This window comes from Silene latifolia, chromosome 8, assembly GCF_048544455.1.
Source record: "Silene latifolia isolate original U9 population chromosome 8, ASM4854445v1, whole genome shotgun sequence".
Lineage (NCBI taxonomy): Eukaryota > Viridiplantae > Streptophyta > Magnoliopsida > Caryophyllales > Caryophyllaceae > Silene > Silene latifolia.
Window position 1 is genome coordinate 20206059 of NC_133533.1, and position 72089 is coordinate 20278147.

Consider the following 72089-nt stretch of genomic DNA (forward strand, 5'->3'; position numbering starts at 1 on the left):
GAGGACCTCTTGTTTTCCCGCCTCACTTGTGTTTGATTCAGACCGACTTAGTATGCTGCCGCCGAAGCTGTAATGAACCGACCATCCTAGTACCCCTTCTTTATCTGTTAATCCGTCTTTTTAGTTTATTGTCTCTATCTATTCTTAGCTATAGACCAATTCAACTCAACCCATACACTCGTTACCTTAGACTAGAATTAGACAGCTAGAAATTAAGTCTGCCTCCTTGTGGTTCGACCCTGTTACCACTAGCCTAGGTTAGTTTTAATAGGAATTATAAATTTATTTTTGATACTCACAACGACGGGTATCAAGGAGGATGACGGACAACGGGCTGACTTCTAAAGGTTCAGGACGAATGGTACTGGAATGGGTAGGAGGAGACTAGAAGGAAGCAACAGGGGCACTCCTCTTGGAGGCAGAAGCTACGTCAGGACTCGCAGCAGTCCTCTTTCTTTTAGCGCTCTGAAGGATGGCCTCAGAGGGTCGACTTTTGAGCCTGCAAACAGCCATATTTCAGAGACCAGAAACACCAGATAGGCAGCAAGATTACGTGCAAGCAGAGATAGCGCGAATAACAGCACGAAATGGCTTACTAGAAGACATGATGTGGGCTGATTGTTGTGGATTGGAAGAAGAGGCAGGTGAGAAGCTGGGTAGCAGATCAGGAAACTTTCTCTCAGACTAGGAGATGCAGAATAGCTTGTTGCGAGCAGATAATGGGTCACCTAGACGAGTCAGGTGGCAGGGACCTACGCGAAAATAAAAGTAAGCCAGTAAGCATTAAGAGGAACAAATCAGGTGTCAGGAGAGCCACTTACTCGAGGTAATAACCCAGTCTTCGAAGATGTAGTCAGCAGGCGGCTGGATGGAAGCCTTCCTCGCGTAGAAGAAGTCCTCAAACAACTTCTCATCCCTAGACTTCGACACGTGCCTGAAGGGGGTCTCGCCAGAGCCCCGGAAAGAAAATTGGCCTCTTCCTAGAGACCTGATTTCATACATGTGGGCCAGATCGCCCACGGAGATAGAGCTGCCGGTGGTCTGACTGGCAGTCAGAGAGTAGAGGAGAACCCTACTCTTATAATATATAAACCTAGACTATAAACCGTATTACAGTTTTATCAAAAGTGGTATCAGAGCAAAACGATCCTCAGGCCTAACCAATGAATAATAATGAACTTAGGATTTGTCTAATAAAATGAACCCCGGGTAGAAACAATTAGGAGCCCCTCTTAGTGCGGTTAAGAAGTATCCCTTAATTCGTACCCTAGCTCTTCTAGTTTTGAACCGGTTACCTTGAGAGATATTGAAGTGTGGGTAATTTAAAATGAATATTTTTTATTGTCTTAGGAGTTTTGTTTGCCTTGTTTACCTTGTTTGAATGTTATTTTCATTGATGATTGCGGTTACGGGACGTAACCTTGCTTTTACGGACAAGAGATGTAATATGATTTCTTTTAATCATTGTTATAAGCATGTTGATATGGAGAAAGTATATTGGCATGTATGTGGAAGGTGTGAGTATGATTAATATGTGAAGTATTATGGAATTTGATGGAATTGTGAAGAATGTGATTTTGGTTGATTTCTCGAAATTTTATCCTTGATTGTTTTGGCTGCCATTTACTACCTATTTAAAATCCTTGTACAATATTTTTAGGTGTGATATACTTGTGAGTTAGCGTTCAAATGCCGCTGGTTTCATGCCTATATAATATACGGTTTAGGAGAAATTAATATTTTATTGGACAGTGGTCAGAATATTCCTGTATAGTTTGTTTTCGTTCTATGTTTTTGTAAAAATTGCCATTTAAAAACTACTTATTGATTAGTTATGATTCCAACTCTTCTGTTTAAAAGATTTGTATATGTTTCTAAATTGATAAGCCACGTTGTAAGAAAATATTTTGACATTTTATAGTGATTTTTACAAGTTGACCTAAGTTTCTGACAAGTTGCTGTAAAGTTTCTGTTTTGACCAAATAATTTTTAAAATGCATTATAAATTGACCTTATGAGTTTTTGACTTGATTCTTTCTCTCATGAATTTTTAACTCTTTGTACTTTCTAAAAAGTATAAGTGCTCAAGAATTAATTATGTTATTATTTATTTATGATTTTTGGAAGTTGTAACATGTTTTCTTAGCCTTGAAGGAAATGTAAGTTTTGTTACTTATCTTTTGCACATTGATATTTTAATGTTGTAAATTTTGTGAAGTAGAATAACATGTCTAGTGATATACGGAATGTGTTGCCCTAAGCCTATTTATATATTGCATCGAAGTTTAAGATTAGATGTCGTTAGTAAGAAATAAACGCGCAAGTAGTAAGTTTAAATAATATTAGTTCGAATATACTATACAATGTGGGTTTGTTATCAAAGTAATTCACAGATTGTTGTTATCTATTTACCCATTAATCGATGTTATGTTCAAGGTGTATTGCATGTTCTCGTGGTGTTATAATAAGTGGTTTAAGTATTTCCATTGTCGATATCTTGAACTTCGAGGACGAAGTTAATTTTTAGGGGGATAGAATGTGATACTACAAATATTTTGTGTTATTGTTGTGACATCTTTTGATAAATTGGTGTAATTGATAATTGTAAATGGATAATTGTGTTATCATAAGTTGGATGGTGTTCAGTTGTGTGGATGTTTATAAATGTTGTTATAGTAGTTTTTGGCGAACTTCGGGACGAAGTTCATTTTAAGGGGGGAAGACTGTAATACCCGGTATTTTGATAATAATTTATATGAATAATTTATGTAATTCAAATAGTTTACTAATGGCATTTCTAATAATAGTTGCAGATAAGACGTTAATTAAATAATAAAATGAGTAAGCAAGTCGGGAATTGGGCTTAGCTAATAATAGGGCCTTGGGCCGTGTGCTATAATTGTATGGATATATTTTAATGGCTTAGTACGAGTAGTAGTCGGGAATTATTTCGGGATTTAATAATAATATTAATAAGGAGAATAATAAAATAAGTAAAGGTAATAGTAATTATAATATTAATAATCCTAGTAATAAATTAGTAAAGGGAGTATATGGTAATCCTACTTATGTAAAGACTAATATAATATATAGTAATAATAGTTGTATTAGTTGTAATAATAATAATAATAATAATAATAATAATAATAATAATAATAATAATAATAATAATAGTGATAATAATAATAGTGATAATAATAATAGTGATAATAATAATAGTGATAATAATAATAGTAATAATAATAATAGTAATAATAATAATAATAATAATAATAATAACAATAATAATAATAATAATAATAACAATAATAACAATAACAATAATAATAATAATAAAGAGAGAAACTTTCCTAAAATAATACTACCTTACTACTATATATATCATGCTAGCCTATTCATAAATCACTTATTTACTTTTACAAATATCACACATAAATTAGAGAGGGAGAGGTAGAATAAGAAGGAAGAAAAAAGGGAAAGAGGATATTGGCAATCAATTTGAGGATTTTGCATCTAATTTTCTTGGATTCAATCTTTTATTTCTTAAGTTCATCTTTATTCTTTCAAAGTTTTAATCTTTAGTCCTTATAAGCATGTTTTAAGTTTTATTTCGTCACCTAATCATGTCTAAATTAAATATAATCATCTATAGGTAAATTTGTGACAATTTTGTTAAAGAATAAATTCTACAAAGAATTGCACTCGTAAGTTGTCTTAAACGAATTATCAGACCATCTTAAAATTGTTGTCTTCGAAAATGTAAAGAATAGACTTAGGTTTTTTTCAAGCCTAGTTGATACCTGTATAATTTCGTAGCAATTGACTGTGTAGATTTTCCAGAATAAATTCGTTATGAACATGTCGACTGAAAAACCGTGAATGCACTAGTAGTCTAAATTTTAATTCGTAAACCTACTTTATAAATCGAAATTGAGTTGGGACTTTTTAATACAATAACTTTGAAGAGTCTAAATGATGTTAGGAAAAGGAATTTCTCAAAAATCATATGTTAAACTTGTTTTATGAATCAATACTTTTTTATGCGACGGAATTCGTCAGTATTTATAAAGCTTTCAAGAACACCTTGATATGTCTGGAATTTGAGGAAGGTCTATTTCACAAGAACTGTAGATATTTGTCTTAGGGTTCCAACTCCACTTGTCTTGCATCGTTTGGAATTTTGCTGAATTAATTATTAATTTTATAGCGAGACTGGACTGTGCTGTAAAACGGTAGAATTAGAGATTTAGCTTTGAAATTGTCAAAAGGATTAGGATGTGATGTGCATAGGATAAGTGCATGATTAGTTGGTTGATTATTGCTTATATAGTAATTGTACATAATTATTTTATGTAGGTTATGAATTTGTATAGGATCAATTTTGATTGCTTGTGTGACTCGCGTGACTCGAAGACTTGCGAAAAGGTAGGATAACTACTCAACTCGTTTTCTTTTGTGGGATTTAATGGATGCGTAAATTATTATTGTTGGATTATTGTGGTTGTTTATTATTGCATTGGATTATTCGTATTGGCATACTATTTTATCCGTTATCCTCAGTCTCGAATTGAGACGACATTTTTGTTTATGTTGCGGGACATGAGATTGTTATGAGATTATCCTCAGTCTCGGACTGGGACGACAATGAGTGATGAGATATCCTCAGTCTCGGACTGGGACGACATTTGTGTTTATCCCCAGGCCAGGAGTTTGCGGGACGACGGTGTGGTGGAGCCTCGGTCAGGGACCGGGACGACTAGGATGAATATGATGGAGAATTGGTGGTGGTATTTATTCCATGTGTTTACTGTTAAGTTTGTATTTTAATGTTGTGTGATTATCCTACTGAACCTCGTGGTTGGCAGTGTATTCGTGAACACCTGTGATGAACCATAATGGGGAGCATATTTGACAGGTACTAAAGATTAGCTGACTTGGGAGCATTGGGACGTGAGCTCGACTTGGACCATAGTTGCTGTCTAGATCACTTAGTTAACTTATACAACTTTATTTATGTAATTTTCGCTGCGTAGTACATTGTAATGTTAAAGTTTAAATTTAATCGGTTGGCAATGTAATAAAACCATTATTTCAGTTATATTTATTAAAGTACTTTGGTTTGTTTTAATTTGTATCATTTACCTTGGGCAACCGAGATGGTAACAATCCTATTTATTGAGAATGTCTTGCTAAAGGCTCCTAAATAAATGGGGGTGTTACAAACCTTCCAAATATTGGCAGAAATTTGTGCCATGGTAAAGTTGTTGGTGTAAAGGAAGTCTTTCATGAGTTTTGGGAAAGGGAAGCGAAGACCGTACCTAAACGGATAAAGGTAAAAGCAGGCCCATCCCTGCCGGATGGCATCCGCCTTTTGACCCGGCTCCGGGATACAGATATCAACCTCGTCGCCAAAGCCAAGCAATCCCTTAATCAGGGGGGATGTTGGCGGTAGTCAAAGAAGAGTTACAATCATGAGGGTGGACGAAGAGACTACGAGAAGGGAAGACAGGATCCGGGTTTTGGTCGGCTAAGGCAGAGGTCAAGGTGGCATGACGGGTTTTGCCCATGATTGAAAGAAAGAAGAGAGAAAAGATCAAATATAAATTGCAAGGAGGAAGTACTTGGGAAGAATGGCGACGAAGACGGCGGCGGAATCCGGCGAGGGGTTAGAAGGAAGAAGAAGGGTTTTGAGAAGGTGAGAGGGTTTTAATTTTTGAAATTAATCAAGTAGAAGAGGAGAGTTGAGATTATAAAGGAGGAGAGAGGGGGGAAGCGCGAGAAATGAGGGAGGTAATGATAAGTGCTTGGGAAGTTGTGTGGAAGATGGCGCGGGATTTCAAAAAGAATCCGCAATTCCTTATTTGACGCCTCGAGACGTATCTCACAAGGAATTAGGGGCAAACTGTTTGGGCCAAAATTGGCATAGTGACTTATTGGAGAATGAGCCCATTTGATTACCGTCTGAAGAGTTGGGCCGTGGAAGGAGACCAATTACGAGAAGCCCAAGAACGAACGGAGTCCGCGTGTTGTGGAGCTATCAGGGAGAATTCAGGGAGATCAAGAAGAATAAGGCAAGAGACTTCGTTTATGGAAAGAGGTGTGGAAGCTAAGGACTAATATTCTTTACCATAAATGAGGTAGGATACATATAGGGTTCTTACCCTATAAATAGCCAGGAAGTCAAACGAGAAAAGGCATTGAAAATCTCTCGAATATACACGCAACATATTGTGCTAGCTAGATTTACATTCCGTCTCCATTGTACTCATTCTCATATTAACAAGTTAGTGCAATCCTTGGAAGGGTACCGTCCCTTCCCGCGGTCGTTTCCCACATTGGGTTTTCCGCGTCACCAAATCTCGCGTGTCAAACCTTTATTTACATACTTAATTCCTTTATTTTGCATTAAACACAAACATACAATCAATACGCAACGAGTAAGACCGCATTGACCTCGCATAACCTAATTCGGTAAAATTTACCAAAACATTAATCTCCATAGTCTGTGAATATACTTTATTAGTGAGTCTTAATTAGTCATTAGTGTCTTAGTTAGTATTGATTTATATCTTAAAATCAAGTCTCTAGTTTAAGGCCTTTCCCTTGAGTTCGACCATAACTTGTCACTAAACTACGTTTTGTTTAGAGTTGATAAAAAGTCTAATTAGGTTATAAATAGTTAATTTGATAGTTAAATTGGATTACTAACGACACCTAGTTTATTCCTATCATAATCCCACCGGTTTTACCTCACAATGTAGCTTAGGAGTGAACATAGCTATACATATTTAGTTACTATGAAGATTTTTTTTTTCTCAATACACGGATTTTTAGCAAACTAATTCTCCTTTTAGTGTCGGTTTCAAACTATTTCTCTCCATGAGTCCATGTCATCACTTTTCTTTTATTCAGATTTTAGCAAAATCATTATTTATATCAACAATTTGCCATTTTTCTACATAAATGTTAGAAACAGAGCCCTGTAAGTTGGGGATGAAACACGTTAAAAAAAACGCCATTGTGGACCGCGATTTGAGTAGAGTTAGTCAAAATCGCGAACTAGAATACCAATTTATTACTTATCATCTGTAAAGGAAAAAACCAAAACCTCGGGGAAGTTTTCTAATTTTAGAAATTGACCAAAATCGCTTTGTAGCTTAGAGATTTTAGGTAAATCGTCATTTAAATTAGTGATTTTAGTTGTCTATATTTAAAAACCAAGAAGCAAAAACCTCTTAGAACATTGGACGTTTGAATTTTGAAGTGACTTGAACAAAATCGTTGTTCTAACCGTCGATTAAATCTCGCTTCGCATCACAAAATGAGTTCTATTAAATGAGCATTGTCAATGGAAATACAAGTGTTCTATCATCATCGGGTGGTTGTCGGGAATTCTATAAATGTCAGTATCGACAGAATCGGGTATCATCATCCATGCGATGCTTGTTATCAAGGAACATTAATAGTTAGACCATCTTTATTGAAAGTTGGTGTTGAATCTCCTAATTTTCTACAATGAATTCAAGGTGATATATGTGGATCAATTCACCTTCCCAGTGGACCATTTCAATATTTTATGGTTCTGATTGATGCTTCAACACAGTGGTCACATGTTTGTCTACTTTCAACTCGTACCGTTGCATTTGCAAGATTTCTTGCACAAATTATCAAATTACGAGATCAATTCCTAGATTTTAATATTAAATCTATTCGTCTTAACAACGCTAGTGAATTTACATCTAAAATATTTGATGAATATTGCATGTCAATCGGCATTGATGTTGAACACCCAATTGCCCACGTGCACACTTAAAATGGTCTTGCGGAAAATTTTATTAAACGATTTCGATTAATTGCCCGACCATTGATCTTAAGGTCGAAGTTACCAATTTCAACATGGGGTCATGCCATATTGCATGCAGCATCACTAGTACGTATCAGACCAAATAGTTACCAACAATACTCTCCCGTACAAGTTGTATTTGGGCATCAACCAAATATATCTCATCTTAGGACTTTTGGTTATGCAGTGTATGTTACAATAGCTCCATCGCAAAGAGTAAAAATAGGTCCTCGATGTAGACTCGCGATATGTTGGAAATGATTCATCATCCATCATCAGATACTTAGAGCCCTAACATGAGATGTTTTAAACCACGGTTTGCTGACTGCAAATTCGATGAGTCAAATTTCCCATCGTTAGGGGGAGAAAAATTAAAATTTGAGGAACTTCGTGAAATTTCTTGGAATACACCAACATTATCCCATTTTAATCTTCGTACAAAGCAATGTGAGCTTGAAGTCCAAAAGATCATACATTTGCAGAATATTGCAAATAGAATTCCTGATGCATTTACAGATACAGGAAAGGTAACAAAATCGAATATACATGCGACAAATGATGTGGAAAAAATACATATCCCAGAAGGAGTTCATGATAATATAAATGGCTCCAAGCCACATTTAAAGTGTGGCCTACCTCTTGGTGCGAAGGATTCAGCTCCGTGAAAAAAGAAATCGGGAGTCGTTATTTCGGGAAAGGGCGATCTGTCTGAAACTTTGATCGAACAATCAAATATAAAGCTCTACGCGTTGCTCAAGGTTTTTCACAAAGATCAGATATCGATTACAAAGAAACTTATTCCCCAATGATGGATTCAATTACATTTCGTTTTCTGATTAATTTTAGCAGCTTCAGAAAGGCTTAATATGCATCTCATGACCGGATGTAGTCACAACCTATTTTTATGGATCACTTGATACTATATAAAAATTCCTGAAGGGTTTCATATACTTGAAGTAAACAAGTCCAATGAACGAAATATGTACTCAATCAAACTTCAAAGAGCTTTATGATAGGGCTAAAATCGTATCATCTCAATCAAAATAAACCTAAAATACTACTAACTAATAGCTAGTGGTGAGAAGGGTCGAATCCACAGGGAGGCGAGTTAATTATTCTAGATTGTTTATATTTAAGTCCGTCTTAAAGTAATCGTTTTCTTAAAGGATTTGATTGGTTTGCGAAAACTAATTGCGGTGTAATTAAAAGATGAATTCAATAATATTAAAAAGTCTAGGGATGATAGTTATTCGGGGTGTCTTTTAACTAATTGATAGAGCGATTTATGTTGTTTAAGGTCATATGATCGATCGATTCCAATATGTCCTTTAGATTTAACTTATCATGCGGTCGCTATCATTAAGTTAATTCCATTCAGTTATTGTAGTCTTTACTAGTCTTAACCCGGTCGGTGAAAATCCTAGTTTGCAACACTAGTTAATTAATCATGCAGAAACTAATCAACTAGATTCAAAAGAATCAATTGAACAACAACAAAGAAAAAATTTAACTAACAATTCATTAATTACCCCCTTCAAACAACCTAGATCCCCTTTCACCCTAGATTATGAAATTAACTACTCATACTAATAGTAACACTAACAATAATATGAATGAAAGGTATAATTACAAGCATAGAAGATGAATAATGAAATAATTATATAAACTAGAACATTGAATTAATAATAACTAGAGAAAGATTAATGAATACCGTAACTAGAGAGTGCTTAGGTCCGGAACAATAGCAATAAAACTAAACTCAAGGTTTCTATGAGTTTTTAGGGTAAAATAAGACGTAAAATACAATAGGGCACGAATTAGGTATTTATAGTAAACATGAACCGATTTAGGAAATTTGCGTGAAAAGTCGTCAGATCGAAGTATATTCGATCGAGTACACGCCACTCGATCGAGTACTAGCCAACTCGATCGAGTACTAGCCAACTCGATCGAGTACGCTTTGCTTCAGCTCCTTTCTTCATCTAGTCTTCTTTAATTCTCTTCCTTTATTCTTCTAGATTCTCCTCCTTTGCTTCGTTTATTCCTCCATGCCATCTCCGTGGTGCTACATTTCATTCTTTGACTCCATAAATGCATCATTCCTGCATTAAACACCAAATAGCGGAAGTAACGACATTCTAATATAAATGGCATATAAACAGTGTAATTTAGCACGAAAACCGTATCAAAAGTAACTAAGGGGAGGCATATAAATGTATATAAAGATGACTCATCAAACTCCCCCAAACCATCTCTTTGCTTGTCCCCAAGCAAAGCATCACACAATACATAAGACAATCAAACAAATGACGAATAAACAACTCAGAGCTAATGTTTAATGCATATACAAATCCCAAGCTATCCATATCTATAACAAAGCAATGACCGGAGTGTACCAATAAAACAAATTCAAAGGCGCGGGTAATAGAAAACACAACTCAAGTCTCATGTCATCGTACTGTAGACTGATGCAAAATACCTTTCGACCTTGCAAGACAAATTAGTCAGACTCTTGAGGATTTCACTCATTCACTCATAAGTATGTAAGGGTGAGTTATATGTGAAGATAGAAAGAAGTAGAACACTCACCCGACTTATGAAACATGCATGCAATCAAATGTGAGAGAAATTTCTCCAACTAATACGCATTCATAATATAGACAAAAGTACATGTATCAAGGACAATAAGGTGGCAAATGGGCAAATGGTATAAAAGTGGTTTGTTCCGAGGCACATATGGATATGTGAGGCTAAGACGGTAGTCGCATCGCTAAAATCAAAACCAAATCTATGATAATAAGCAGAAATTAACCCAACTAGAGAAATTATCTCATCTTTGACAACACATGAGAGCCAAAAGTACTACTCTCCAACAATGCATTAGACTCCAGTAACCAACCTTAGTTCCTTTAACAAATGACAATGAAGCATATTTTTCTTTTCTTCTTTTACTCACTTTTTTTTCGAATTCTTTTTTTTTCTTTTTCTTTTACTTCATATTTTTATTCCTTTTCCGACATAAAGGATACAACACAATTGCTAACAAATTCTACTACACCCACAAATGACAGTAATAGTCCCAACCCAACCATACTAGCAAGATAAACATTGGTAAACAAGAAACTGTGACTGTCCCGATAAGGTAGGCAAATTCTAGGATTGCGGCTATTAGATGGGATATAGAATGGCTACAAGGGTTCAAACGGGCTAAATAAAAGGTAATGTAAGGCTTATTTGAACGGTAAAAAACGCCTATCCTCATGTACTTCGTCATATGAACGCGTAAAAATTACGAAACTAATGTCACACTTATGCAATTTGATATTACACATTCCACAAGGAGAACCACACTCAAGCCTAAGTAACAATGAGACCAGTTTATTGATGTTCCTGGCGTAGGAAGCTCTATAGACCTCAGAATTTAAGTAGTTTATCAACATAATTGTGTCAAATCTAATTAGCGTAAGACATGTCAAATACGGCCAAGACTTGAGTTATGAGCTTTGTTTTCATGAATAACAGGTCAAAACAATATAAATGGACAACTATATGGGATTCAAATGCAAAAATAATACAATTTATCATCATTGATATTCAATTCACTAGACTCGACCTAAAACAAAGGAAAAACATGTTTTTTGGATTTTGAAATTTTTTAATTTTTATGGGATTTTTGTTTTAAATGCACACAACATAATACAAAACACACAACATAATTAAAGACTCCTCCCCAAACCTAAATGTCACAGTATCCTCATTGTGACACCTACAACATAGCAATCACATAACAAATTACCAGCAACCTAAAGGATACATCTAACAAAAGGAATGAGAAATAACTAGAGATAATACAATAAAAGTAGATACAAGGAAAGAGAATATCAGGTAAAATCTTATGAGTTCCCCCCAAACCAGCTGCAAAAATAGACGGAAAATGACCAACCGCGCAAATTCATCATCATCAGCTACGTTTCAGACCCAAAACACAAGGATACTCGATCAGGTCTGGTTGGACTCGATCGATTATTCATCCACTGCAACAATTTTGTGCACTTTAAACCAAGTGCTCACCCATGACACTCAAAACAACTCAAAACTCGCATTAGTAAATCGAAAAGCTCCGCATGTGCTACATAAAGACACAAGTAGCACAAAAAGATAATGCAATCAAATATAATTAACAATAAATAATATTTCGGTTCATCAAACTCAAATTCTAAGATGAAAGGTAGACATGGTTGTTCAATACCTTCTTCCTTGGCGTCCATGGGAAAAGAATAAACATCCTCACCTAGAATGAGAGGGGTCACATCTCCATGTACCTTAGTGACAGGATTATCTTTGAATATCTCAGCCTCCAAAGCATCAAGCTCAACTTCCAAATCGTCACTCACCTCAAGGCTATAAACCGTCTTAGGATGAGGCTCATCTCCATAAATCAACCGCTTAATCTCATCTACTTTCTTGCTCCAAGGTCCTGACGCAACAACAGGGGTGTCAGACCGATTCCTGTCCAAACACAAAGCAAGGAAATCATCAATAGTATGATTAACAGTATTAATCATATAACATGTAGCTTCTGAATTGGGATGTTTTAATGCTTTATCAAGAATAAAAGTGATTTTATCATCCCCAATTCGTAATATAAGACTACCATCCCTACCTAACATCTATGACCGCCCTAGCAGTGTGTAGAAATGGTCTACCTTGAATAATAGGGACTTGGAAGTCCTCAACCATATCCATAACAATAAAGTCAACTAGAATAAAATACTTCCCTGCTCTAACTGGAACATCCTCTAAAACACTAAGAGAGTTTTTAAGAGATCTTTCAGCCATCTGCAAGTTCATGTTAGTAATGCGTAGTTGACTCATATTTGACTTTTGACAAATTGAATACGACATAAGACTAACGCTAGCCCCAAAATCGCAAAGGGCTTTATCTATAGAAATACTACCAATATGACAAGGAATAGAGAAACTCCCTAGGTCCTTCAGTTTATGAGGTAAATTGGCTTGCAATGTTGCGTTGCACTCTGCTGTAAACGCGACCGTCTCCACTTCATTGAAAGTCCTCTTCTTTGTCAATATCTCCTTTAAGAACTTTTCATATGTCGGCACTTGAGTGACCAATTCAGTGAATGACACACTAACTTGAAGATTCTTTACTACCTCCATGAACCTCCCAAACTGCTGATCAAACTTAGATTTCTGTAGTCGGTGTGGAAAAGGTAGTGCAATGGCAATGGGCTTGGCTTCTTTTGCTTTAGTAGTCATTTTGAAAGCACCGTCATCAGTTACGGGGGTTACTCGATCAAAAACAGGGGTCACTCGATCAATACCCTATTGTCACCAAAAGCCGTAGCTGAAAATGAGAAATATCATCTTCTGGGGTGGATACTCGATCAATCATGGTTGGACTCGATCGAGTACACACAGTTTTTCTTGGTTTTTTCGTCTTTTTTCTTATCCCGTGTCTTATCTTTGCTTAATTCTTTCTCGTCATCACTCAACTCCAAGTTACCCAACCCCCTTAAGATGCATGTAAGGGACCTGATCTTCATCAATGGGCATCTCGGGACTTTGGTAAGTAGTACCGCTCCTCAGTGAAATAGCAATAACCTGTTCATATGCTTGTTTACCTTGAAGAGGAAGATTTCTGGGCTATTTTGATGAGAGATTTTGAACTGTCAATTGAGCAACTTGAGTGTCTAATATCTTGTTATGAGCTATAAGTTCAGAAATCTGAGCCGTCTGCTTTTGTTGAATTAGAAAAGTTTGTTGTAACAAGGCCTTCATCTCTGTCATATCATTAGTAGGAGCTTGTGGAGGAGGTTGCATCTGTTAAAAACCTCCTTGATTTTGTCTAACAAAATTCTCTTGTGGTTGATTACCATGATTATAGGGAATAAGATAGGCATTCTGCTGCAGGGCTTGATTGAATACATTCTGACCTCTTTCAGGGAAGAAGTTGGAATAAGGAGTACCTTGCTTGAATGACTAAAAAGCAAGAACCTGTTCAGTTGTACTCATAAATTTGGCCGCAGTGTGGCCATCAATCCCATATCTTTCACATGACACTTCTTGTTGAACCATGGCATGGACCGTTTGCTACTTTCCCAAAGACTATGATGTCTTTAATCGGCTATTTGAGAAGTTAAGGCCTCCAACTGTGCCGCAACGATATTATCCGATCCACCCCCTCTCTTACTACCTCTGGGGTTACCATACTCAGCAGTGTGAGTGTCTATCTGATCGATCATCTTCGATGCGGTATCATCAATGGTATTATCTTGGAATCTCGCATTAGCTAATGAATCAAGTAGAGCTCGATGATCATCATACAACCCGTTGTAAAACTGGTTGCAAAGAAACCACTTCTGAAAATCATGATGGAGGACTGAACGGACTAGTCTCTTGAAGCGAACCCATGCCTCATTCAAATCTTCAGTGGGACTTTGTTTGAAGCTGGTGATTTGACTTCTCAAGGTATTGGTCTTCTGCGGCGGAAAATCTCTTGTAGAATGCAAGAGCTAAAGTATTTCAGTCAGTAACCCCATGATCCTCTATATCTAAATCACGGAGCCATTCGGTCGGGCCTATCTCGTAAGGAAAAAGGAAAGAGAACCTGTTTCACCTGGTTTTGAGTTACCCCAGCAGTTAGTGGAATGTAGCAACAATAATCAGTAAACTTCTCCATATGCTTGGCAAGATCCTCATTAGCTCCTCCCCCAAACAAGTTTCACTCCACCAAATTGATGTAGGATGGACGAATCTCAAAAGTGCCCTTATTAGTAGTAGGGAGCTTGAATCCCTTGGGGATAGAAACCAAAGTGGGCTTAAAGTGACTAGCAAGAGTAGGCATCTTTATTGGATCTGTGGCAGAAATTGGCTTGTCCTCTTCTAAGGACTGATTTTCTGCAAATGTAAAAAGCTTGTAATATGCGTCAAGTGTACAAAAGTCTTCCACCTGACTAATTTCTCTCTGAAAATTTCGTCTGTACCGAAAAGTCCTCTCTAGTTTGGGATCAAAAGATATAATCTTCGACCTGTTAGACCTGGGTATACGCAGAAGTTACAAGAAAAATATCAAACATTCTCAAGGAACTGATGCTCCCTGAGACAAAAGACAAAAATAAACAAAAACAAACAGAAAAATTGTTATCTCTCCCCGACAACGGCGCCAAATTTGATACTACTAACTAATAGCTAGCGGTAAGAAGGGTCAAATCCACAGGGAGGCGACTTAATTATTCTAGGTCGTTGATATTTAAGTCCGTCTTAAAATAACCATTTTCTAGAAAGATTTGATTGATTTGCTAAAACTAATTGCGATGTAAATAAAAGATGAATTCAATAAAATTAAAAAGTTTAGGGATCAAGTTCACTAGGTAGTTATCCGGGAGTGTCTTTTAACTAATTGATAGAGCGATTTATGTTGTTTAAGGTCATATGATCGATCGATTTTAATATGTCTTTTAGATTTAACTTAACATGCGGTCGCTATCACGAAGTTAATTCCATTCAGTTATTGTAGCCTTTACTAGTCTTAACCCGGTCGGTGAAAATCCTAGTTTGCAATACTAGTTAATTAATCCTGCAGAAACTAATCAACTAGATTCAAAACAATCAACTGAAAACAACAAAGAAGCAATTTAACTAACAATTCATTAATTACCCCCTTCGAACAACCTAGATCCCCTTTCACCCTAAATTATGAAATTAGCTACTCATACTAATAGTAACAATAACAATAATATGAATGAAAGACATAATTGCAAGCATAGAAGATGAACAATAAAATAATTGTTTTTTTTTTGGTGTTGACCAGGAGTATCCCCTACCGACAGCTGGGGCAATCTCCTTCGAGGTACTGAAGGCAATTTAATGGGTTGACCCCTCCCAAGTTTGGCTTTTTCATTCGCAAGAGTCAGGAATCGAACCCCTGACCACTTGTTTAAGAGATGAGAGTCCTTACCACTCACACCAGCCAACTTTGGTAACAATAAAATAATTGTATAAACTAGAACTTTGAATTAATAATAACTACAAAAAGATTAATGAATATCGTAATTAGAGAGTGCTTAGATCCGGAACAATAGCAATAAAACTAAGCTAAAGGTTTCTTTGAGTTTTTAGGGTAAAATAAGACGTAAAATACAATATGGGACGAATTAGGTATTTATAGTAAACATAAACCTATTTAAGAAATTTGTGCGAAAAGTCGTCAGACCAAAGTATACTCGATCGAGTACAAGGGGACTCGATCGAGTACTAGCCAACTCGACCGAGTACGCTTTACTTCATCTCATCCTTTCTTCGTCTAGTCTTCTTTAATTCTCTTCCTTTATTCTTCTATATTCCCATGATTTACTTCGTGTATTTCTCCATGTCATCTCCGCGGTGCTACATTTCATTCTTTTGCTCCATAAATGCATCATTCCTGCATTAAACACCAAATAGCAGAAGTAACGACATTCTAATATAAATGGCATATAAACAATTTAATTTAGCACGAAAACCGTATCAAAAGTAACTAAAGGGGGGCATATAAATGTATATAAATATGACTCATCACTTTATATGGACTAAAGCAATCTGGAAGAATGTGGTATAATCGTCTTAACGAATACTTGCTGAAAGAAGGATACACAAATAATGCTACTTGTCCATGTGTCTTCATTAAGAAATCCAACTCGAGATTTGCTATAATTGTAGTATACGTTGATGATCTGAATCTTATTAGGACCCTTGAAGGTCTTACTGAAACTGCAGTATATTTAAAAAGAGAATTTGATATGAAAGATCTTGGTGAGACAAAATTTTATCTTGGATTACAATTTACAAATAGAATATACCTCAAATGGAATATTTATCCACCAATCTACCTATACACAAAAGGTCCTGAAGCGTTTTTACATGGACAAAGTACATCCACTAAATTCATCAATGATTGTGAGATCACTTGGTGTAAATAAAGATCCCTTCCAACCGAAAGAAAATGATGAAGAAACTCTTGGTTCAGAGGTATCATATTTAAATGCAATTGATGCCCTCCTGTATCTCGCAAATGGTAAAAGGTCTGACATTGCATTTTCAGTCAAACTGTTAGCGAGATATAGCTATGCCAAAACTAAAAGACATTGGAATTAGTCAAGCATCTTTTTCGATATCTTAGTGGCAGTATTGATTTAGGCTTATTTTATCCTTATAGTCCTAAATCAAAAGCATGTTATCTATCTGACACATATAAAGGAAGATCGCAAATGCGTATTTGTTCACCTATGGAGATACAACTACATCTTGGCGGTCAGTGAAGCAAACAATTACGGCCATTTCTACAAAGCATTCTGAACTACTGTCAATTCATGAAGCAAGTCGCGAATGTTTTTGGCTAAGGTTTATGATACATCATATTCAATAATCTTGTGGACTTCGTTCAATTAAAGACTCATCAACAGTAATATACAAAGACAGTGATGCTTGTATTGCACAACTTAAGGACGGTTTTATTAAGGGAGACCGAACGAAGCACATAAGTCCGACATTTTTCTTCACACATGATCTACTGGAACAGGGTGAAATTGACATTCAACAATTAGTACTTTCTATTGACAATCTAGCTGATCTCTTGACCAAAGCATTACCAACCTCTACATTCAAGAAGCTGGTCTTCAAAATTAGAATGCGTGATTAAAGGACTTATAAGTTAAATTTCTTGTATGTTGTGTTATGTATCGGGGGATATCATTGTTGGATACATCAAGTTGTACTCTTTTTTCTTCGTCAAGATTTTGTCCCACCGGATTTTCCTTGTCAATGTTTTAATGAGATAACATAAATATGTCCAAACAATGTTTATTGTCTAATGTTTTGAGTCCTAGTTTCGTTTGAGTGAATACTTAGATACACTGGTCATCACGGGGAGTGTTAGAAATGTAGAAAGGATAAGAAAGATCTAGGAAAATATCTTTCCTTCGTTCTATAACTTAGATATCCTTGTATCAAAGCCCTATAAATACAGAGGTCATTTCACTTGTTCAATACACAAACGAATAAGAAACTCATTCTCTTCTTTCTTAGTGTATAACAATAACTAATAATAATAATAATAATAATAATAATAATAATAATAATAATAATAATAATAATAATAATAATAATAATAATAATAATAATAATAATAATAATAATAATAATAAGAGTAGAACTAAAAAGATCTAAACTTAGTGGAGCTCAACTGAGCTGAGTGATGCTGAGGTTAATTGAACTGAACTAAATAAAACTAAACTGAATTAAACTAAATAAAACTAAACTGAATTGAAATAAACTGAAGTTAGGTCAACATAAGCCAGAAAGAATATAGCCTAATTCATTAGAAAGTTGTACGCTTGTATTTGGACCATCCTAGATCTCTGTTTTGGTAAAAATTTACCGATTAATTGATTTGAATTGTGGGTTAAAGCGATCGATCTAGGGCCAACGAACTAAATAAATGCAACGATATGAACGAATAAAAAAGCAACGAAATAAGAAATTGACACGAGGAATTTTGGTGACGCGGAAAACCCGATGTGGGAACAACCGCGGGGGGAGTCGGAATCCCACCAATTTGGCACTATAATCGAGACGGTATTATGCAAGTAAGGAAATACAAGGATTAATTTGCTAGCGAATATTGCTAAATGAAGACGGATGTTGAGTATGAGAGTGTTTGTGTGTGGAATGAGATGAGATGCCTTTGATTTGCTCCTCCTTTGCTTTATATAGTTGTCGAAGTCATGCCTAGAGTCAAGAACTTCCTCCCTGGTTTTACTCCTAGAATATCTGGTCAACTCATGAGAATAGGAGTTAGTTGTTGACTTGGTTAATAGCCCCTCTCTTTTGCACGTGTGTTTTCTTATTTGCCAAGTTGTGTTTGTTTACTTTTGATCTTGTGGCTCTCCTTGCGCCATGTCACCGGTCCTTTCCCCTTTTCATTTACCAATGATCCCTTGCCACGTCACCCATAAAAATAGGTGGTATTTTTATCCCTAACAATTGCCCCCAATTTTCCTTCTCAGCCTCAAGATGAGGAGGGAAATTAGTCTTTCTGGTTCTGGATGCTATGTCGCCTCGATATGTTGCTCTCGCTTCGCTTTATTTGCGATCACTGCATCGCTCTCTTGCCATCGTTGTTTCTTAACTTCTCACCTTCTTCCAGGATCTCGCTAAGCCTAAGGCTACACTTGTCGTGTTCGCTCGAGAGAGAAGAAACGTGCTGAAGATGCCTCCAAGCCAGCCGAGAAGAGAAAAGCTGGCCCTGCCTCTGCTTCTACGCAGCCCCTACTTCTGAATCCTACCCTGCTTCTGAGTCCAACCCTGCTCCTGGGGGTCCCTCCGAAGTAGCACTCAGATTCCCAGGAGATTTCGGCTGGTCGAGATCTACACGAGACCTGAGTCTGCTTGGTCGGATGCTGTTTCCTGCTCCTAGGTCTGCTGAGAAGAGAAAGGCAGATTCTGGTTCTGCATATGGATCCAGCGCCAGAAAGAGGGTTGCTACTGCTTCGGCCAGAGTCTACTTCTATTGAGATTACTTCACTTGCAACCATGCCCCCAATCTGTGGGCCTGCTCCACCATTTGGGTGTGTTTCTGCTTCTGGAAATGCTTCTGTTTCTGGATATACTCTGGCATCTTGTTCTCCCGTCTTGAGTTTCCCGGAACTTTTGGCAAGTTGATTCTCGAGAGATTTAAGTTTCTATGATCGAGGGTCGCACTATTGATGCGATATTCGCCTCTCACATGCTCGGATATCAAGCTTCTCTAGCCTTCAAGGTGCAGTCTTTGGAATTTAGAAGCGAAGAGAGAAAGATGGTGAGAATTTCGAGGGTCCGAACACGGACGTGCTATCCGTCCGGGAGGGGGAAGGTGCTCTGTTGACGCGCGGATGTCGAGGAAGAAGTGACCTGCCGCTCCCGGTATTCGAACTACGCCTCGAGATGCTCATTTCGGGTCTAACTCTGCATCTGGATCCCACGCTGCTGGTGAATGATGGATCCAGCTCATGGATGCTAGGTCCAACCTCCTCCTTTTCTACCGATCCGTCGATCAGCATAGGTGCTTCAGTCCGAGAACCTCACAAAACTTGCTTACGCAGTTTATATGCACTGTACGAGAAATGTTAGTAATACAACCTAGGTGTATGCGATGACCTTGTAATGCATGATCTAGCGATCTAACCAATGTGGACACGTTATGAACTTATATGTCGGGAATGCAATGTTTATCAATGTGTCGTGAGAATGATCACGTTTGAGCGTGTGTTGCGAGTGTCGCAGGTGTTCTATCGTTTGCTTTGTATCTTGCCGTTTCTGGCGTACTTTTGATTTGTGCATGCACGTTTTACGCTGTATGTTTGGCCATCATTGTTTGATTCTTTGGCTAAGGGGTCTAGTACGCCCCTGCTCGTTCGGAGGAGCCAGGCTTGCGTGGGTGCTAATGCATCGCGGGAGACCGATTGTCCGGTTGTACGTGCTTAGCCACGGACACACGCTTCTGTAGTGAATACAAACCCGCGATTAGTTTGCATTTTTATTCACTTGGTCATTTATTTGAAAAATATTTATAAAAAGGAACTTCTTCACTTAAAATATTAAAGTGGTTTACTAACTTGAAAAACTTTCAGAGTCAGAAAATATCAGGGTCAGAATACATGTAGGGTCTTTTCAGAACCAGAAAATGTTGAGATTGAAATACGTGCAGGAAATTTTCAGAACCAGAAAATGTTGGAACTCAGAATATATGCAGAAAATTTTCAGAACCAGAAAATGTTAAATTCAGAGCCAGAGAATGTTCAAAGCAAAATCTAGAACCTGGCTGAGCTGTATCTGGTAGGCTGAGTACCCAGTTGCTGACCATGCTGGTGGCTGACATGTGCGTGCCTCTGACAGGCGTCGCACCTTTTTGCAAATTCTACAGCATCTTTGCGCATTGTAGGCTAAAAGTACCTCTACCCAAGACTTTATTGAACAGGCTCTCGCCCCTCGCATGGTTTCCACATTCTCCATTGTGGAAAGCATGCAAAACACCGAGACTCTTACCGATCCAGGCATCCGAGGTAGGGTCCAACGAGGGATTTCCTCCTTTTATCTGTTGGCGGTGTCATTCCGCACCGGTCCAGTGCACGGTTTCCTCCAACTGAGTATCTTCTTCACTTCGGTCCGCACAACACTCCCGCTTCCTCGCTTAGGTTTTAGTATCGCTGGCTCCAAAGACGTGGACAATTGGTATTGTGGAGATGACTCCTGCTTTGAAGGTTGCCCCCAAGGTGGCTAGCACATCCGCTTCGCGTTCGGTCTCTCGGGGGGATTTGTTTGATGTTGAACTTGGCAAATCGAGGGTCAACTCCTTTGCTATATCTAGGTATGCCATCATCCTGGAGGTGTCGATTTTCGAGATCCGAGTCGGCTTCAGACCCAGGATCAAGGCCTCATATTCTGCTTCGTTGTTTGTGGCCTTGAATTCACATCGTATAGCTTTGACTATGAGATCTCCTTGGGTGATTTGAGGACCAATCCTACTCCTGCACCTCTTGCGTTTGGAGGCTTCGTCCACATGTAGCTCCCACACTTGTTCTCCTTTGTCTTCCTCCAGATTCAGAATGTCCTGCTCTGCCTGGGTCTGGTCTCTTCAGGAAGCAGAGACTTAATGACGCAGTGTACTGGATGTTGTGATCCTTCCTGCTCTCGTACTAGCGCTGCATTTGTTCTTCGCTTCGTGGATCGGCGATCTGAGGAATAACGGTTCTCCTGGCTCTGGCTTTGTTAGGAGTGACGGGGTGCTGAGATAATGTTTCAATTCCTTAAATGGTTTTCTCATAGCCTTTGTCCACTCAAATATTTGAATCTTCTCCCGGGGGTAGGTCTGTGTCGTCCTTCCCTTCCGTGCTTCCAGACACCTTATTCTCGCTTCTGTTGTAGGGTCCTGGTCTTTCGCTCCTCTTTTCCACTGGGGCTTTCCTGGATACTGGTTCTGAATCGTAAATGCCTCTTATGGGTGCAGAGTCTTCCTCTAGCCTCATGACAGCAATCGCCTTTTATTGTACCTCCTCAAAGGAAGTGCATGGATGCATGGTCAAGTCCTTGTATAGCTCTGAATCCTGGTGCAGTCCTCGGCGAAAGGCTTGTATAGCGGTTGCTATATCACACCTCGGAATTGCCACTTTCTCTTTGTTGAACCTGTTTAAGTAATCACGGGTAGACTCCTCAAACCCTTGCACTATCCGGTAGAGGTCATGGTCCCTTCTCTGTCTTTGCTTTTGTGCGAATCTTTGGTTGAATGCATTAACTAGGTCGGCGAAGTTAGCTATACTCTTGTTGGGCAGGCCGACGAACCATTGCAAGGCTGCTCCAGACAAAGTTGACCCAAATCCTTTGCACATACAAGCTTCCTTCACAGATCCAGTTGCGGTTATCACCATCATTTTTTGCTTGTAGTGGTTGATATGATCGAGTAGATCTGTGGTTCCGTCGTAGAGCGTCATAGCTGGCGGTACACATCCTTTAGGAACACCAACGAGGGCTATGTCGTCCACGAAAGGTGAGTCTGCGTAGTATTGTCTCAGTCGCTTTCTCCAACGGACGGGCTACGCCGGTATCCCGTACATCGCTCCTCCCCTTCGGTACATCTGTATTCTTTGCTCCAGCGAGTTACCTGCTCCTGCAAGAGGGTTAGAAACAGGCAGGAAAGAACCAGCAGGTATACCTCCTAGCCAGGGCACTCCAGAAAATTGGCCTGGTGCTGGATGACCGTTCCGGTGTTGATCGATTATGGATCCAGCCGCCATCCGGTGTCTGCTGCGATCCTCCGATCCAGGCTCCATCTGGTGAATCGGCTGCAGGATGGACTGCTTTGCGTTGATGACAGTCGCATCGCCATCCTAACGTCTGGTGTGCGGGGGTACCTGTAAAAGGCGGAAGGTCAGATCCTGACGGGGTGGTAAACAAAGCATTACCTGATGTCTGCTGCAGGCTGGACGGGTTATCAAATGATAGGCATCCCAATCTTCTGGGCTCAATTGGTTCACTGGATGCTACTCCTGCAAGGTCTAGTCTGGTGACTAGCTCTGATGGAATTGGTCGACGTGATCCTCCACCGCTGGTCAGGTTCAGAGCCTCAGTCTTGGTCTTGGTTTGGCCGGGGTTCTTGTCACGATCTGAGCAATCAGGTTCTGGTTATCTTTCCTCAGATCCTCAACGGCCTGACGCAGAGTGTCCATCCCCTGAATCATCACCTGCATCGGGTCAAGCACTGTAGGTCCTCTGCTTTTGAGAACTTCTGCACCTGATCCCTCCTGGGTCGGGGCTCCGGACGCAGCTTCACCTCTGCTGGGCCGCTTTCCCGCTGGATCTGGGGGTGGCGGGCGCGCCGCTTCCTTTGGTACTGCGGCGGTTTCGCAGGCGAGGCGGAAGCATGGTTCGGGTGACATCCGACGGAAACCATCCGGGCCGGATCTTGGAGGAGCGCTCATCGATCCCCGCAGACGCAGGAGAAGGTCCCGCTCCGCAGGAAAGGGCGATATGCTCGGGGCTCGCTTTGGAAGGATTCTGGCTGGTTCCAGATGTTGTGACGGCTGGTTCGGTCTTGCGAGATTTGGCTATAGAAAATGATCACTATGCCCCACGGTGGGCGCCAAACTGTTTTGGTAAAAATTTACCGATTAATTGATTTGAATTGTGGGTTAAAGCGATCGATCTAGGGCCAACGAACTAAATAAATGCAACGATATGAACGAATAAAAAAGCAACGAAATAAGAAATTGACACGAGGAATTTTGGTGACGCGGAAAACCCGATGTGAGAACAACCGCGGGGGGAGTCGGAATCCCACCAATTTGGCACTATAATCGAGACGGTATTATGCAAGTAAGGAAATACAAGGATTAATTTGCTAGCGAATATTGCTAAATGAAGACGGATGTTGAGTATGAGAGTGTTTGTGTGTGGAATGAGATGAGATGCCTTTGATTTGCTCCTCCTTTGCTTTATATAGTTGTCGAAGTCATGCCTAGAGTCAAGAACTTCCTCCCTGGTTTTACTCCTAGAATATCTGGTCAACTCATGAGAATAGGAGTTAGTTGTTGACTTGGTTAATAGCCCCTCTCTTTTGCACGTGTGTTTTCTTATTTGCCAAGTTGTGTTTGTTTACTTTTGATCTTGTGGCTCTCCTTGCGCCATGTCACCGGTCCTTTCCCCTTTTCATTTACCAATGATCCCTTGCCACGTCACCCATAAAAATAGGTGGTATTTCTATCCCTAACAATCTCTGATGTCTAGCAGACAACGAAAGTGCTAACACTACATAGACAACAACGAAAGAGCTAACACTACATACATAGTTACATACCACGTGACGTATAGAATAATGAATCCTAGGTAGTACTGGTAACATTGTATACATCCAACTTTTCGAGCTCTCCTTCCTTGACTCTAATCAACACAAATGCCCATGTATCTGGTCTTATTAAAATATCTCCTCAACAAAGTTAAGGACCACACTCACATATTATATCCATTTCGTGACAAATTACTCCAGATCTATCTATTAATTATAGATTCACTTAAAGCAGTGTGTATACCCACTACACTCAAAAAATGTACTCCCTCCTATTCTAGATAAGTGTCCTATTGTGAATATGGTACAAGAATTAAGAAAATGAGTTTAGACCACACAAAACGGACAATGGGACAATTATGTGAATAGACGGAAATGAAACTGAATTTGGACCACACAACACTTACCAAAAATGGACAATGGGACATTATTGTGAATAGACGGAAATGGACAATGGGACTGTTATTTAGAATAGGAGGGAGTAAAACAATAATGTAATGAATTGTTTTAGTCGTCGAAATAACGAGTTTTATCGACTTTGTGATCTAGTAGATGAGCTGATTGAAATATGAGCTCATTAGAACATCTATGGCAAAATTGATCTTAATACATCTAAATAGCCTGTTTATTTGTCTTGTTCAACTCCAATTAAAATCGACACATGATAATCTATGATTCAGTTAATTACTCGTCTAAAATCTTACAACAAAGGTGCTGTTTAGCCTAGTTTATGTGAAATAAGTTTTACTTTCTAAAATGAGTTTTTTCATAAACTATTTTTTTAAAAAGTTGTGGTTGTTTGGCCTAACTTATGACTTTTCAAAAGTAGTTTTTTATTTCCCTAAATTATAGTGTTTGGCCCAGCTTCTACTTTTCCAATAAGAAAAGCACTTAGAAAGTTTGGCCAAACACCCCCTTTACTTAAATTTACATTTAATTTGATAATTGAACTTAAAAACAAAACACGTGTGACGTGTTAGCCAGTATCATACTGGCGTCACTCAAATTCAAACTAAACCGGATGAGTTAACTAAAGAAAAAGAAACACTATAAAGACCAAACTCATAACACACTTGACACTCCCTAAAACAAAAACAGCTTACAAAATTTGTTCATTTTGAGTGCTTACTTCCTTCATTGGTAAAATCTATTATGGCAACTAATGTAATTAGAAGCATGATGAGAAGATCAAGATCATCAACTGAATTCATCACAAAAACAGTGAGATACTTCTCCAGCAGTGCTAGTGCTACTGCCAGTGCTGCACCATCTCTCAGGAGCTTTTCTGATTTTCCATCTGCTTTTCCAGGGACTAATATCAAACCTCATGTTTCCCATGTTTGTTTCCTTTCCTTTCTTCACTTGTTTTTCATGTTGTCATTTGGTTAGAAATACCCCATATATATATTAATGTTAAACTAATAGTTAAAGAACCGTTTTACGACATACTTGCATATATAAGACCGCCTTACACAAGTATTGCTTATGGAGTACTTGCATAAAACCGTCTTATAAATCTCTTAATGTTGTTTTGTTTACAATAATTCTCTATTACGAATAGGAAATTCCCAGGACCGCGGTTAATGTAGTTTTTTTTTTGGCAAAAACAGTAGCTTTAGAAATCAATTCTTGCTTTTCTGGTGGTACAAACTCATTTACCAACCCGAAACCCGAGCAGTGGCGGATCTTGAAATAATAATTAAGGGGGCAAAGATGTAAACAGTGAATTTAACATGTGAATACTTACCCTCACTCCCTCAGCATAATCATTTATTCACTGAAATGTTTATAAACTTAAACGATCAAGGGGATCGGGCCCCCTCCCGTCATGAATAATGTCATTGCCACTGGAATAGTGAACTGATATCACATACATACACAATTTCAAATGACAGCTTATAGGAAAGTCTCCCTTGGTTTTCTTAAACAAGATCAGTGAAGGATGTGGAGCATACATCGCCGTCAAACAGGAGATGATGCAGCCTACTGCTAGTATCAAAGACAGGCATGTTTCTCATCTCGGGTTTATAAATTGAAGTTTCTTCAATCACTTGTGCACTTGTGCTGTGCTTATGCTTAGTAACTGTTGGAAGAGATGCCTATGAAAAGGCATAATTCTCATGCTTGAGAATTGTGTTTGTCCCACATCGGTGGGAAACACCTACTCCTTCATCTTTATATGGGCTCTTATCCATTGTATGGATAAGAGATTGGTCCAAGGTGGGTTTTGTGTGTGTTTGTTGGGCCAGTGGGTTTGGGTCCAACACACACGCGCGCACGCGCCGGCCTGGCTCGAGCTCGGATTTGGGTTTGGGTAGAGCCCCTGCGGGGCGGGCCAAAGGCCGGATTTTACCTTTTTGGGCCATTTGCGTTTTGAGAGTTTTTGGGCTGAGTTTGTTTGTGCTGTTGAATGAGTCAGTCAACACTGTTAGTGGGTGAGAAGTTTACTCCCCACTTTTTCATCGATCGCCGCGTTGCGTTTTAGGGGTCGGTTTATGGCTCTCTTCTGCTATAAATACCGAGGTCCTCACATCAGTTCAACACACAACACAACATTCTCTTCTCCCTTCTGTTCTCAAATATCTTCCTCTCTACTATATTATTTCTGGGTTCAGCTTTAAGTCCGTTCCAGGTCTTACAAACTCGAGTGGGCGTGTTTGTGAGGCAGCAGTAGTGTAATCCTTGGGGACTACCGGTCGTCGCTGATCGCCACCACGGTCGCACCGGAGAAATAGTTTTTAAGGCAGCGGTTCCGTACCGTGTCACTACCTTTCCTCTGTCGGTATTTCTGATCCTTGGCATTCATTTCGGCACTGAATTTTTTTATTCCTTTCGTAATTCTTTGCTGTTACCGAATTTACGAACAACAATTTAAAAACTATTTAATTAAGTGCAGTAGCCATGTCTGTGATTTCGAAAATTGTACCTGATATTTCGAAAATTGAGCAATTAGATGGTCAGAATTATAAGCGTTGGTCCCAGAAACTGTTGATGTTTTTGAGCGATTGGAAATTGATTATGTTTTGTTTAATGACCCGCCAAAACCTATTGTTCCGTCCGATCCGAGACTACCCTCCTCCCTCTAAAGATGTTAAGTCCAATGAAGAGGATATTGCTAAATTTGTTAAGGACAACAAAAACCGCTAGGTGTCACATACTTAATAACATGGTTAACTTTTGTTCGATTTATTTGCCGATAATAAATCGGCTAAAGTCATTTGGGAGTCCTTCTTGAAAAAAATATAAATGATGACGCTGGGAAAAAGAAATATGTTGTGGGTAAGTTGCTGCAATTTAAGATAGTGGATGGGAAGTCTATTATGGAACAGGTTCATGTCTATGAAAATTTGTGTCTTGATATTGTTAGTGAGGGCATGAAATTAGACGACCTTTTTGTTGCTAATGTGTTGTTGGAAAAATTCCCTCCCTCCCGGTCCGAGTATAGAAATCGGCTAAAACACAAAAAGAAAGACATGTCCCTTATGGAACTTATCAGTCATATGAGGACCGAAGAGGCAAATCGCCTCAAAGACAACCCCGCTTTGTTTACCGTCTGTGAATGCATCCGTTGTTGCTTTGTCAAAGCTAATTTGGTTGAGTCCGGTGGTCCGTCAAATGTCGCTTGAAAAGTTCAAGGGTAAGGGTAAGGCCAAGGTTGGTCGGGGTAAGGGTAAAGGAAAGAAGATCGACCTGTGGAAGTACACCAAGCCGGTTGCAAAGATCCGAAGCCTAAGGGTCCTTTGGTTTGCTATGTTTGTGGGAAACCGGGTCACAAAGCATACCAAAGGCATCGATAAGAAGACTGCTGAAATCGAAGCCAATCTGCCGTGGACCGATGATGTCATTGCCGCTGTGGTTGTTGAAGCTAACTGGTGGGTAATGCTCTTGAATGGGTCTTGATATCGGGCGCTTCCGGACACCTCTCTGGCCGATAAGGGGTTATTTTCTTGAGTTCGAGGAGATAGGCGATGGGGAATGCGTCTACATGGGTAATTCTTCACCGCAAAGATCACAGCAAAGGCAAGATCTTTCTCAAACTCACCTCGGGAAAACACTTGCCCTTAATAATGCTTTATTTGTACCTACATTGCGTCGAAACCTCGTGTCTGGTGCCTTGTTAAACAAAGTCGGCATGAAACTTGTTTTTGAGGTCGACAAGGTTGCAATGTCGCGCAATGGGGAATTTGTGGGCAAGGGTTATCTGTCTGGGGGTCTTTTTGTATCGAACACCGATTCTGTTTTTAATAATATTGCATCTACTTCGCTTATATCACGAGTCTATTGATGTTTGGCATGGTAGATTAGGTCATGTGAATATCGACTACATTAAAAAACTTAGAACCATGAGTTTAATTCCAAGTTTGTCGAGTCAAGAATTCTCTAAATGTGGTAGTCGTGTTGAGGCTAAATTCACAAAGAAACCTAGTAAACCCGTTACAACTAGGAATACGAGTCTTCTTGAGTTAATTCACACCGACCTAGCTGACTTCAAAAATGTTGCAAGTAGAGGTGGCAAGAATTATTATGTGACTTTTATAGACGATCATTCGAGGTACACCCGAGTTTATTTGCTTAAGACTAAAGATGAAGCAGAACAATCGTTTATAAACTTTAAAAATGAGGTCGAAAATCAACTCGACGGGGAAGATTAAAAGGGTAAGGTCCGATAGAGGTGGTGAGTATAAATCCAGTTATTTAGCGGACTTTTGTGCTGCAAACGGTTTAATACATGAGACTAGTCCACCTTACTTACCCCAATCCAATGGTGTAGCTGAACGTAAAAATAGAACTTTAAAAGAGATGATGAATGCTATGCTTTTAAGTTCTGGCCTATCTGACGATATGTGGGGAAGCAATACTTTTCGCTTGTCACATTCTTAACCGTGTACCTCATAAGAAAATTGACAAGACACCCTATGAGATTTGGAAGGGCTATCCTCCTAACCTAAGTTACCTTAGAGTGTGGGGGTGTTTGGCTAAAGTGGGCTTACCTGATTTTAGGAGACCTACCGTTGGACCAAAGACCTATGATTGTGTGTTTATAGGTTATGCTCAAAATAGCTCTGCTTATAGATTTATGTCTTTGAGTGACCGTTCTATATCTGAGGCTAGAGATGCCGAATTTTTTGAGCATGTTTTTCCTTTTCAGAAAACTGTTGTACCATCTCCTAGTTTATCTGTTGCATCTCCTGATTTGTCTTCACATGCTAGTACTAGCACTTCTATTGATGTTTCTGTTGAACCTATAAGAAGTAAAAGACCTAGATGCCCAAAGAACTTTGGTGATGACTATGATACAACTATGTTATCTGAACTTGGATACACTGTTTGTGCTAGTGATGAGTTTGTTTCAGCTTTTTTAATAGAGGATGACCCAAAAACCTATAGTGAGGCAATGAAATCCATTGATGCTAATTTTTGGAAAGATGCTATTAAAAGTGAACTTGATTCTATTGTTTCTAATCAGACTTGGGAGTTGACTGATTTACCTAAAGGTAGTAAACCCATTACGAGTAAATGGATCTTTAAAAAGAAAATGAGACCTGACGGTACAATAGAAAGGTTCAAAGCTAGACTTGTAGTTAGAGGCTTTACACAAAAGAAGGGCATTGATTACTTTGATACCTATATTCTCCTGTGACCAAAATTTCGACTATAAGAACTCTTGTCGCTTTAGCTGCTATTCATAACCTTATTATACATCAGATGGATGTTAAAACTGCTTTCTTGAATGGTGAGCTAAAGGAAGAGATCTATATGTCGCAACCTGAAGGGTTTGTGATTAAGGGTCAAGAGAATAAAGTGTGTAAACTGAACAAGTCACTTTATGGTCTGAAACAAGCACCTAAACAGTGGTATGAGAAATTCAACACTACTTTGATGAGTAATGGCTTTATGATTAACAATTCTGATTCATGTGTTTATTCCAAAGTGATAGAATCTGATTGTGTTATTATATGCCTATATGTGGATGACATGCTTATTTTTGGTAATAATTTTGATGTGATAATTAAAACCAAAGAATTTATGTCATCACACTTTGAGATGAAGGACTTAGGAGAAGCTGATGTTATCCTAGGGGTTAAGGTTATCCGAAACTCCAATGGAATTTCTTTGAGTCAATCTCACTATGTTGAAAAGGTGTTGAAAAAGTTTAATCGCTTTGATGTTGTGCTCTGCTAGAACACCCTATGATTCTAGTGTACATTTGAGTAAAAACTTGGGTAAAGTGATGTTTCCGGAAGAGTATGCTAAAATCCTAGGGAGTGTGATGTTTCTTATGAATCGTACTCGACCGGATATTGCATATGCGGTTAGTAGATCGAGTCGTTATACACATAACCCTGGTAATGAACATTGGAATGCTCTTCGTCGTTTGCTAAAATACCTAAGAGGAACAGTTGATCCGTGTTTGCATTATGGTAAATTTCTGCTTTGTGTTAGAAGGATATTGTGATGCAAATTGGGTTGTAGGTAACGATGAGATTTGTTCTACTAGTGGTTATGTCTTCACCATGGGTGGAGGTGCGATATCGTGGAAGTCTTCTAAACAGACTTGTATTGCACGCTCTACCATGGAGTCGGAGTTCATAGCTCTTGAGTTGGCAGGACAAGAAGCCGATTGGCTGAAAAACCTATTGGCCGATGTACCAAGTATGGGGAGGACGGCCGACACCGGTCTCCATCTTTGTGTGACTCGAAAGTCGCTATTGGCGTTGCAAAGAATAGTGTCTACAATTCGAAAAAGAGACACATGCGAATAAGGCACGCTGCAGTTAAACAACTCCTTGAGAATGGAGTGATACTGTGGATTATGTGAAGTCCGAAAGTAATCTTGCTGATCCCTTTACTAAGGGGTTGACTAAGAGATTAGTCGTTAATACGTCGAGGGGAATGGGGCTTAGGTCCATGAGTCAAGGTTGAGATTGACTAGGTCCAAAGTTTCCATTCCTATGGCGTAGTATGATTCATAGCCTTTATGGTGGTGCTTTTGAGACGCACTTGATGAATTATACACTAGGTTGGACTTAGGTCCTTAATGGCTCATGTGAGAAGTGCTATTGAGAAGCACTTGAGCCACCTACATAGGTGTGATGATCCTAAGACTATGAGAAGTCTTGAGGTCACCCTATTAGTACCAAGGTAACGCATGAAGCTCTAAAAGAGCGCGTTGCACTCTGAAATCGCGGGACGGTCTTAATTAGAAGGTATGATATGTGTTGTGGGGGGTATCGACCGAAGCTCAGCTAGGAATTCAAATCGCAAGATATTCTCTAGCTGTAAGTAAGTTGTTTCCTCATTTCACTAAAGTATCAATTCAAATCGAAAGATATTGATTCCTAAGTATCCAACCCTTCCTTTACCCAAAAATCTTTTAGTTCTTTTCTTCGCCATCTGTGGGGGATTGTTGGAAGAGATGCCTATGAAAAGGCATAATTCTCATGCTTGAGAATTGTGTTTGTCCCACATCGGTGGGAAACACCTACTCCTTCATCTTTATATGGGCTCTTATCCATTGTATGGATAAGAGATTGGTCCAAGGTGGGTTTTGCGTGTGTTTGTTGGGCCAGTGGGTTTGGGTCCAACACACACGCGCGCGCGCCGGCCCTGCCCGAGCTCGGGCTCGGGTTTGGGTTTGGGTAGAGCCCCTGCGGGGCGGGCCAAAGGCCCGATTTTACCTTTTTGGCCATTTGCGTTTTGAGAGTTTTTGGGCTGACTTTGTTTGTGCTGTTGAATGAGTCAGTCAACACTGTTAGTGGGTGAGAAGTTTACTCCCCACTTTCAGTCATTGACTGCTGCGTTTTAGGGGTCGGTTTATGGCTCTCTTCTGTTATAAATACCGAGGTCCTCACATCAGTTCAACACACAACACAACATTCTCTTCTCCCTTCTGTTCTCAAATATCTTCCTCTCTACTATATTATTTCTGGGTTCAGCTTTAAGTCCGTTCCAGGTCTTACAAACTCGAGTGGGCATGTTTGTGAGGCAGCAGTAGTGTAATCCTTGGGGACTACCGGTCGTCGTTGATCGCCACCACGGTCGCACCGGAGAAATAGTTTTAAGGCAGCGGTTCCGTACCGTGTCACTACCTTTCCTCTGTCGGTATTTCTGATCCTTGGCATTCATTTCGGCACTGCATTTTTTTATTCCTTTCGTAATTCTTTGCTGTTACCGAATTTACGAACAACAGTAACTGTGTAGTCTGTGTAATGCACAAGTTGGACTCGGGTGCATGTACTAGTGTCGGACACTACTATTGTCGTGTTTTTGGGCTACGATGATGAGGTTTAAGTATCAGATCATGTTAGACACTACTAGTGTTGAAAATAACTTAACTGGCCCGGTTCTTTTGGACTGAACTGAACTGATCTGAACTCAAATGAACTGTACTGAACTATGTTTCTTTCAAACTTTGAAAGTAAATGTTTTGCATAAAAGTTGTAGCATCAGAAAAGAACTGACAATTATAACTGCTTCAGACCAGCTCTAGCAATGATCGAAGATGCCGAGAAAAGAGGACTTATTACACCAGGGAAGGTCAGAATTCATATAAGGGCAAATTTTTATTAATATGTCATTCTTTTAATAGTCCTATGGCTTTTAGTTTAATCTAACCAAGAAATTTTCTCGGAAATCAGACGGTTCTGATAGAGCCGACATCAGGGAACATGGGGATAAGCATGGCCTTCATTGCTGCAATGAAAGGATACAAGATGGTATTGACAATGCCATCATACACTAGTTTAGAGAGAAGGGTGACCATGTTAGCATTTGGTGCTGAATTAATTCTCACTGACCCGGAGAAAGGAATGGGAGGTACTATCAAGAAGGCTTACCAGCTTTTGGATTCTACTCCTGATGCTTTCATGCTTCAGCAATTTGCTAATCCTGCTAACACTCAGGTCATTCTCTTCTTCAAACCCGATTTTGCGGTTTGATATACAAATTCTAATGTGCGTTTGTAATGGGGGGGATATGATTGAATAAAACAATATGGCTTACTAAACTGCTTACGCTTCTTATATTATGACGTAGTCAGACTACGCAATGCTTCTTTGTTTCTGAAATTTAACAAGTAAATATGAAATCTGACATATATCATAATGGGGATGAAAACAGGTGCATTTTGAGACGACAGGACCGGAAATATGGGATGACACTCAAGGGAAAGTAGACATCTTTGTGATGGGGATCGGTAGTGGAGGAACTGTTTCTGGTGTAGGACAGTATCTCAAATCTCAAAACCCCAATGTCAAGGTGGATTTTCTTTTAACTATACATTTTTTTTGCAGTTTTGGCATTTTTTGCTGTACTTAAATATTTACTGGTGGTGTAGATTTATGGAGTTGAACCAGCTGAAAGCAATGTACTCAATGGAGGTAAACCAGGTATGTAGACTATTTACCCGCACCTTCTTATTTTTGAAATAACATTACCTAAATGCCTCAAACGCTCTCGGTTATGTAGAGGTAAAGAGGTCATATGTACCTGAATAAGCTGTTCAACAGTAGTTCTAGGTGACCGACCCATAATAGTACATTCATTGCCAGTTACAAAAGAATACTTGCTTACCTTGGTTCTGATGTAAATAGGGCCTCATCTTATTACTGGCAATGGCGTTGGATTCAAACCGGATATTTTAGATATGGATGTTATGGATGCAGTTCTTGAGGTAAATTTCTATCCTCTTCCAATAATATAGTAGAATCAAGGTATAAATATGTTTTAATATGTTTTACCCGGCAATATTCAAACTCTGCAAAAACTGTAACAGGTTAAGAGTGATGATGCAGTAAAAATGGCGAGGCAGCTGGCTCTAAAGGAAGGACTTATGGTAACATTATTCAATACCATCTTATTTCCTCCAGCTTACATCACTAGTTGGTCGAATATCGCTAGCTTTAGCTGCATTGTATTAACTCACAAAAGTGTACTTTGCGGAGGTAGTGTGACCTCCTGCGTTCAGTGCCACGCTTTATTCCAGATTATTTCTGTGTCCATCTAGTACCGGTCTTATCAACTGTCATCACTATGCCATAATGAAATAACTTATTCTTACGCGTATAAATCAGGGACCCAATTTTTGAGGGATCCCGGCTCTGTCAATGAGAGCCTAATCAACACCTTATTAGACGGCCCTGCAACTATCAGTTGTATCAGTCAATTATTGGCCTTGTCGTAAAATATCATGTATTTTTTGGCAGTCCCTTACTGATAAAATCATATAATCCGACTTTGAGAATTCATTGCAGATTCGTAACGTGAAATGCTCTAAATTTAGCTGATGTTTCTGGAAAACTGATGTTGGTTTTGACACTTGAATTATAAAGGTTGGGATATCGTCAGGAGCGAACACAGTAGCAGCACTGGAACTTGCTCAAAAACCAGAAAACAAGGGCAAACTCATTGTGGTAAGACTTAGATTAAACAAAATCCTGGTTTAATGACCGACTTTTTACTGGCTGTAATGGTTATGGTTTACAACTTTACATATATGCTTTGATTGATCTTAATAGACTATCCACCCTAGTTTCGGAGAGCGGTACTTGTCGTCTGCCTTGTTCCAAGAGTTGCGGGAAGAGGCCGAGAAAATGCAACCAGTCTCAGTTGATTGATCATAGCATTTGCAGTACTTCTGTGGCAATAATAAGTTGGACCATCCAAATAAATTACTATTAGAATCGACTCGTGTCAGACATTTTTATTGTATCCTTTTCTAGTGGTTTCTACTTTGTTGTTTGTACTCACAACTCAAATTCATAAAAGCCATGAATTTGAGTATCTATGAATGAAAATCTTCGATCTAAGCCGTCAGCAATACTGAAGTTTTTAATGTTTCTATATGAATGTAATGCTAGTATTAGTATAGCAACAACTTAACTGATGAGACGGTTTTAGTATGTGTATAGAGGATCGAGATTGTGACACTAACAAATCACGATGCTGTTAAATTAAAATTTTCGATCTAAGCCGTCAGCATTACTGAAGTTTTTAATGTTTCTATATGAATGTAATACTAGTACAGAAAAAAGTTAACCTGACACTTAATGCTCTGATTCTCGGAAATGCCTTCAATCCAGTTGAAAAACAAAGTTTTTTAACTAAAATCTCGTAAGTCGTCAGCGCTGCTGGTAATTCAATTGTCTCAACTGTGCGACTGTGCAGGTAATGCTATTACAGTAACTAGTAAACATGATACTTAATGATCTGATTCTCTGAAAGGCCCTGAGCCAATTCGAAAAATTTAGGACTTGCTTGATTCAAAGAAATAAATTATCGAAGTTTTACTTTAGTTGAGCTGAGCATCAAAGTCGAATGAAGACAATATAAGAGGGTATATATGCGGAGTATTACTCTAAGGCGAACTTCTCAAGATCATACAATACATACCAAGACCAAGACACATGATCTGGGAGTTCTTCGGAAATTTCACGCAAAGCTCCAATACATAACTAGTACACTAATGCATTTAGTTTGATCTATGATTGATCAGACAATACCACTTTTGATGATGATGCACTGATGCGTCGTTATAACAATTATCAGTGACTGACTTGGTTCACGGTATTTTGGATTGACGATTCGATTCGAAAAATTGCGAAACGCGGTCTGGCGAGTCCTATACGCATCGACTGGCGAGTTACGCACCGACATTTGTCAAGTTCGAAAAAATGCGACGTTATTGACAACGAAATTTCAACGATTTGGTGGTTCGAAAAGCGATGACGTTCTCATCCGACGACACCGATTCGAAAAGAGAGTCGTTTCTCTTTGTCTACCTTGCAAACCCCATGGAAATTTTGACAAATTACCATGGGTTTGAGGGGGATGTTAGGGGAATATTACGATAATATTATCGTAATCGTAATAATATATGTATTAGAATAATTATATTATATTGCGATATTAGCTGATACGATTTAGATCTCGTGAGTACTATAAATATCGAGCCAATGTAATCATTGGAGACACGAACGAACAATATCAATTATCAATAACATTTGTTTTTATGAATTCTCCCATTTCCGATTCTAATATATAAATTTCTACATTGTGCAGTGACCAGGAACACGCGCTATTGGAGAAGCAACAATAGGTTTTGTCTCGATGGAGCAATTTATTGGGTTAATGACCATGAAATTCATGATACCAGTGTGGTAACCGTGGTTGCGTTTGATCTGAATCGCGAGGTGTTCAGAAATTACACCCGACAAAGACGTTGACACAATCAGATACTATGAAAGGAATTCTTGAAAACAGTCCGTAAGAAGGCGTAGTGGCAGTATGTGTGAATGTGTGACATGATTTATTGGTTCGGATTGGATCATTTTTTGGTGCTTTTAACGGGTCAATTTGAATATGAATTAGTACGGTTATTTTAGAGGGGAGTCATTCGGGTCATTATGACTCAATTTCGTTTATTTTAGAGGCGAGTCAACTGACTCAATTTCGTCTGTTCTGGATCATGTCAGGTCTTCAAAGATCAGATGATTTTTCGGTTACCATCTTGGTTAGTTTCAGTTAGGGTTCTTTCGAGTTCAAATGGGAATTTAGGCGTGGACATTAGCGCCACATCAGTTTCATGGGTTAATTATTACTTGAATTAAAAGCCAGAGGTAGTTTTGTCTATTTGTTTTAGGAGAGTATTGGAATTAGGAAAGTTGCAGCAAAGTTTCCTAAATCTATTTTTTTTTACTACAAATACCTTTTATGATTGTCTATAAAGCCAGAGGTTGGGTCTTGAATTCTTGATCGAAATATAAACCGTCTTATTCGAGTGATCTTGCGAGTTTTAATGTTCAATATGAATGAAGCATCATTTGCAGATATTCCTGAAGATCTTTAGATTAAGATTTTGTCACGGCTGTCACCGAAACCACTGTCAATATGCAAGCGTGTTTCCAAACATTGGAATACTACATTAACCGTACAGGCTTTCATGCTTAAAAACTGTCTTTCTTATGATAAACATTCAAAACTCGCTTTTGTGGCACACTGGACGACAAAGGGATATGACTCGGTTCTCTCATTCGAGCTCTCACCAAAAACTACAAGAGTGAGGGTACAGAATAGCAGGACAATGGAGATACGTGCAGCGGAGGTAATTATCGGGCATCATGTACGTTTCAATGAGGCTCTCATCGGCAAGCACAACAAGTCCAATATATGCAATCACCTCATTTGTCTATTTGATCAATTTTCAACGCGTGTCGGTCTTTTAAACTTAAAGACCCAGGATTTTATCAGTCTTCCTGCAGTTACGACAGAGCGTGCTGGTTATAACAGGTTTTGGTATGCATTAGGTTTTGATCCAGTAAGTAATGTATACAAGGTTCTGAGTATTTATGGTGGAAGCAAAGTGCGTCATACTAAGGCCGCAATATTCACTCTTGGATCGAACCATTGGAAACCAATTGAGTATAAATATCTAAGTTCTGCAGTAATCATGAACTGGCGTTATTGGAGAAGCAACGATAGCCTTTGTCTCGATGGAGTAATTTATTGGGTCAATGAAATTGAAATTCATGATGCTAAAGTGCTAACCGTGGTCGCTTTTGATCTGAAAAGCGAGGTGTTCACAGATTACAAGCTTTATACGAGACCCATCAAAGAGGCTAAGACAATCAAATACTATTTGATATCCTTGAAAGGCAATCCAACTCTGTTCATTTGGAAGATGGTAAGTTATGAGATACAACAGTTTACATTGTTTAACCATAAAAATCCAAAGGCGGCTTGGAATAGGAGGAGTTTTACTGCACATGATTTCCCCAAAAAGTGCCCTTACGGTCCGACATGTGTTGCAGGAGGTACCATCCTGCTACAACAAGTGTGGCCGGCTAAAAGTCTGGTGGAACCCCAAGAGCAGGATAAATCACCGTTGTTTTGGTTTAAATGGTATGATCTTGAGAATTTTGCGATAGACTAACATATACTCCATTTGACTATGATGTCGGTAAAAACACTGTTACAGTAAAACTGTTACAGTAATAAGAAGATGTTGGAATTCTTTAAATTTTGCATCAGACTTATATTTAGGTGAAAATTTAGCAGTTTTTCTTTTAATGTTTCGAATTTTCTCATATATGATTGGCTGTTTGCAACCGATTTTTTAAGAGGTAGCATCCTGCTGACTAGTTGGAAGATTTTAAGATACTTCATAGCTGTGTAATGTTCTAACTCTGATGGTCTGTTTGGCATATAGATCAGGTTACTTTAGATCGGATTATTGTCGAGTACAGTTTAAATGGGTTACTTGGCTATGGCCTTATGGGCTAGTTTGGTTATTTTGCGAATCAAGTTCATTCTGATGGTTATGGGTCATACTACTAAGGTTTTTATTTTACTAATCAGTCAAAATCGGAACAAATTATGTTATCTTAGATCAGATGATTTTCGGGTTGGCATTCGAGTTAATTTGGGGACGTAATTTTCAGGAAAGCCTGTTTTGGAAGGGCTGATGGGTCATGGCTATCAGCCTATGTTAATTTTCAATAGTGCATTTTCTGGATTCTGTACTCGCTATATTAGCAGGTTAGGTTTCATGAATTGTCTCGACCGCGACTGTTTACCATGTCCACTGACCAATATTTCGACCCATTCGCGTATCACAGATACTTTCGGTCTTAAGGGAGTGATTTATTGGATCCATGAATCTAGAACTCAGAGTTCTAGCATGCTAACTGTTGAAGTATGAGACTTTTAGTGTATTCTAGAAGTTTCCGGAATGTTCTAGACTTATCCGGAATGTCTTGGAATAATGTAGGAACAATTAGAAGAGTCTAGAAGAGTCTAGAAGGATATAGAAGAGTCATGTATGTTCTAGGTTTATGTAGAACAACCTAGAACCTTCTAGACATGTGTATAAGTGGTAAGAAACTCTAGAGAGTTCCGTGTCTAGGCCACTCTAGAATGTCCTATTCTAGAGTGTTCTTAGGATGTAGGAGGAGAAGGAGCTCTATAAAAAGAGGACCTCTCCTCCCATTTCAATGAACCCAAATGAACCTTAGTGTAACCAAGTGTATCCAAAAAATTCACAACAAATCAATACACAAACTAATTCCTTCTAACTAAACTCCAACTAATCAACCTACAAATTAATCAACTAAACAAACAACTAATCTTCACTCTACCTCCTATACTCCCCTATACACCAACACTAACATTTGTTGCTTTTGATTTGAATCGCCTGTGACTTTCAGAGATTACGAGCTTGTTGTGCTACCCATCAAAGTTGTTAGTACGTTCGCATACTATTTGGCATCTCTAAAAGGTTGCCCAACTCTCTTCACTTGGAAGATAAAAAGTGATGGGAATCATGAGATACAATAGTTTTAATGTTTTATAGCAGCATTCAGGGAACGCATTTAAGCGTTGCAGGGGATAGCATCCTCCTACAATATGTGGAGTTTATTCAAGGTATCGTGAAATCCCAAGAACAGGATAATACAAAGTCTTCTTGGTATTTGCTCTACGATCTTAAGAAGTTCGCCGTGGAGTAATGTTTGTAAATATTGTCCCCGTTTGACTTTGATGATCAACAACGTAAAAACTTTAGTCATTTGGTCCGTATTTCTCTGTATGAAACTGGACTACTTTCAGGATACCTGCTACTGATATACCATGCGTTGCAGGATGAAGCTTCAGCTGTATAAGAGCAAAAACCGTGCGATTTTCCAAACTAAACAACGCGAACTATCTAATATCAGTATTCGATGATAGAATAAGTCAATATTGTAGATATTGTAAATTATTTGATTGTTATTTTGTTACCTAGATTAGTGTAAGTAGCTACCTAATTTAGAGAATTCGGTTCCTAATTGATAGGATCCATCTTGTATTTATATCTCTAACATTTGTCAATAATACTCACCCATTAAACTCCTAATCTCCTTTATTCGATTCCCAAAGTATATATGTAACTCATATGATCTGTTTGGCTAACTTTGGCATTAGGCCACAAAATAAAGTTAGTTGATTATTTGATATACTTTAATTGAATTCCTAACGCGAACCATCATTTAACGATTTTCTTCTTTATTTTCCGTTCCTAGACATGATTACATTTTACAAACGAGCATTTCAGACTCTGTTCATGAATCATGATCATCATTATTCATTAAGTCCAAAGAGAGATGCAACCTTACTCATAAGTCAACCACAATAGCTAATAGGAATATTTATAATAGTTGGCCTCAACCATCACCTTAAGGTTTTGGTTGAGATGGTTCATCTATCAATAGCATTCGTACTAACAATGACCCTTGAAAATTGTGTCGAGAATTACACCAAATGGTCAATAATGAAAAATTCGTAGAAAGCGGCTAAGCAATAGCAGTTTGTTTTAGGAAAGTATTGTAATTAGGGAAGTATTAGGATTTGGAAAATTTGGGAAAGTTGTCAGAAATTAGTAGGACAACACGGTTGTAGCAAGGTTTCCTAAATCGACTATTGTTAGTACAAATACCCTTTATGATTCTCTAAATTCATTCTGTTTTCACATACACATAATAATTATTACTTTGATCATTAAACAAAAACGGAGTTTTCTTTTCGGTTCTATTCTGTTGTGATCTTGATCGAACTAAAAACCGTCTTACTCGAGTGATCTTTCTAGTTTTAATGTTCAGTATGAATGACTTTGCATCAATTGCAGACATTCCCGAAGAAATTCAGTCTCATATCTTGTCGAGGCTGCCAACCGAATCATTGTTTAGATGCAGGTGGGTTTCCAAACATTGGAATACTACATCAACCATACAAGCATTCTTGCTGAACCACTCTCGTTCATACGATGAGCATTCAAAACTTGCCTTTGTGGCACTGGCACCGTCACACTCAGCAGTTTGGAGATGTAACAAGGTTATCTCGTTTGAGCTGGCTAGTAACAACACTAACAACAACACGACGACTATGACTGTACCAAAGGCAACAACAATGGGTGTAACTATTGTGTGGGATAATTTTACAGGCTCCGGGATAAAGACGAGTACCGAGGAAGTATTCTTAGGGTATCAGAAATATTTCACTGATCATCTCATGGCCTGCAATTCTTACATGTCCAATCTATGCAATGACCTAATTTGTCTATATGATGAGTCTTCAACTAGTGTCGGTCTTTTAAACGTAAGAACCGAGGATTATATCCATCTTCCTGCAATAACTATGAATTCTGCGGATCAATTCATCAGATTTTGGTATGCATTGGGGTTTGATCCTGTGAATAAGGTATTCAAGGTTCTGAGCATTAACAATCGAAGCAAAGGGTATGGTACCAAAGCTGCGATACTGACACTTGGATCGGATAATTGGAAACCGATTGAGTATGCATGTTTACCTTGTTCAGTGACCGTGGACTCGCCTTATTGGAGTAGCAACAATAGCTTTTGTTTTGACGGAGTGATTTATTGGGTCAATGAAACTGAAATTGATCGTTATGCTATTATGTTAACTGTTGTTGCTTTTGATCTAAATAGCGAGACGTTCAGAGATTACGAGCTGGTTGTCGAAGATTCTGGGACATTAAGATACTATTTGACATCCTTGAAAGCGTGCCCGACTCTGTTCATTTGGAAGGAGGAAAGTGATGAAATACAACAGTTAACATTCTTTAATCATAAAAACCCGAATGCTGTTTGGAACCGGAGGAGTTTTACTTCACATGATTTTCCAAGAATCTTCAATCACGGCAGTCCATCGACTTGTGTTGCAGGAGGCAGCATTCTGCTACATCGTGTGAGGCCGATTCAGAGTTTTGTAGAACCTCCAGAGCAAGATTTTTCTTGGTGGTCGAAGTGGTATTGGTATATATGGTCTGATCTTGAGAAATTTGCGGTTGAGTAACGTATATCCTCGTATATGATCCCTATTTTATATTGATGATCAACATTCAACAATCTTATCTTTATAAAAGCAAAAGACAATACTCATCAGAGAACGTGCCACGTCATTAATACATCTTTTTTTTTTTTTCAAAAATCGAGATTATGGTGGGACCCATGTGTGTATAACGTATTTAATTTCTGAGATATCCGTTTTTCAAAGCATGCGCTTAAATTCGTCTCGCAACAAATTATATAAAGATTTTTTTTTAAATATCAATGAACTTATTATTCTTTTTTAATAAATACAGTGTACGAGAATTTAATGAGAACATGATTTTTTTTAAAATATCAATGAATTTTTTTGTACGTAAATAATTACCCTCTCTCAGTATTATGAATGAACTAAAGATTACACATTAAAATCCTCGAAATTAAAAATTATAGTACAAATAAATATCTAAAATTAAAAATTACACTCTAAAAATTAGAAAAATTAAAAAATTAATGATATGCTTAAATTTTCATTAAAGAATTAAGACAATAATAATAATAATAATAATAATAATAATAATAATAATAATAATAATAATAATAATAATAATAATAATAATAATAATAATAATATCTTTCAAAATAATAATAATAATAATAATAATATTAATATTAATATTAATAATATTAAAAAAACAAAAAAAAATGGCAGCTCTACTTTACAAGTAAAAAAAATAATGATAATAACAACCATCATATTTTTAAAAACATAACAACATATCAACTTTGAAAAATTGACAAGTTTAGATGTTAATAAAAAAAATTTAAAAAAAAATAATAATCTTAAAACAAAAACAAAACTTGACCGGTCTATTAAATAATAATAATAATAATAATAATAATAATAATAATAATAATAATAATAATAATAATAATAATAATAATAATAATAACCAAGAGAATTTACTAAAAAAGTGAAGTAGCATATGGGCTAAAAAACGGGACGATGATCTTTTTTCGGAGTAAGGCGGACGGTGAGGGTTAGAGTAAGTCGAATGAGTGAAATGAGGGAGAGTGGAAATGATAAAAATTTGAGAGGATGAGAGTGATTTTAGCCGAGTGAAAGTATGAGGATGAGGTAGGCGGCCAAAATTTGGTGTTAGAGTTAGGATTATAGGGAGTGTTGGGTGAGGATGGGTGCGTGATTATATATACGACGAGTTTAGGGTTAGGACAAGTGTGTTTGGGTCGAAATGTATATGGGCTATTTTTTGTTTTTGGTTTATTCGGCCCATTTCACATAGTCCGACATGTTAAACATTATATCATGTTTGGTCCATTTATTTGTGGGGGATTTATGGTCAGATTGTTAACATTATTAGTTATTAATGTTGTCGGACCATATTAGCAAATTTGGTTTAGCAATATAATCGGTCCATTTTATCAATATTAGCATATTCGGGTTTGGTTTTTAATTTCATAAAATTTATCGTTTAATTTGAATGATTATTGTTTATTCGAGCCAACAAATAAGACGAGTGTTTGGTGACACAACTCAACAACCAATGTCAAATTCCCATTCTCCGCTCTCTACCATTTCGAACGATACTCCACTTTTTTAATGCTACTTATAATTTATTATGTCTATTAAATAATAATAATAATTTGTGGCAGTATACATTTTCTACTATGTGTACATTTTATTTGTTGGGAGGTATTTTTTTAGGATTTTAGAATTTACTAATTATTGTATTCTTATATAAATAACATGTATTTAATTCAATATAGTTAGAAAACATGGAAGAGGAAGTTCAAAATCGAAAAAATGCAATTAGGTAAATATATTTTCTTTCCGTAATAAATTTTTTTTGTATAATATTTTTTTTCGTAGGCAATAATTTTGTTTTTAATTGTAGTCCAGGGGATTCATCAAGGTTCAATGACGAGTTAATACGATTGTTGGAAAATATGATTGACTCGCACAATACAATTGCAAAGACATTTAGGAAGGTTAGGGATAGACTGACTGAAAATATAGACAGTGAAGTGAGTATCAAACTGATTTCAAGGAGATCAAGTGATGGAAGAACTTACAATCTTCCATCAGTTTCAGAGGTAGCGGCTTTAATTAAGGGTGATATTGGTCCACATATGGAGAAGCGAGATATTATTGTCAGAAGGTCGTGCGGTGGTTTACAGCGGATATCTGAGTTGCACCCTTTATACACCCCCTTACAATATCCTTTGTTAATTCCATCCGGAGAAGATGGGTATAGGCCGGGTATCATAGAAATGCAAAAACAAATATACAATTAAAAAAAATTCATTCTGGCCCAAATACATACCCGTTTAATTTTGCACGGGTTTAAAACTAGTATAAAACTTTGAATGTTCATTTCTTTGTATCGCCTGCAATGTTTTATATTGATTATTGAAGTACACACAAATTTGTACGGTGTAGAATCCGAACTGTGTAATAAAGTTTTCGAGTTTTGTTTAAAAGAATCTGAGCTATGCTGTAAAGTTTCTGAACTCACACTTAAACATAAAAAAATAAACTCTTATAAAACTCAGAAAAATTACACACAAGCTCGGATTAATGTATATGGTTGTACAATGCTTATTATACAACTAGTTGTATAGTAGTATTTGTGCAAATTTGTCATACACGCATGTATACAGACTTTTTTTTTAAATGTTTTTAATTAAACTATTTAGTTCATAATCTTTAGTTCTCTATTAATTTTATGAGAGTGATAAACAAAATTACCGGTTTCCGAATTGTGCTAGAATAATTAAGGAAAGTATAAATAGAATAGTGTTGAAATATGGTTTTCAAAAGCGCGAAAGTGGTAATTTGGCCCCTTAACTTTGTTCAATTGTGAAATTAGGCCCTATAAGTTTTACTTGGAGCAATTAAGCCCTTAAGTTTCTCCAAAAGTGAAATTCAACCCCATTTTCATAATTCACCAAATTCTTATATTAAAATCACTTTTAATACAATTTATCAAATATAAAATATTTTGTTTTATAATTTTAGAACTTTTATATTTATATTAAATATTGAGAATTGTTTTATTTTGAATTTTATAGTATAAAGACAATTTATTATATATGTATGAATATTATATAAATTACAAACAATTACTAAATATGTATGTAAAAGTGTTATTCAATGATTAATAAATTACGTAGAAATTTGTAAAAGTTGCAATTAGTAATTTTAGTTATTTAACAAATTGTTTAATACTAATATAAAATATTTTTAATTAAAATTCTTGTGAAATTTTAAAAAATGGGGTTGAATTTCACTTTTGGTGAAACTTAAGGAGCTTAATTGCTCCGCAATTCCAAAAGTTACCTACCTTGCCTACCTTGCCCTTACGTCATAGGCCATAAGCTAGTACAAATAGTCTGATAAGGTTTAGAGAATTAGTAAGACGTTTTATTAAGTTTGGAATTGCATTGATTATATACGATTCATGAATACAACTTATATACTAGAGTACAAGGCTACAATTTTAGAGTTACATAATTATAGAAAGCGAAATATACAGAAGATACAGAACTAGCAAATATATCAAAGATGCATACACAATGTGTATGGCTTTTTTCATACACAACCACTCACAACGCGACACGTGGCAAACTCAAGTTAGCCTACATTAGTTAATTTAGGATTATGTTAGTAATTTAGCATTAGTGGTTAAGTTATTAACTATTTGTAGTTAGTTTATTTATGGAATGTTTATTGTTTTATACTAAACTAGTTTTAAACCCGTGCAAAATTGCACGGGTATGTATTTGGGCCGGTATTAATATTTTTGGATGTATTTTTTTCTTGCATTTCTATTCTACTTATCTAGTTGGTCTAAATCAGCGATCTACATAATTAATGTTTAAACTTGTTACAAATACGTGTTCACATGCAATGGTTTAAGAGAAAATAACGTAATCTACTATTGTAAATAAATTTGCCTATATAAAAAACTTTACATCCCGATAAAAGAAATATAGTTTAATAATCAACTTTAACATATGCAAATTATTCTAAAAATTGAAAATTTTTATGATAGACTACATTAGTAGTCGTGGTAGAAGTACGCATATCTGAATCACAAATTTCATGATAGACTACATTAGTAATCGTAGTCGAGCAATATGCACTCTATTACCTAAGAGAGTACGTCTTATCACGTGTGCCCCCAGATCAGTCACAATTAGTCTCGTACCATTACACAACCCACGTGATTGATCAATGTTTCGCAGAAGCATCATCATAGCACCGACCTTCAACCTCAATTGGTGATTCGAGAGTCCGACACATTTTATACTGTTGATGAATTCAGTAGAGTGAATGTCACCGTCACCTCTACCTCTGTCATCACTACACACCTCATCGGAACTTAAATAATTTCTCTCATCCTTTTTAATAAGCGACAAAACATATTCATTTACTGATTCAACAATCTCGTGAGTATGGGCGAGGATTGCCCTTTGCTAGAGATATTCCGGATTTCACAATTGTGCAAGCAGATCCAGATAAGTGACATTTACTAATGTCTTAATAGGATTCGTACACGGTTTTAAGTTGTGGACGGGTTTAGTGCGCGACTGATAGTAAATTTGCCATAATTTTTGCTCCAAGTAAATAAATCCTCGGATTTTTTTTAAAAAAAATATATGTTAAATTTTTACAATTGTTTAATTATCGTGTTATATTTTAGAAAAATATTTATTAAAACAATTTTTAATCATTTGTGTGATAATTTTTAAAAATTTGTATATTTAAATATTTCAACAAATGTCAACATTTATTTGTTTTTTTAGAGATAAAAAAATAAATTTTGCTTGAAACGCTTGTTGAACAGTAAATTTACTCGGTAGCGTATCATTGTCACCTACCATTTTTGGTGTGCGCGGCTGGTAGTTAAGTTGCCGAGTTTTTTTTACTATAAGTAAATACTCCGTCATGATTTTTTTAAAAAAATATATCATACTATCTAGTTTTAAAAAATTATGCATGTAATTTATTCACATTATATGTAATTCAATCCCGTAATTAAATAAATTCCTTCTCGTAATTATGTAATTTTATTGTTATTTTTTTTTAAAATTATGTAAATCAATAATTTGTAATTAGTTTCATTTATTCCGATTTGTAATTCATTCCACTTATATGCCATTAATTTCATTTATTCGGAATGTATTAAATTATTTCATAGTATTTGTTCTAAGACGGAATTTGTCGCATGTTTGTATTGACGGATTCGAAGAAATAAATATTTTGCACACTAACGGGTCCCGCCATAACCCGAATTTCCAAAAAAAAAAATTTAAACAAAGTTGTATTAATGATGTGGCGCGTCCTGGAATCAGTATTGTCTTCTGAATTAATAAAGATAAGATTTTTTTATTCAATTTTTATTACTCAATTCCCAATTAAAGCATTATTTCTATTACTTGTATGATTATGTAATTTAGCATTAGTGGTTAAGTTATTAACGATATGATGTGATCCCAAAATGGTCCGGATTGACTAACTAGAAACGAAAGTTGTATACTTGTATGATTATGTATCCGAATGACTCGAATCCAAAATAAACTATTCCGTATACAAAATGACCCATTAAAATTTAAAACCGCTTGAACATAATCCAACCTAACCTAAAACAACCCAACGTGAAACCGTCTCAATTGACCTGTTTATTCGACTCAAAAATATCTGAACTAATCCGCATTAAAAATGACGTGTTAAAAAGATTTGAAAATAATTCGACTTAAAATAACCCTACCCAAGACCAACTCGATTGATCTGTTTTCTGATGAGTATACTGCCACTTCCCACTGAACAGACCCGTTACAAAATAACAAAGCATGTCACGCATACTGCCACCACTTCGTCTTCTTCATCTCTCTAAATCTCAAGTACTCATCTTTCTTCTTTCTTTTCTTTTGAATTGTTTTTTTTTTTTGAATTATTTAATTTTAATTCTTAATTGGGTTTTTTTTGCAGGCTCAATTCTCTCCATTGTTTCATCTCTGTGCTGATAATTTGCAAATTGTAATTTTGTAAGTATAGGTTTCTACTTTTGTTGATCATTGCATCGCGCTTTGGCGAGATTGTATTTATGGGGGATGCTGGGGACTTGTAGATTGTAATTGGTAAAAGTTACGAAACAATTTACAAATGATCGTATGAATGCCATTGTGGAGCTCGTTAATAATGGAGCTCGATGATGATATTATTTCCGATATCAGTCAATACTGATAACTCCTCGTTGTCGTGTTCATTATCTCTATGTCTCTATGAACAACCAATGTTTTGTTTCTAGGGATAAGGAAAAGCTTGTCTTTATAGTCAGATCACACCACTCATGATGAAATTTACATAAGTGGCCATTTGTGCAGTTCTCGACACAATTTTCATCTTGGGTCATTGGACATAACTTCCGGATGTTATCAGCCCATGAGTTTGGTTACGTGCACTCAGGCACTCAGCCCCATTAACTCGTCTTATAATGAAAAGTGGAAACCTGTAAGGCAGGGTAATGTTGTTTGGATATCATTGTTGTTTCTGTATAACCCTACACCCTTACTTTACCTTGAAATATTAGATGGTTGCCTTGTTCCTACTAAGGGGGTCAACGACTAACAGTTTCTTGATTGTTCTCGTTTGCGGCCCGTCTTCCATCTTTGGATTTAGTGGATAGTGGTGATGCTGAAAAGAACCTAACCGCTTGATTGTATAACTTAATGATGTGTAGGAATGGTTTTGAGATTTATGTGTAGTTATATTTAAAACGTCTAAGGTGGGGCAGTCATAGTATTGAAATTCTACCACCAAAGTATGCTCGTAAACCTTAGACCAAACAGACTGTAAGAGTTGGATAAATCGGCCTTGACTGCTGATATTATTAGATACTCCGCTAGCAAAGCATCGCTCATCTCGGAAAAGTTTACGGTCTTTGCTCTGACAGTGCTGAAGCTTCTTCCTGTGTGATCTTTTGTAAAAATACCGACTGCTGTTGTTGCTAATATGTTCTGACAAATTACGGAGTTCACCCAATCATCTGTTCATAATCTTATCTTAATTTTTTATAAAAGATATTGATGTAGCTGGTAAAGATCATTTACTAATTGTTTCCAACTGGATAACTGACCGAAAATATTTCCACATAATGTTGGCTGTTGATCGGTAATTGATTAATATTGGGCACCTTCAGAGTAGTTCAATACTATAAATTTTACATAATCGACAATTTCGTTTCTGCTGTCGTAGCAAGTAAATCATGTTTTATCATCTTCCTGACTCTGGAGAAGATATGGAGTGAGAGAACATTTTTCATTTAATGACAGCTCAAGTTCCCGAGTCAGTGGATTGTTACAGAACCATATGCAACTGTCAAAATCTAGGAAGATTCATTGTGAACATAGAAACTTCGGCACTGCTACAGGTGCGTCTAGTTTTTATTGTTTGCTGCAACCTTGAGTTGGTTCTCCGGCTGACCGATGAATCATTTATAAGGACTGATAATTAGGAGATAATCGTGCTAATTCACACGATGTTTCATAGTTGAGTGGCCTACATTATGTCATTTTTTGGCCCGCGAGTCTTTGAATCAATAGTTTCAGTCTTTCAAATAAATACTATGTTTGTTTGAAACATGTATCTGCTTTAAATATTTATTATTGAGGAATAAGAATGCAAAATAATAGTCGGCGATATTGTTTCAAGTGTCAAGTGGTCTTTGTGGAGGGTCTCTTCCTCTTCTTCAGGAGTTCTTTAGAGGATGTATGTGAAATGCTGAATTCATGCTCGATACTGAATACTATTGTATACATCATCTCTAACAAATTTGCTTACGTGTAGCTTTACTTTGTTTTTCTTTTTTGATACACGTTGCCCTTCAAGTTAAAAATGCATTATATTTAACCCATTTTGCCTTCTGTTAGCAATTAAAAAACTCTGTTCCTGCTTCTGCAGAATTGGCGTCGAAGAAATGTGTTCCTTGTAACTCCAAGGATTTACGTCCTATGTCTGAAGAAATAGCGAATGAGTTGATCACAAAGGTTTGTGTTTTACTCTCCCTTTTGTTTGATTTATCTTCAGAAGTACAATAAGGCGGGTGAGTGATGGTGCTACTCAATCTACTCATACCTGACCTATGTTATGAAACATGGATTCTCTTTATGTAACAGAATTCTAGGCCGCTGTCAGCCTGTAACATTATTTCAGAAATGCCCCAGTGAAGAAAAATGCAGATTTGTTAGTCACATAAACTAATTTTCAAAGTTCTTTACAGATGTTTCCTAGACAATGTCTCCCACATTTGGTAACGCTTTTGAAATTAAGACTGAATTGCCCGCTACATGATATGTTGCAAATGGTGTATGTAATCCGACAGATACCGCATTTCAGTATCATGCTTCTGAAGTTATTTAATTCAATCTAAAAATCTACTTTTATCTGTATACAGTATACACCATTCTCTCGGCTGAAGTTAGCATGTATTACTTGTTTGCTGTTATGCAGGTTCCTGATTGGAAACTGATCAACGAAGGAGAGAAATTGAAGCTGAGTCGCTCGTGGAAAGTGAAGACTTTCACAAAAGGGCTGGAGTTCTTCCAGGCCATAGCTGATGTTGCAGAAGCAGAAGGTATAGTTTTTCTTTAGTTTCCTTGTGACAAAGATTTCAAATTGGTTGGCAACGGTATAGCAGTGCAGCTCGTTTTTTCTTAATTATTTTTCTGTTTAAATGTATGACAGGCCACCATCCGGATCTCCACCTTGTGGGTTGGAACAATGTGACAATTGAAATATGGACACATTCTGTTGGTAAGTACTGCAATTTATTTGTTTTTGATTACGCCTCGTGCTTCACTCGAATTTTTTTACTCTCGTGGTTAAGAATCAAGATCATTTGCATTCTTTGGATTAGCTTTTAAATTTATCGATTTTAGAAAGCTAATGATCATCACTTGTCTTCAATCAGAAATGCTCCTACTGTAAAGGAAACTTATTAATGAACGGGTTCGTTTTTGTTTTTGAGAAAGAAGTAAAAAAAAAAAAAACTTCAAAAGAACTAAAATCGTAGTCATCATGAGCATGGCTAGCATCCGGCCAAGCATCAATCATTTATAATGGATGCATTTATTATGCACTTCTGCATAATGTGTGCATCATTTTTCCAGGTTTGGGTTCGGGCTTATTTGGTCAGGTCTGTGTACGAGTAAAGCACACTGGATTCTAGTCCAACTAACCTAGTTTGACATAGAAATATTAATATCAAAATCTAACATAATGATGCCGAACTGTCATGAATTTGATTTGCGGCGTTTGTCTTTCCATTTCCAACTGTAACCTGATCTTTACCGTGTGCAGGTGGAGTCACAGAAAATGACTTCATACTAGCTGCGAAAATTGATAATCTGGACCTTGCGCACCTTCTCAGGATTACGCCTGCTAAATAGCTTTTCTCTACTACTAGTCTACTACTACTAGTGCATGTAATCCTGTATGTTACTCCAAACTGACTTCTAGAGTGTACACGAGTGTAAGACGCTTGTCAAACTTTAGTTTTCATGATAAATCTCGAGTGAGAGTAAGCATTACGCTGTCAGTGACTTCTGCATAATGTATTTTGGCCGAAAATTATGCAACATATGCTGAATGAAGTGAACAGTGAAACTAGTCAATTTGAAGAGAACCATTGTACCTGTTTCTTCTAATCATACTTTCTTCTTCTTTCTTGGGATCTTCGGATCTTTCATCCGTTGGATCATAATGCGCGGTTGCTCAAGATAGAATCCATCACAAGACATCATTTGGAGTGCAGATTTTCAGTTTATTTTGGCGGGTTATCTTGTGTTCAACTATCTATTCTACTGACATACAACTCCTCATCCTTACGAATATTGGATGAATCACATTAAGTGAAAATTGTTATGGAGTATAATGAAACGCAAGTTGGGACACGATAATGGGACAGAGGATCTGGATTGTTGTATCAAAACTTAAAGATTAAAATTTTGAAATTAATTTAGAAAATGAATTGAAAATATTGAAGTTAAAACATTTAATATTGGAGTGTTAGAGATCTATAACCAACTAATAAAAGAATAAAAATGAATTTGAATTAATTGAAAAATAAGAAAGAGATAAATAAAATGGCTTTCACATTTAGGAAAACCATCGAACAAACGCTAATAAGTAATCTAAATTTCAAGGAAAATAAAGAAAAAACGAGAACACCCCTGCAACCCTTCAAATAAACGCAAACAATCTGGCACCTACTAAAAGACACACAGGTGATTTTGCGTCAACCCTTAGTGCCTGAAAACTAATTTGGGTCTTATATTTATGATTCCGTAAAGAGTAAATATAACTATATGATCAGGAAAACGTGTGTGATATACAATATGAAATATATAAAATTTGATTAACTACACCCACTCAGACTTAACATGTATGCATTACGAACAACAGAGCAAATCGATTTTAACTTACGTTACTCGAAAATTATGAAATGAGAATGTTTTTTTTTTTAAGAAAACCCCAAAATGGATCAATTCATTTCATTCAAATCAGAGAGAACAATATTAGCAAGATGCAAATTCAGAGTGTCCCTCCAAACTCGCTTACCAAAACACAATCCATCGAAATGAGCAAGCTCATATGCTACTCTATTTGATCTCCGATTCACAAAAGACCAACTCACACTATGAAAGAAACTACATAAAGACACAATTTCATCAAGCAAAAGAAAGAAATCATTACGCCCTTGTTTTTTATACCCGCGCATCCACTAAATTCCAAGCATTCGCTTTCCAAAATGACGTCCTTGCATTCCATCGCCCTCACCATCCGCAAACCTTCACAAGCAGTCACTACTTCCGCCATACGTGGTTCCATTTCCTCCTGCTTCCTTATAGCCATCTCTCACATCACCACTCCTTCCTTGTCAAGGCATACCGCACCCAACCCCACTCCCCACCCCGCCTTCCCCCCCGCATCAACATTGACTTTTAACACACTCCCCTCGGAACTCCTCCACCCATTAGCCACCTAAGACCCTCATTTCTTCCCTGTTCTTCCTCCTCCCCTGCTTCATCTCCCTCAAAATGTCACAAACCCGTCTCATAACCTCAACCTCACAGACCCGTTTCTCCTCGAAAATAACTTTATTCCTCGCCTCCCAAATCGCCAAAAAACCAACCATAAAATGCTCTTGCATCCCTTCCTCCATCTCCCTCCACATCGCTTTCACCTACTCCCTCACCCACTCAAACCCATGTGTCTCATTCACCTCTAACCCAAGCCCCTCCCAAATCCCATCTACGCACCCACAACCTCGAACAAGTCCAAGTCTCCACCCCGTAATTACACATAGGACACACCGAGCCCACATCCTTCACACGCTTTGCCACATTCATCCGCGTTGTCAGAGCCTCATTGCACAATTGCCAAAAGAATATTTTAACCCGCAGTAGCTACACGAGCCTTCCAAATTCGTTTCCACAGCCAACTTTCCTTTTCCATGCTTGATTGGCTTGTCTCGTCTTCTTGGCCATTCGTTAAGAACTTATAAGCCGATTTCAATGAATAAATCGCATTCCTCTCTCCGTCCCAACACCAATCATCTTCGAACATGGACGCACTAATGCGGATATTAAAAATATGCTCATGTTCAAAAGGTAGGAACAAAATACGTACCTCAGAAGAGTTCTATTCAGACCCGTCGGCACTCCAAACCTCCGCCACCAACGTCTCCTCATCCGCATTTCCCCTCGTTGATAGGACCCGTTTAGTCTGAGTGTCCGGGATCCACGGGTCAGACCATACTTTGGTACTAAGGCCATTACCGAGCCTCCTCCTAATACCAAGCTTCACAACTTCCTGATGAGTCATATTTATATACATTTTTATGCCTTCCCTTAATTGCTTTTGAGACGGTTTTGTGCTATAATATGTTGTTGTTGGGGTTGGTGTCCTTAACAGTTAGTGCAAGGACTTATAAACCTCTAAAAGGATCAAAGGGCATACTTTTGGTATTATTATCAGTTGATCCACGTTTATCAATAACGGTTGGCTTGCTAGATAAGTTTGACGTTATTGTCATACAGATGGCGGTGATCAACTGGTCCCTAAAAGTCACACCTATAGGATACGTTCGAGAGATGTGACGGTATGAAAATACGATCATGTAGATGCAAATCGACTAACCAGTTAGTCGAGTTATTTGACTAGTAATTAGTCAAAAATATGATGTTGAGATATTATATTTAATACGGATTAAATATCATGGGCTAAGGCGAATTAACCAGTTAATTCGTAAAATTAAATATAAACAATTTATATTTAATTAAATGTATATTGAATATAATTATACAATACTGTTTTTGTCGGACACGTATTAATAATTCAGCTAACCCGTATTATTAGCTGATGCCTAAATTTCCGATAACCGATAACTGTTTATAATCAGACCGTGTCATATGCATTTAGCCATTGGGATTCGGACCACGAGTTCAAGTGAAGAGGAAATCAAAAAGCCCACGGGCTCTCCTCATACTCGGTTTGGCCGAAACACACAAAAGGAGAGCTCCTCTCCTTTTGTGACCTAGACAATTCATTTTACAGAAAATTAGGGTTTTGGAGATAGTTTCTCTCTGAAACCTAGATCTCACATCTCGAAAACCTCACATCAGTTCTCCCAATATTGCAAGGCAATCGGAGAACACGTTCTAGCACAAGGGCATATCTCGGACAAATCTTGGGTGCAACAATTAGGAGGGAATCTCGTTTGATTTCTGTTCTTTACGCCGTGCATCAAAGGACCCGAGGTTGATTTCTATCTTTATCGTTTCTCTTTTGTATTTATGTTTTATGACGATATTCGCATGCTAAATTTACGTTATAGTCCTAAATTTAAAGGGTATTATACGGATATTACCCCACAGTTGTTTATATGTCGTTTATGCTAGAATGTCGATACTTTGGCCTTTTGGTGTTTTAATGCAGATTGGATGCATTCGAGGGACAAACGGTTGATAATAATCACCGTAGAGTCGGCAAAACCGCAAAAATGTGCCATCAGGAAAATACTTCGCCCTCATAATCCTTACCATAAGACACTCCCTCGCCGTTAACATCCGCCGAGTTTGTTTACCGAGTAATGTAAACTTGTGAAAATCGTGAAACACCAAGCCTCCTAAGCACTTTGGTTTACAAAGTTTCCGCCACGATGTCCAATGAATTCTCTCCCATGCCCCTCCCTTGAACCCCACCAGAACTGAGACACTAAAGAACATAACTCCTCACAAAAGTTGCTTGGAAGCTTGAAGACACTCATAGCATAAGTAGGGATTGATTAGGCAACAACCTTTATCAATATCTCCCAACCGGCCATCGAAAAAAGCATTCCGCGCTACCCTTGAATTAGTTTCTTACTAAACTTGTCTCTTATACACCCCGAAATCCCCTTTTTAGAATGCCCAATCACCATAGACAAGCCAAGATATCTTTCCTGCTCCGACACCACCCGAACTCCCAACATACCCGCCACAGCCTCATTCCTTCTCACTGTAGTCCCCCGACTAAATGAAACAACCATCTTGTCAAGATTTACCATCTGAACAGTTAAGAATGATAAACACCTAAGAGGGGGAGAGGGTGAATTAGGTGTACCTTTTAAAAAATTTCTCCTTTACTTGGTTAGAGGCTAACACAAGTAGAAGCTATTAAGTACTCCCTCCATACCAGACCAATGGTAACATTGACCGTTTTGCCACTATTCATAGTCGTAGGGAATCTTCGATATTATTCTTAATCTATAAGACAAAATATAGTCATGTGAGATCTTGTTTGATTTATCGTCATGAATGCTATAAGAATATCAAATTTTTATAATTTTTAATAATGCGTAACAAAAGATATTTACGTTGCAAAACGTGTCTCGACAAGTGTGAAAAAGTCAATGTTACCATTGGTGTGGTATGGAGGGAGTACAAACTTGAGAAACTTAATGGATTGTAAGTTCACAAGAGCTACAACAGGTCTATGCAACAGTATGGATGACTGTTGCACAGCACTGGCAGCGATATTGATAAATAAAAAGGCAATGATAAGAAAAAAGTAAAAATAAATAAACAAACAAGACAAAGATAGCCATTTAGGAAAGAGGTTTTAACATCAATTTGAAAAAGGTTTATGCCGAGGTGAGACGCAAAAGCTATAAGCATTCGTATGGCTTCAAGCCTAGCTACCGGTGCAAAAGTTTAATCATAATCAATTCCTTCTTGTTGATTAAACCCTTGTACCACTAGGCTAGCTTTATTCCTTACTATTTCTCCAACATCATCGAGCTTATTACGAAAGACTCATCTCATACCAATTACAGTAAGTTGAGAGGGCCTAGGGACAAGATGTCATACCTTGTTCCTTTCGAATTGCTCCAATTCTTCTTGCATAGCCGTCACCCAATATTCATCGGTTAGTGCCATTGTGATATTATTGGGTTCAATTTGTGATATTAATGCATCAAAAGTACAAAAGTTTTGGAGCGATGATCTGTTTTTAATTCCAGAGGTTAGGTCACTGATTAGGTTTGATAGAGGGTGGGAACTTTTATGTTTCCATTTCTTTGGAGTGAGGGTGTTGGAGGCTTGTTTGTTTCATTTGGTTCTGATGTAATAGTTGATGTGACTGTTGTATTGGGAATGTTTTATAAGCGTGTTTGAGGATCAGTTTCAGTTTGAGTAGTGAGTGGTTCACTGCTGTCCTCATTTCCCCTGGATGAGTCAGCTCCATCTTGAGATGAGGGAGGGTTAGTTCCCCTTGAATTTTGGCCAGCTTTGTAATACTACGGTTTTCCATGTCTATGGGTACTCTATCGAGTGGGGCTTACCGTGTCGAGTAAGTGTGTTTTTACGCAAAACAGTAGACTGCCTGTTGGGTACTCGATCGAGTACGTGTAACACTCGATCGAGTAAGGAACACTCGATCGAGTAAGGGGCACTCGATCGAGTAAGTGAGTCTTAAGGGTTATTTTAGCCGGGTTTTGTTAATAACACGTGATTAGTATAAAAGGTTTTCATCATTCTTCCTTAATCACTTTTACACTTTTCTAAAACCTTTCAAAAGGAAAAGGAGTTACGTAGTTCTCTTCCATCGCGTTATTAGCAAATCCCAAGAGATAGGGTCGTCGGATTGTCTTGTTCTTTACGCCGTTGAGATCGTCGTGTCAAGGATAAGCTTATTGTATAATTTTTATAATGTTTCGTTAAGTTTGTTTAAAACCCTAATTGGGTAGTTTTGGGGGCTTTTGGGTGTATTATGATGATTAGGTGGTGATTATGTGAATATGTGTTATATGAGGAGGATTCGTAGAGGAACGGTATTGATTAGCTGCTGTGATGGTCTGTGATTGCTATTCCAGTTAGGGTTTCCTTACTCAGTATTGGTTACATAGTGTTGTTGGTGATTGTTATTGTTGTTGATTAATTATCGTATTGGAATTGGTTTTTGGTAATTGTTAATTGTGTAAGGTGATTGTTGTATAACTGTCTGTGATCTTCGGGTGCATCCCTGGCTGAGTGGAGTCACTTGCGGGAGTGGCTTTACGCCCTTGATTCGCCTTCTGTGAAACCCGCCACAGAAGGGATGCGCACATTAAGGAACACGGGTTTATCTCTCAGATGAGATGAGCGGGGCTTAGGTGGGAACGGCTGCGGTCCCCCATTGGCGGTATGGAATACTTGTTGCGATGTGTATTCTGCCATGTACACACTTTAGTGTGTAGTCAGGTGTATGGTGATGTGACGGAGGTTGGGATTTTTTGGTTTGTAATATTGTTTTATTGCAGCTGTTTGTTTTGTGTAATCAGTACTGGCCCCATCTAAATGTTTTAAAAACTGTAGTGATCCATTCAGGGGTGGTGAGCAGTTGTCTAGCAGGTATACTATGGATGCGCGCGGGATTAGCTGGGGATGGAGTTGCCACGAGTCTGATAGTAGTCTTTCGATGTGTTGTTTTTATACTTTTGTTACTTCAGTTATAGTTTGGTTGTAGAATAGTTGTACTTTACTTTACAGTTGGTTTTGTTATGTAATCACTTAAACTTATTTATTAAAGTACATTCATTTATGGTCTATTTGATATACATTACCTCGGGTAACCGAGATGGTAATATTCTCATGCTTTAAGTGGTCCTGGTAAGGTACTTGGAGTATGGGGGTGTGACAAAGTGGTATCAGAGCGACGATTTTGGAACTTATAACTAATGAACCCAATGAATATAGAGAGTCAAAATAAAATGAACCCGAGTAGGAGTTGTTATGAGCTAATGCAAAGACTTGGGAGACGTCCTAAAGTCGCGAACTCGCTCTACAACTTTAAAGCGGTCACTATGGGGTGTCATGGGATCGCTATGTGTTTACTAATGTTTATATGTATATGATGGATGATATGTGGTTTGGAATTGTTGAAAAAGTTTATAAGAAGGATGATTGATGTGGTGGAAATGACAAGTAGTTCAGATATGATAATATGTGATGAATAATGATGTTGCAGGATGGATGATTTATAATATGGCTATACTAGTAACATTTGATTAGTTGACGTGATATGATTATACATAATTTTGTATACGTAAAGTTATATAATAAGTTCATATACTTGTCTACTGTTGTATCATATGCACTTGTTAGATGAAGAATGTGATTGAAATGGATGAACTGATTGGAAAGGATGAAGTGGCAATTGCATGAGAATATGAATTTCGTGATTAAGAATATGTTTAGGTGACGAAGTGGATTTGTAATATTGTTGTATTAGTAACATGGAAATAGGATTTGTAATGTTTGAGTATGTTTCGTTTTACGAAAAGTTATAAAGTTAACCATGCTGGTAGTACCTGATTGATAAGTTGAATGTTTTATGAGCATGATAGATGTTATTGTTTGGCTTTTGGTAGGTAGTTGTTGGAATATGTGTCCTCCGACAATAATGCGATCACGACTGTTGATCATGATGATCACATGTTTAAATCTCATTATAAAGAATACAATTGGGAAGTAATATTGTTACTGTCAACTGGTCAACATATATCGGTAATGATTGGTGACTAGAGTTTGACATTACTTGTCGTGCGGCGACGGTGGTGATCGATTGACCCCTAGGTCATACCTATAGGGCAACACTCTTAATTGATTATTTAATTAATCGTACAATGTTACGAGTTAATTAAATTACTTGAAAATTGACGGACGATTTTGAAGTAAAATTTACGTATCAAATTGAAATGTGATTAAATGAGATACTATTCGAGCAATTGAATTGTATCATTACTCGGATGAAATTAATGTTTAAAGAAACAATCGAAATTGAATGAATTATTATAAATACAATCTGTTGTGATTTATAAATGGTAAAATATTTTGGCACAAGTAATTATGAAATTACTAAGTCGATTTTTGTATGTGACGTATTTTTATTAATACGTTGATTTTTAATATGTTAAAAATACATAACAAATTTATGTCACATATGACATGTGACATATTGACAATTGAAAAAAATAATATGGAATCCATATTATCAAGTGGGCCGAAAATTAGAGGGTTTTTAAGCTAATTATATGTTGATTGTAATTAGTGGAGGGCATTATGATTACCCTAGTCACTAGCCATGCAACCCTATTGTTTATTGTGAAGAACAATTTTTCCATGCATTGGCTCCCCAAAATCCCTCCTCTTACACGGTTTTGAGAAGACAAAACCCATCATGGTTTTTCTATAATTTTTACCTAATAATATACAAAATGTTGTAAATTATCATTCATTCATTCACTCATCCAAAATACAATTCTAGAGAGAATTAAAATCCTCCCCTTCTTCTCTCTATAAACCGAAATATTTAAGTGTTTATAAATATTTTTGGTTCAATTTTCTACTAATTAATATTATACTAGTTCATGTAATATTAATTATATTAAGGGTAAGCTTTGGGTATTAATCCTAAGGAGAGATCCTATACTTGGATCTTGGTTCTTCCATTTAAGGATAGCACAAGAACAAAAGAAAAGGAGATTTCTTTTGTGCCCATAAAACCGAAATCACCAATGTAAGGACATGATTTCTCCTCTATTTTAATATTGTTTGCATGCATAAAATCCGTATTTAATTTTATGACAAATTAATTTCAACATATATGAGTATGTTAGTATGTATAAAGATCTACATTTCCTTCAGTAGTAACATGTGGTTAGGAATAGTGGTTTTACAAGTATCGAGTCGCTTTTGTTCACTTTGTTGACGTTTAAGTTGTTTGAAAGAGAAAATCAAATAGTTATGTTGTTCGATTATAGAGAGGTTGCCTTTAAACTGTTATAACTTGAGATGTATATATGATTTTGATATGATTCTAATTGGAGGTGATATCTTGTTCTTTTACGATTCTAACTATAGGTCACATGGCCAAAATTACCAAGAAACGAGTGAGATATGACCGTTTTACGAAAATTGGACAGTGTTGAGAAATGCGTAGGGTACTCGATCGAGTGGCCCTCACTCGATCGAGTGCACCTCTTGTTACTCGATCGAGTAACCCTTACTCGATCGAATAGCCCTGGTAATTTGTTGTACGTGCCTCTGACCTTAACCTACTCGATCGGGTAAGTAACTTACTCCATCGAGTGACCTGTACTCGATCTAGTGACCCCTATTTTGGGTCATATGCTTATCTTTTGACTTCGTCGCATATTATGTTAATTAAAAGGTGTTCTTTTGCTTCTTTATGCATTATTTTACGTATGTGTTGGTCCTGATGCGTAAGTTACCCAATCTTATGATGTGAGGAGTGGCTCATGTGGTGAGTAAGAGTTCGGTGATGAGGACATGAGTTATATGTGGTTGTGAAAGATAGTGGAAAAAAAAAACAAAAGGAAGATCGGTAAGGCTTAATTGAGGAATAGAGCATGTGTTGTGAGATGAGATAAGTGATATGATTGTGTGTTGAGTAATGAAAGAGTAAGTGAATGTGGGCAAGGGATGATGTAAGTTTAAGGAACGTGAGAATGAAAATATTAAAAGGAAGGATGTGGATAGTAGCAACTTGAGATGTGTAAGGAATTATGGAGGGAGATGGTTAGATTGTGTTGGTTAAGAATGTATGTAATGAAAGATCGTTGTAGAGGGATGGAGAAGAGTGGTATATAGTGAACTTAATGGAGATATGTCGCGACGCGGATTTGCTTATAGTGAGTGAGTTTGGGAATTTGTATTATCAAGAGGTGAAACTAATGTGTGGTTTCTTTGGGCAATTAATGATATGAAATGAATTTTGATTTATAGAGATGTAAAAGGGAGATGCAATTAATTGAACAGTAAACGTTGATTTTATGGTTGGATTAGTGGCAAGTGTGAGTCAGTAGCATGATGGGAGAAGATCCACGGTAAGAAAGAGTGAGATGGTACTGGTATGAATAATGATATTTGAGTTTTGAAACAACGAGAAGGTAACCGTAGCACTAAAGAGTTAGGTAGAAGTAATAAGGAGTTGAATTGTTAATTGTATTTGTCGAGCGTAAAAAAGAAAGGAATGAGGGGGAGTAAACTAGGAGAATGTTCACTGGAGTTATGTGATATAAAAATAAGGAATCGTCGAGATGTATGATACTATCATGAGGAGGTGAGTATGGTTATATTGGAGCCTCAGGACAACATGATTAGTTATGAGTTTTGAGGAATTAGGGGAGTAAGAAGTTAGTAGAGTATCTGCACGATATGAGATTTTGGTGGAGAGTTAAATGAAGATACAATTAAGAATAGTATTGGGAAGAATGTTGAGGTAAATTTTGGTGGATTTGATGTCGTTATTTAAAATGTTAACCGAAGATAGGAAATGAACTGTTATATTTAGAGGTGAGTGTAAGAGATTTGTTATACGAGCAATGGTGGCATTGTGGTGTTGTCACTAGTGGTTAAGGGTGATGGTAGATTAGAAAGATAGCAATTATAAATAGGTTGATTTTGTATGGTTCTATTTGGCAGGTTGCGAGGAAGTATAAGACGTGGTCTTAGGAGGCGGTTGCTAGTAGTTGAGTATTAGCTGTATGGTTCTATTTGGCAGGGGGTGATGGTTATGTGAATGGGAGAATATGTTATGAGGGCATACGAGTTTGTGGACGCGCGGGGCCACGGAATAAAGCGAGCAAGCTTTTGCATTTGTGGAGTCGCCACCAATTTATTGTGGAAAATTGGAAACCGTTCTCGAATACCTCGCGTCATGTCAAGACACAAAGTAGTGACATGAACACCAAGAACTTGTTACCCTTAGCATTCTATGTCTAGAATGACTCTCGTGGATGCCAATGAACACGGATGTTCACAGAGATCTGGAGTAAGGGGTAAGGGTACGTATTAGGAAGCTCTTTTGATCGAACACCTAATCCCGCCCGCCTCAATAGCGGCCTCTACTAATGACTAGGGAAGTTATCTATACTCGATATATTGTAGATTATATGCATGCAATGCAACATCCAATAGATTAATCCTAACATGTGAGAATTAACTAAGTCGGTGAACACGTAATTTTATCATACAATTGGGTCGAAGTAGGAATTTAGGTTAATTGCATGTGAGAGCAAACAAACAATAATAAAGAATACAATAAAGAAATACAATAAAGAAAACTACAATAATTACAATGGGTTAATTAATTTATGTCAAAAATACGTTTAAAACGGATAATTTGAGAAAATAAAGAATAAACGAATTAACGAACAGGTTATTAGTGATAAAACGAATAATAGTCAATTAATACGTAAACTATAAACTAAGTCAAGGCAGAAACGGGAGTTCAGAGACAGAACTCAACCCGGAACAGGCGCAACAGAGCTGCGTCCTTTGGAAGAGGTGCAGCAGATGCTGCGTCTGTTCCTGAGTTCAGTTCTGACTGTGAAGCCGTAATTGCAAATCGTTAATGTTCGTGGGTGATTTAAATGCTTGATTAATGATATTTAATGTATTATTTACATATGATTGGGTCTTAAAAACAATAAAACATGGATGAAACTAATTAGAATGAATTAATTACAAGATTAATAGATCAATAATAAGATTATTAATAAATTAAAACAAAATAATTAAGTTAATCAGATTATTAGTGACGAACTAATGATTAGCAATGATAAATTACAGATGCAAATATACCAATGATGAATTCCAGAGACTCAACAATGATGAATCGAACCTCTAAAACCCGAATTGATTTTAAATGACGAAAACCCGCAAATATGAATTATAAGGGATTTAAGTCGGGAATTTAATGATGAATTAATATTAATGATTACATGCTAAAATTGTTACACTAAAATTATTGTGTTAACGAACAATGAAAAATTGAAGACGAAATAAAAACAATCAGACGAACAAAAGACGAAGGAAGAAGAAAGGAAGCAGGAACTGCGGCAGCCTCAGGAAGAGGCGCCGCAGGTGCTGCGTCCCTTCGAAGAAGGGCAGCAGTTGCTGCGTCTTTTCTCGACGTTTGTCCCATGTTAATCCGTAGAAAGGGTTTGAAATAAGGTTTTATAAATCGGTTTTGAATGTGTTTTCGACGTAAATCTTACAATAATGATTACAAAAATAAAGAGCAATAATAAAAATAGGGATTTACACCGTCAGACTTACATGTTTGACGAAACGAGATTGACTAAGTTAACATTTAGCGATTGCTCGACTCGAATGTACGACGAAAGTGCCCTCTAAGAGGAAAACGAACAAGATTGATTAAGTTGATTGATGTGGAGTTGGTCAAATTGGTCGGTCATGCAAAACGAGGCTGGTACTCAGAAAGATCCGAGCTTACGTGGTCAAAAGTTCAAGCACGTAGGCGCCAAAAAGCAAGAGCGTGGTCTAGAATGCAAAGGGAGAAGAGAAGGGCGGACACTCGTGTGAGAAATATGTGAGACCGAAGGTCTCTATTTATACTAATCACACGGAGGAAATTAGGGTTTTCGGAGAAACTTTGGAAGTGAATCTCGAAAAGATACGAAAAATACGCAGAAAGGACTTGAGGAAGAGGCGCAGCAAGAGCTGCGTCTCTTGGAAGAGTCGCAGCACCTGCTGTGTCCTTTCCTCAGTGGTTTCCTCCTACGGAAGAAAGATTTCCGCGTTTCTATTATGGAATTCCGGTTTGATCTCAATTTCCTTCATATTTATAAAATAATTTCGGGATATTATTTACCAAAGAGATTAAAAGATTGAAAATATGGAATAGAAACATCCGGAACATTCCAGAATATTCTGACTCGGCATCTTAAATTGTTATTAGAAAATGAAGACGGTTTTTGACCCGGACTCTAAATGTACTCTAATTACTGTCAAAACGACCGTATCGGCGCGTAGATGACGACTATGAGGTAGACACAAGTGATTGAGCTATCACTTGACGATAAAATTACGAACTATCATAAATCATTCTGTGTACCAAACATGCGGCCCAATCATCACCGGGTAGCTTGCGGGAGGTGCAGAAATGAGGTATCTACAGAGCCCCCATTTTGACTGAGGCTTGGAGAAGGCGAAAGACAAAGTATAGCCATCAGGTCAATCGAAGATTACAACCTGACGACTATGGCGACGCGAGGCGGCTCAAGGGTTCTGAGCCAAGGACCTGTCGTCGGGAACATTTTAGAGTCTGTCGACTATCGGAGAGGGTCGTTTAAAGTCCATTAGACTACGTAAGGAGGCTCGCTAGCCATAAGAAAAGACCATACCTGAGATTCCTTGAGACTCCAAGGGAAGGCAAAACGTGATTTCGAAGGGCAGCAGGACGTAGGCAGGAACTGCTGGGGAAATCTGTCCGGGTCGGTTTTTAAACAAACTTCGGCAAAGCTCGAGGTTGATGTTGATCTCCACATGTTGAGAGGGATGATTGGATGTCCGGAACTCTCGTTGGGGGAACATAATCGAGGCTGATCTCCACGTCTTGAGAGGGACAATTGTCCAGAACTCTCGCTGGGGGAACGCAATTGAGGTGTGTCGAAACACCTGTTAGAGGGTACTCACTCATTGTGACAAGCGAGGTCTTGATACAATATCATGACAGTTTGCAGTTGGCTTAGAAATGCGGGTCCGGACGAAGAATAAACATCAAACGGACCAGATATACGATATATGACATTGAGGAAGAGGCGTACCAAAGATGGGCCCACAAATAACGAACTTATAACGAATTTTCGAAAATTGTTTGGAGGGAAACTGAGAAAGAGGCGCAGCTGCGTCTCTTGGAAGAGGTGCAGCACCTGCTGCGTCTTTTCCTAAGTGTGGCTTTTCTGAGTAAAAACTCGATAAAACACGGGTTTTCTTCATAATTTCGAAACACAAATTCATCAAATACTCTCTCAAATTCCAACCATTTCTCGCCAAAATTTGATCAAAAGCTTGCATTTTCAATGACTAATCGAGGTATGTATATTATTTTTGCATTAATCTTCCATATTTGATCGAATTGGACCGACAAATTAGGGTTTCCAACCCTAAAAATGTCGAAAATTTGGGGCTTTTTCCCCAAATGATTTTGCCCTGTAAAATTGGCTTTGCAAATGAATAATTGGTAGTATAAGGATCATAACCCTGTATTTGTTTCGAATTTTCATCGAGTTTTGAGCATTTTAGCGAATTTGAGACGGTCTCACAGCTGAACCGTAAATTGCTTCGAAAATAGCCTTAGGATTGCCCATTTGTGATGAAACTTGATATTCGGAATCCTTGTATGATGGGTAAACGTCCCACCATTTCGGAATTTTGATTTGTGACGGCCTTTTCAGGACAACTTTCTAGGGCATAATCACCGTAATAACGAAATGCTGTCGAAGTTCCGACTCGAACCCACGACCAAGCTTCAATTTAGGCTTGACTTGACCCATATTACCATATGAGCGGACGGGTTTCGAAGAAAATGGCCAAATATGGCGAGAAAAAAGCGATTTCGGAGCTTTTGAAAACTCGGAAATCCCTTAACTAAGGTATGTCGTCATTTGACGCGGCCCCAAATTCACTTTAATTTTGCATATGACGAGGCTTCTACGTCAGGGAGAGCTCCCATGGACGTGGAAACCGTTTTTGACCCTTCTCGTACGCTCGAGGAGGCGTTAGAGCAGGCTTTTACTGCTGCAGAGGCAACTGCTGAGGACGAGGTCGTCGAGGAGGAGGCTGTTGAGGAGGAGGTCCCGAGGCGGGCCAACGTAGGACGATGTGGTCGCCAGCTGAGGGGAGCACCAAAGTGGGCCGAGAGTTGGGACAGCAGGCACCTCATCTGGGCTGTAGAGGGTCATCTATCCTACAGGACGGTGAAGAGCTTGGTAATTTGAACTCATCACTCTCTCATTTATCTGCTTTCATTTTTATTTAATATTCCTTTTCTCTTTCATTCGAGCTAAAGATAGCTCTTGCTTCGAATAAAAATAGGAGGCCGGGAACATTAGATCTTTCTCGGGTTACACGACGATGATGGAGTTTTACGAGAGGCTGTCGGCAGAGGAGCGGACCATCATCGAGCGGGGAGCGTTTGGTGCCTTGGTACGAGCTTAGAGGGACATCAAGGGAAGGAAGATCCGGGCTAACCTTAGCCTGGTTCGAGCTTTCCTTGATCGGTTTTGGGATATGACCTCTGCCTTTCACATGCCTTTTGGTGAGGTTGGGGTTACGTTGGAGGACTACGGCATGATTTCCGGCTTGCCTTACGGGACTGAGGTTGTGGAGTGGCCGGAGACGGCCATGAGGGTGGACTCGGCAGAGTCTAGGAGCTTGATCGGCTGGAACCTGATGCTGAAGGCTGCTACGGTTCCCGGGTTGGTGCCTAATTCCTACGTCCGGGATTACTTTGCGGGGAAGATCCCGATGATAGTGGTGATCGATGGGAGGGAGACGGCTCCTCCTCCTTGCACTGCAGAGTAGAGAGCTCGTTTGTCGCTCTGGTGGTTCTTGTCTTCGATTTACCTCGGAGACAAGGGAGAGAGACTATCGACGAAGCTTCTTCCCTTCCTTTCTGACCTGGGTGACCTTGGCCGTTGGGACTGGGTCACTGCTGGCTTTGCGGTCCTCATTCGCTACATGAGGGCCCGTGGACGCGGGCCCTGGGGGCGAAAAGCGAGCAAGCTTTTGTGCATTTGTAGAGTCTCCACCAATTTATTGTGGAAAATTGGAAACCGTTCGAATACCTCGTGCCATGTCAAGACACAAAGTAGTGACATGAACACCAAGAACTTATTACCCTTAGCATTCTATGTTTAGAATGACTCTCGTGGATGCCAATGAACATGGATGTTCACAGAGATCTGGAGTAAGGGGTGAGGGTACGTATTAGGAAGCTCTTTTGATCGAACACCTAATCCCGCCCGCCTCGATAGCGGCCTCTACTAATGATTAGGGAAAATCGTCTATACTCGATATGTTGAAGGTTATATGCATACAATGCAACATCCATTGTTTTAATCCTAGCATGTGAGAATTAACTAAGTCGGTTAACATGTAATTTAACATGCATTAATGTCAAAGTGGAATTTAAGATCGATTACATGTGAGAGCATACAAGCAACACGATAAAAGAAATACAATAAAAATACAATAAATAAAATTACAATAATTACAATGGGTTAATTGATTTATGTCGAAAATACATTCAAAACGGATAATTTTAGAAAAGAAAGAATAAATAAATAACGAACAGATTAAGGGTGGTAATACGAGTAATAATTAATTAAATACGTAATTAATAAACTAGGTCAAAGCAGAAACGGGAGTTCAGAGACAGAACTCAACCCGGAACAGGCGCAGCAGAGCTGCGTCCCTTGGAAGAGGCGCAGCAAACGCTGCGTCTGTTCCTGAGTTCAGTTCTGGCTGTGAAGCCGGAATTGCAAATCGTTATGTTGGCCGGAATTCCAAATCGTTAATGTTCGTTGGTAAATTTAATGCTTGATTAATGATATTTGACTCGGATGGAAGTGATTTATCATATTATTTACATGCGATTGAGTCGTAAAAACTGTAAAATATGAACAAAACTAATTAGAACGAATTATTTACAAGATTAATTATGAGATCAATAATACAAATTAAACAAACTAATCGAATTAATTATTAAACAGGTTATTAATGATGAATTAATAGTAGTTACGATAAACAAAAGATGAAAATATATCAATGATGAATTCCAGAGACTCAATATTAATGAATCGAACCTCTAAAAATCCGAAGTGATTTAATGACGAAAACCCGCAAATATGAATTATAAGGGATTTAAGTCGGGATTTTGAAAGATTTATTAAATATTAATAATTTACATGTTAAAATTATCATATTCAGATTATTATGTTAAATGAAACGTGAACAATTGATAACAAAGCAAAAACAATAAGACGAACAAAAGACGAAGGAAGAAGAAAGGAAGTAGGAACTGCGGCAGCCTCAGGAAGAGGCGCAGCAGGTGTTGTGTCCCTTCGAAGAGGCGCAGCAGTTGCTGCTTCCTTTCTCGACATTTGTCTCCTGATAATCCGTAAAAAAAGGTTTAAATTAAGGTTTTATAAATCGGTTTTAAGTGTGTGTTCGACATAAATCATACAATGATGATTACAATAATAAAGAACAGTAATAAAATAGGGATTTACACCCTCAGACTTACATGTTTGACGAAACGAGGTTGACGAAGTTAACGATTAGTGATTCTCGACTCGAATGTACGACGAAAGTGCCCTCTAAAAGGAAAACAAATAAGATTGATTAAAGTTGATTGATGTGGAGTTGGTCAAATTGGTCGGTCATGCAAAACGAGGCTGGTACTCAGAAATATCCGAGCTTACGTGGTCGAAAGTTCAAGCACGTAGGCGCCAATAAGTAAGAACGTGGTCTAGAATGCAAAGGGAGAAGAGAAGGGCGGACACTCGCGTGAGAAATATGTGAGACCGAAGGTCTCTATTTATACTAATCACACGGAGGAAACTAGGGTTTCGGAGAAACTTTGGAAGTGAATCTCGAAAAGATACGCAGAAAAGGACTCAGGAAGAGGTGCAGCAAGCACTGCATCTCTTGGAAGAGGCGCAGCACCTGCTGCGTCTTTTCATCAGTGGTTTCCTCCCGCGGAAGAAAGATTTCCGCGTTTCTATTATGGAATTGCTGATTGATCTTGTTTCCTTAGTATTTTATATGATTATTTCGGGATATATTTTACCAAAGATTAAAAGATTGTAAAATATTGAATAGAAATATCCGGAACATTCCAGAATATTCTTTCTCGGCATTTTAAACGGTTATTAGAAAATGAAGACGGTTTTTTGACCCGGACTCCAAATGGACTCTAATTACTGCCAAAACGATCGTATCCGGCACGTAGATGACGACTATGAGGTAGACACAAGTGTTTGAGCTACCACTTGACGATAAACTTACGAATTGTCATAAATCGCTCCGTGTACCAAACATGCGGCCCAATCATCACCGGGTGGTTTGCAAGAGGTGCAGAAATGAGGTATCTACAGAGCCCCCACTTTGACTGAGGCTTGGACAAGGCGAAAGTCAAAGTATAGCCATCAGGTCAATCGAAGGTTACAACCTGACAACTATGGCGATGCGAGGCGGCTCAAGGGGTCTGAACCAAGGACCTGTCGTCGGGAACATTTTAGAGTCTGTCGACTATCGGGGAGGGTCGTTTAAAGTCCATTAGACTACTTAAGGAGGCCCGCCAGCCATAAGAAGAGACCATACCTGAAATTCCTTGAAACTCCTTACTCTGTAGGACTCCAAGGGGAAACAAAACGCGATAGTGGAAAAGGCAGCATGACGTAGTCAGGAACTGCTGGGGGAAATATGCTTGGGTCAGCTTTCAAACAAACTTCGGAAAAGCTTGGGGTCGATGTTGATCTCCACGTGTTGAGAGGGACGCTTGTCTGTTCAGAACTTTCATTGAGGGAACAAAATCGGGAACTGATCTCCACGTGTTGAGAGGGACGATTGCCTGTCCAGAACTCTCGTTGGGGGAACAGAATGAAGGTGTGTCGAAACACCTGTCAGAGAATAATCGCTCGTTGTGACAAGCGAGGTCTTGGTAAAAAATCGTGATGATTCGCGATTGGCACGGAAATGCGGGTCCAGGCGAAGAATAAGCATCAAACGGACCAAATATACGATATATGGTATCAAGGAAGAGGCGCACCAAAGATGAGCCCACAAATAACGAACTTATAACGAATCTTCGAAAATTAATTTGGAGGGAAACTGAGGAAGAGGCGAAGCAAGAGCTGCGTCTCTTGGAAGAGGCGCAGCACCTGCTGCGTCTTTTCCTGGACGTGGTTTCTCTGAGTAAAAACTCGATGAAACACGGGATTTCATTCATAATTTCGAAACATAAAACCTCAAATACTCTCTCATATTCCAACCATTTATCGCCAAAATTTGATCTAAAGCTTGCATTTGCCATGAATAATCGAGGTATGTGTATTATTTTTACATTAATCTTCCGTATTTGATCACATTGGATCGACAAATTAGGGTTCCCAACCTTAAAAATGTCGAAAATTTGGGGCTTTTCCCCCCAAACGATTTTGCCTTACAAAATTGACTTTATAAATGGCTAATTGGTAGGATAAGGATCACAACCATGTATTTGTTTTGAATTTTCGTTGAGTTTTGAGCATTTGAGCGAATTGTGACGGTCTCACAGCTGAACCGTATATTGCTTCGAAAATAGCCTTAGGATTGCCCATTTGTGATGAAACTTGGTATTTGGAATCCTTGTATGATGGGTAAACTTCCTACCATTTCGGAGTTTTGATTTGTGACGGCTTTTTCAGGACACTTTTCTAGGGCATAATCGTCGTTATAACGAAATGCTATCGAAATTCCGACTCGAACCCATGACTAGGCTTCAACTTAGGCTTTACTTGACCCAAATTACCACATGAGCGGACGGGTTTGTGGGAAAATGGCCAAAGACGGCGAGAAAAGAGCGGTTTCGGAGTTTCGAAAGCTCGAAAATCCCTTAACTAAGGCTTGTCGTCATTTGACGCGGCCTAAACTCACTTTAATTTTGTGGGGGACGAGGCTTTTACGTCAGGGAGAGATCCGATGGACGTGGATACAGCTCTTGACCCTTCTCGTTCGCTCGAGGAGGCGTTAGAGCAGGCTTTTACTGCTGCGGTGGCAGCTGTTGAGGACGAGGTCGTTGAGGAGGAGGTCTCGAGGCGGGCCAACGTTGGACGAGGTGGTCGCAAGCTGAGGGGAGCACCAGAGTGGGCTGAGAGTTAGGACAGCAAACACCTCATCTGGGCTGCGGAGGGTCACCTGTCCTACAGGACGGTGAAGAGCTTGGTAATTTGAACTCATCACTCTTTCATTTATCTTCTTTCATTTCTATTTGCTATTCCTTTTTCTCTTTCGTTCGAGCTAAAGATAGCTCTTGCTTCAAATCAAAATAGGAGGCCGGCAACATCAGATCTTTCTCGGGTTACACGACGATGATGGGGTTCTACGAGAGGCTGTCAGCAGAGGAGCGGGCCATCATCGAGCGGGGAACGTTTGGTGCACTGGTACAGGCTTGGAGGGACATCACGAGGAGGAATATTCAGGCTACCTTAGCCTAGTTCGAGCTTTCCTGGATCGGTTTTGGGACACAACCTCCACCTTTCACATGCCTTTTGGTGAGGTTGGGGTCACGTTGGAGGACTACGGCATGATTTCTGGCTTGCCGTACGGGACTGAGGTGGTGGAGTGGCCGGAGACAGCCATAAGGGTGGCTCTGGTGGTTCTTGTCTTCGATCTACCTCGGAGACAATGGGAGAGAGGCTGTCGACGAAGCTTCTTCCCTTCCTTTCTGACTTGGGTGATCTAGGCCGTTGGGACTGGGTCACTGTTGGCTTTGCAGTCCTCATTTGCTATATGAGGGCCATGGTTCGTCCGGAGTTGATGGAGAAGGGGACTTCTCTTGCCACCGTTGGCCCTGGACTGTTGCTGGAGGTATGAACCTCCCTTTCATTTCATGAAAGATCATTTCCTTTTCTTATCG

General features: G+C 38.1%; 3 protein-coding genes across 4 annotated transcripts; all 3 read left to right on the top strand.

Annotated features, from left to right (window-relative positions):
* Positions 1-25271: 25271 nt before the first annotated feature.
* On the top strand, positions 25272-35023 carry LOC141596562 (bifunctional L-3-cyanoalanine synthase/cysteine synthase, mitochondrial-like). Its single transcript, XM_074416767.1, has 10 exons — positions 25272-25553; positions 26111-26220; positions 32696-32753; positions 32855-33118; positions 33336-33473; positions 33553-33604; positions 33809-33888; positions 33991-34050; positions 34547-34627; positions 34733-35023. The coding sequence occupies exons 1-10, from the start codon at positions 25368-25370 to the stop codon at positions 34829-34831; spliced, it is 1128 nt and encodes a 375-aa protein (XP_074272868.1). The 5' UTR covers positions 25272-25367; the 3' UTR covers positions 34832-35023.
* A 5824-nt stretch (positions 35024-40847) lies between these two features.
* LOC141594829 (putative F-box protein At1g53550) lies at positions 40848-42059 on the top strand. Its single transcript, XM_074414820.1, has one exon. It carries the CDS (start codon positions 40848-40850, stop codon positions 42057-42059), a length of 1212 nt encoding a protein of 403 aa, XP_074270921.1.
* A 5781-nt stretch (positions 42060-47840) lies between these two features.
* LOC141594196 (pterin-4-alpha-carbinolamine dehydratase 2, mitochondrial-like) lies at positions 47841-51730 on the top strand. Of its 2 annotated transcripts, none has more exons than XM_074414357.1 (7): positions 47841-47959; positions 48048-48103; positions 48443-48579; positions 50019-50104; positions 50568-50691; positions 50802-50870; positions 51417-51730. In XM_074414357.1, exons 1-7 carry the CDS (start codon positions 47909-47911, stop codon positions 51503-51505), a joined length of 612 nt encoding a protein of 203 aa, XP_074270458.1. In that variant the 5' UTR covers positions 47841-47908; the 3' UTR covers positions 51506-51730. The 2 variants fall into 2 exon arrangements, with proteins under 2 accessions (XP_074270458.1, XP_074270459.1); XM_074414358.1 differs by lacking the exon at positions 48443-48579 and adding an exon at positions 49391-49488 and having other exon boundaries at positions 47843-47959.
* The last annotated feature ends 20359 nt before the right edge of the window (positions 51731-72089 follow it).

Coding starts and splice junctions, on each gene's coding strand:
- LOC141594196 (XM_074414357.1), top strand. CDS start 47,909: ATGTCACGCATACTGCCACCACTTCGTCTTCTTCATCTCTCTAAATCT. Junction 47,960..48,047: donor TTCATCTCTCTAAATCTCAA/GTACTCATCTTT, acceptor TTTTTTTTGCAG/GCTCAATTCTCTCCATTGTT. Junction 48,104..48,442: donor AATTTGCAAATTGTAATTTT/GTAAGTATAGGT, acceptor CCATTTGTGCAG/TTCTCGACACAATTTTCATC.
- LOC141594829 (XM_074414820.1), top strand. CDS start 40,848: ATGAATGACTTTGCATCAATTGCAGACATTCCCGAAGAAATTCAGTCT.
- LOC141596562 (XM_074416767.1), top strand. CDS start 25,368: ATGGCAACTAATGTAATTAGAAGCATGATGAGAAGATCAAGATCATCA. Junction 33,119..33,335: donor CTAATCCTGCTAACACTCAG/GTCATTCTCTTC, acceptor GGATGAAAACAG/GTGCATTTTGAGACGACAGG. Junction 33,605..33,808: donor ACTCAATGGAGGTAAACCAG/GTATGTAGACTA, acceptor TGATGTAAATAG/GGCCTCATCTTATTACTGGC.